Source organism: Trachemys scripta, chromosome 5 (assembly GCF_013100865.1).
Source record: "Trachemys scripta elegans isolate TJP31775 chromosome 5, CAS_Tse_1.0, whole genome shotgun sequence".
Lineage (NCBI taxonomy): Eukaryota > Metazoa > Chordata > Testudines > Emydidae > Trachemys > Trachemys scripta.
The window spans coordinates 78,564,855-78,636,943 of record NC_048302.1 but is presented as its reverse complement, the minus strand read 5'-3'; the positions used below and the strand labels follow the sequence as shown (position 1 = coordinate 78,636,943).

General features: G+C 42.9%; 1 protein-coding gene across 1 annotated transcript; it reads left to right on the top strand.

Moving 5' to 3' along the window:
- The first annotated feature begins 15,011 nt into the window (after positions 1 to 15,011).
- ENPP6 (ectonucleotide pyrophosphatase/phosphodiesterase 6) lies at positions 15,012 to 70,410 on the top strand. Its single transcript, XM_034771415.1, has 8 exons — positions 15,012 to 15,323; positions 38,116 to 38,295; positions 47,344 to 47,455; positions 52,453 to 52,594; positions 54,351 to 54,530; positions 58,095 to 58,232; positions 63,872 to 63,995; positions 65,361 to 70,410. Exons 1-8 carry the CDS (start codon positions 15,086 to 15,088, stop codon positions 65,564 to 65,566), a joined length of 1,320 nt encoding a protein of 439 aa, XP_034627306.1. The 5' UTR covers positions 15,012 to 15,085; the 3' UTR covers positions 65,567 to 70,410.
- The last annotated feature ends 1,679 nt before the right edge of the window (positions 70,411 to 72,089 follow it).

The following is a 72,089-nucleotide window of genomic DNA, read 5'->3' as shown; positions in this document are numbered from 1 at the left end:
CACATGTGAGGAACTTGAGGGGGAAGCCAAGGATGGGGGAGTTTGGAAGGGAGATTCTGGTGCAGAAATGATAGGTTTGCCAAGGAGAACATAATGGTTTGACAGGGAGGAAGTGCCAGGGATTGAAGGATTTGACTGAGGAGAATATGTGTAAATGAGACAATGCATATTTGTTGAGTACACAAATCAGGGCATTGAATCATTTGTATAAAACCTCCTTCTTTCTGAACTCGCAGCTTAGCAGATGTGCTTTACTGCATGTGTGAGCCCACTCAGTTTCCCCATAATTGCCTCAAACCTTTCTGTGGTTCCTCTCCTCCCCCCTCTCTCTCTTCCATCTAATCTGAACTCATGCCTCACATTTCCTCTCCTTTCCCCCCCCCCCCATCTCCCCAATAGAAATCCCAATCTCACTGAGCTCCCAGATAACTCTTCAATGCAGAATTATGGAAGAACACTTGGAGGTTTCTTCCCACTAGCAAGAACCGCCTTTCTGCCTCTTAGGTAGAGTGGCCAGACAGCAAGTGTGAAAAATTGGGGCAGGGGGTGGGGGTAATAGGAACCTATATAGGAAAAAGACCCCAAAATCGGGACTGTCCCTATAAAATCGGGACATCTGGTCACCCTACTCTTAGGACTGAGTTATTGATAAGTCTGTAGTAGCACTGGAAGCCACAACTTATGAACTGCTGCTTTTACTTACTTACACCTTATGTAGTCATTACAGCATTGAAAAGTGAGTGCAAAGAGGTGTAAAATGCAAATCAGAAAGCAAGCATTTTACCCTCACTTTGCACAGATGTAAATGACTAACCAGAGCAAAAAAGTGGAGAATCAAGTCCTGAGGGATGTAAAATGCACAGATGGTCATTCTGATCTAATGATTTGCACTTCTTCAGTATTTCAGAAACTTCCCACTGCATGTCCTATATATCTGATTGTATCGCATTCTGGATTTTGTTTACGCTTAACTGCACATTCACATAGAATCATACATGTCATACTGACACCTCTGGGTGGGTTGTCAGCCATGGGGCTCAATACCTGAACATCTACTGTCTGAGCTAAAACACCCAGGTCGCTTAGCCAAGACTGCAGCAAGCTCCTCCATTTCTAGTTGGCCACTAGAGGGGGACAGAGTGCCACGCTGAGCAGGCATCAAGGGATGGCTTGCATTCTTCCCCCTCAGGGAAGTGCATCTGGAGCTTCATGGGCTTCCCTGTATGGCCACCGCTTGAAATGCTAACAGTCCGGTATGGGTGGTCAGCAATGGGGATCAAATACCTGGATCTTAATACCTGCAAAATGAGCCATCCATGTGGCAGGAGTGCAGTCAACTTCCCAGTTCCAAGTATTAACTGTCCAGCTTCTGGAGACCCAGAACTCATAGTCACAAAGCAATCCCTCACCCACCTAAAACCCACTCAGGGGATATAACAGGGTGCTCCTTCATGCCTGTCTTCTTGCTCCACAGAAACTGCACAGACTCCACTAATTGTGCATTCACAGTGCCATTTATTTTGAATTCCCTCCCCCAGTACCACTACAGCCCCAGTGAAACAGTCTATTTACAAAAAGAAGAACAGGAGTACTTGTGGCACCTTAGAGACTAACAAATTTATTAGAGCATAAGCTTTCGTGGACTACAGCCCACTTCTTCAGATGCATATAGAATGGAACATATATTGAGGAGATATATATACACACACATACAGAGAGCATAAACAGGTGGGAGTTGTCTTACCAACTCTGAGAGGCCAATTAATTAAGAGAAAAAAAACTTTTGAAGTGATAATCAAGCTAGCCCAGTACAGACAGTTTGATAAGAAGTGTGAGAATACTTACAAGGGGAGATAGATTCAATGTTTGTAATGGCTCAGCCATTCCCAGTCCTTATTCAAACCGGAGTTGATTGTGTCTAGTTTGCATATCAATTCTAGCTCAGCAGTCTCTCGTTGGAGTCTGTTTTTGAAGTTTTTCTGTTGTAATATAGCCACCTGCAGGTCTGTCACTGAATGACCAGACAGGTTAAAGTGTTCTCCCACTGGTTTTTGAGTATTTTGATTCCTGATGTCAGATTTGTGTCCATTAATTCTTTTGCGTAGAGACTGTTCGGTTTGGCCAATGTACATGGCAGAGGGGCATTGCTGGCACATGATGGCATATATCACATTGGTAGATGTGCAGGTGAACGAGCCCCTGATGGTATGGCTGATGTGATTAAGTGGGCTGTAGTCCACGAAAGCTTATGCTCTAATAAATTTGTTAGTCTCTAAGGTGCCACAAGTACTCCTGTTCTTCTTTTTGCGGATACAGACTAACACGGCTGCTACTCTGAAACCAGTCTATTTACAATATCTTCTGTATTTTTGTCCCTCTCCTCAGGACCTGACGGGGAGCAGAGGCCGCTGTTCCCTGAGGCCTCTGTGCGTATATCAGTACTGTAATTAGACACCCGCAGCTGGCCTGTGGCAACTGACTTGGGCTTGCAGGGCTTAGGCTAAGGGGATGTTTAATAGCGGTGTAGACATTCCAGCTCAGGCTGCAGCCCATGCTTTGGGACCCTCCCACCTTGCAAGGTCCTAGACCCCAGGCTCCAGCCTGAGCATCTACACTGCAATTAAACAGCCCCTTAGCCCTCTTCAGAGGAGGTGCTGGACTCCTTCGGTGTATGTTTGCCCCCAGGCTGGTTTTCCATCTTCCACCCTCAGAAGTCACACTTCATGGGTGGGGGTTGCCACCCATAACTCTGTTTCTGCCCATAGGCCCGCACACCACGGGCAGCCTATTCCTCACTTTTTTACCCTCTCCTTCTTCAGCGTGGGGTAGGGCTTGTTGCTGTGCCTCCTTTTCCTCCTCCACTAGGGGCTCAAGCTCCCCCAACCCCATGGACTGGTGCTGGGATTCCTCCTCCCACTGTTCTGGTGGTGAGGTTCCCTGGAACTGTCTGATTTCCAACAGCAAGCTAGAGGTACCATTTACCTCTACCTCTCATTCTAAGCTGTCTTTTTCCTCCCTTCCCTTTCCTAGGGAGGTCCCATTTTCCTCCTGGCTTGTGTCCTTGTGTATCAGGTTCTCTGGTTTTTCAATGGCAAGTCCATTTGCTCCATTTCTTGTTAATTTTGCTTCATGCCATGGGGGTCTCTGTACCCACAATTTTCTTTTATAAGAGAAGGGGCTCCAGACTGTCCCTATAACAGGATGAGGCAGTCCATGCCCTACCCCTACCCACTTCCACTTAAACCTCCCTTTAACCGCTAGGACAGTGGGTCTCAACCTATTTACCATTGTGGGCCACATTTGCGGCCCAATGAGTTATGTGGGCTCCATCCAATACTACCTTTATGGCCCTGAGGATGACATATGGGCCGCAGCTCTGTGCTGATTGGGCTGCAAGTGGCCCGTGAGCCGCAGGTTGAGAACCACTGCTCTAGGAGTATTTCTGCCATTGGGAAGTCTCTTCTCGCCGTGAATACATTCTAGTTTACAGATCCCACCTGCAGCATCCAATGGGGCTGCGCAGCAAATACCTCCAGACCAGTGTGCATTTTGAACCAGTGCTCACCAGTTCCTTCTGATGCCTCCTCCCCACATTTACAGGGATAGAGGTGTTTTCTTTTCCTGCCTGTCTCTGATAGTTTTAGTCTATCCACAAAATTCTGTGAGACCACCTTCCCTTATAGTGCAGTCTGGCTTTATATGCCCTGGCCACCCATACCAATAGCAAATTACTCCCTGGTTCCCTGAAGGAGTTCCCCTCGTCTCCTTTTTCTTTTCATTTGTCATGGATGTGTCAAAATTGCTTCCCTTATTCCCAAAGTCTGGTCCCTGAAGCAGCTGGAATTCTTTCCTGGGAAAGTCTGCATCCACAAACTCCTCAAACCTCTATAGCTTCCTTTAGGGTCGTTGCTTGGTGCCTCAGGACCCAAACACGTACACTTTCAGGGGGGCTCTGGAAAAATTGCTCCAGTATTATCATATCTATTATTTCCCCTGCACTTCGGGTGTCTATCCTTAGCCAGCGAGTTGCCCAGTCTGTTAAGTTTTGCGCAAACGCCCTAGGTTGCACACCCCCGTTCATCTAGTAGCCCAAAACTTCTGTCTGTATTTTTCGACTGAAAAGTCAATCCTGTCCAAATGGCCACCTTTATCCCATAGTAGTCCTTGGCCTGTTCTTCACTCAGGCCATGTAGGCTTCCCCTGAGACATAGGGTGCCATTCGGAGGGTCCATGATACCTTATCCCATCTGACTCCCATTGCTACCCTCGCAAAAGTTAGTAAAAATACATCAGGGTCATCTGCTGAGCCCATCTGACACAGATTCAGCCTCTGTGTCCTACTGCTATTCCCTGTTGCAGGACTTACCAGACCCTGTATCAGTTGCTGCTGCATCTGTGCCTGTTCTCTTATGAACTTTTGCAGGCTCTTCTGATGCTTGGCCTGCCATGCAAGGAGGGACTGTCATTCCATCTGATGGGATTCCTGGAACGAACGCATGGTCTTCTGCATCTCTTTTTGTTGTTCCACCAACCATTGCAGAGTCTGTGCCATTGCCCAAATACCGAATCCTCGCTCCAGCTTCTCCTGTCTGGTCCTCTGTCACCACAGATGGGGGAAATCATGCTCCAGGACAAGCCCTCATGTGTACCAGGGTGCACCTTCACTCCTGTCTTATTGCTCCACAAAAACTGCGCAGACTCCACTAGTTGTGCATTCAAGTGCCATTTACTTTGAGTTCCCTCCCCCAATACCACTGTAGCCCCCATGCAACAGTCTAGTTACAATATCTTCTGTGCTTTTGGGTCTCTGTGTGACTGGACTCAGTTAGCCCTGTTCCCAGCTCACTCCCCCTACCCTCCTTGGAGCTTCCTTCCTGTGCCTCATTATCTGATTTGGGCTGATGGGCTAATTAGTATTTTATCCCACCCAGCCTGGTTATCTGATTACCTCAATCAGCTTCCTAATTGCACTCTGTTGCAGGGGGCCACTTAGACTTTGGGGTAATCAGAGGTGTGTCTCTTCTCCTCCAGTCTGCTCCAGTTCTGAGAAGTCTGAAGTACCAGGCTCTGCTCTGCTGTGCAACTACCTATGTCCAGTTCTATGACATCAGCTCTTGTCACAGCTGGTGTGAAGTCAGATCTGCACCACCATTGCCACCAGTCCAGCTCACAGCATTGCCAATTCTTATGATTTCACCATGAGTAATATGATTTTGGCCCCTGTTGGAGTCAGGCTCACAATGATGCAAGATGGTCCACCCATCCCTCAAGTGATTTCCAGCCCTCCACAGAGGGAAAAAGACCCTTGCCTGCGTTACCAACGTCCCCTATAGAGGTAGTAGAGTTCCATCCTTCTCAGGCCATGTCTACACTACAAACTTATGTCGACTTAAGTTACGTTGGCAAACAGCTGCCGCAGTTAGCACATCACTTGTGTGAATGCATACTTAGCTCCTTGTGTTGGTGGTACGCGTACTCACCAGGAGTGCTTGTATTGATGCCAAGTGCAGTGCACTATGGGTAGGTATCCCAGTGTGCAACTCATCTCCATGCAGCGCACAGTCTTTTGGGAAGGTTTGGCAATCCACAATAGGGTTGAAACAAGATGCTCAGGAGTGACTGGGAGCATGGGATCAACTTCCCAGTTTGCAGCTGTCTCAATCCCATAATGTTATCTGTATCCCATAATTTTCGTGCCTTTCTTCCCCCAAAATCCCACATACATACCCATCTGGCCCCCCTCACTGTCCACCATCTTGGACAGAAGTATGGAACCTGCATACCTCTGCACTATTGTCCTGAGTGTTGCTAGCACAGGGCGCACAATTCTGGAGTATTTGCAGAGCCACAAGAACCACCCAATGAATGGGGAACATAACAATTCCTTGGAGGACAGATTGCTGTGGGACATAGTGAGAATTAATTCAAGGTTGTTGGTGGCATTCACGGAGCAGCTGCACATGGTGGAGCACCACTTCTGTGCCTGAGAAACAAGCACTGACCTCAGGGGATTGCATCATGATGTGGGTTTGGGATGACAAGCAATGGCTGCAGAACTTTTGGATGCACAAGGCAACATTCCTGGATGTATGCACTGAGCTTGTCCCAGCCCTCCAGTATAGGGACACCAAAATGAGAGCTGTGCTGACAGTAGAGAAGTGAATAGCAATCACACTGTGGAAACTTGCGACACCAGATTGCTACCAATGGCTTTCACAGGATAGTGAAAGTGAAGCTGGGATTGTCTTTAATGTCCCTCAGGATAGAATGGTCAGGGTAGTGCAGCAACCCCTGAGGCCATGTGGACTGTTGAGAGTGGGGGGTATAGGGAGATCCTGATACTGAGTTCTGAATAGGCTGATCCCTGGATTGTTGAACCTAAAGGTTTACCAGAGTCTGCAGCATCTGTGTTTGCTACCTGACAAGACTCATTATGTCCTGGTGCATCTCCCTCTTCTTTTCCTGCTGGGACTCCTGGGCCTTTCTCCTCTCCGCTCTTTCGCTCTCCAGGCTGTTTGCAATGTTCATTCTCCTGGCACTGTGCTCTCAGTCTGATGCAGCACTGGCTCACAGGATCTCATTGAACGTATTATCTTGAGTCTTCTTCTTTCTCCTCCTTATCTGGCTCAGGCATTCTGCAGGCATGGAGAGGGAGACCCTCAAGGCCGCAATGCAGCAGCTGAAGATAAAACACACAGTGGTAGTACCATTGTCAGCATATTCACTACGTAAGGTGAAACCTAAGATGCTGAACTCATGTCCCTTGCTCCCCTAAAATTTTAAGTACTACATTCTCACTTCTGCTTGGGATTGCTTGTACAGGGCACCAGTCACAGCACTAGCCACAGTGAGTATGGCCTGCTGGGGGTTGGGGTTGCACAATTCTAGTAGTATAGTGCAATGGCACTGAATACTGGCACTATTTTCCACAGATGGTGATGATTTTAGCTGATATCTCACTCCTGAGTGTAACAAAGACGTGTATGCTGCTCACCTGTGTATTGCAATGGTGCCTGCTGAAGTTGGCATGGGAAAGTGTCCTACTGCGGAGGAAGAAATAAGGCAGCCCTCCCTAGACACCTACTCCGGGGGGGGGGGGGGGAGAGGCCTTCCCTATAATTGAATATGTATGAACACACTTACCTGAGGTTCCTTCACCTGCATTGGGCTCATCCTTGCTGGACTGCGGTGGAGTCAAAAACAGGTCCTGGCTCACTTTGCAGCTGGATTCCCCTGGTCACTTGTCCCCCATACTACTCCTCCTCCTGGCTGTTCACAGCAGGAACTTGTGACTCAGGCTCCTTGGATGTATCCATAGTGCTGTGGTGAGTGGTGGTAGGATCTCTGCCCAGTATGGTATACAGCCCTTTGTAAAAGCGGCAGGTTTGAGGCTGAGCACTGGATCAATTGTTGGCCTCTCTGGTCTTCTGGTATGCCTGCCACAGCTGCTTGGCTTTCACACGACACTACTACTGGTTCCTTTCGTAGCCCTTCTCCTGTATCCTCCGAGCTATCTGCTCATAGACATTGATGTTTCTATGGCTGGTTTGGAGCTGTGCCTGCACAGCCTTTTCTCCCTGCAGGCCCAGGACTCGGGAGATCCAATATCTCCTGTCTACTCCAGGCATAGGTAGGAGCGCATTTGGAGTGTGTAGCCATTATGATCAGCTAGTCAGTCACATTCAACAATGGAGAGTTGGTAGGTGTGCTCGCTAAGCCAGGAAATCAGGAAAAGGAATTTCAAAAATTTGCAGGGCTTTAAAGGGGAGGGGAGCTTCCAGGCTCTGTGACCCCTGGGCAGTGGAGTTCATAATGGTGACCAGAGTCATTAGTGTGGGGCATCATGGGACAGCTGCTGAAGGACAATTAGGGTCAGCATAACTATCGCAGTGTCTATACGCTCAACCTAAGTATATTGACCATGTATCTATGCCTCTCAGGGAGGTGGTGTTACAGTGTAACGGGGCACTTACCTCAGTGGGAGACAAATTTAAGTGTAGACACATGCACAACTAGGTTGACAAAAGTTGCCTTGCGTCAAACTAACTTTGTGGTGTAGACCAGGCCTAAGCCTTTGAGCTCTGGGCCTAACACAATTATAGGTAGGATTCAGCTCTTTCTGCTAGTTCCTCTCTGCTCCCCCTAATTTTATTAAGATGATGTTAAAAAAAATAGTGAACAGAGTTTGAGCATAGAAGTTTCTGGTTATCAGGGAATAACGTACAGATTATACAGGGTGCAAAGTTTGGTTTAAGATAAAGTGGCATGAGGAATACATAATCTGCAATATCCCCGATTGGGGGTAAAAGGTTGATGGGTCAAAGTACAGACATTGAGATATGAGGGTATGAAGTTCATAAAGTGGCTATGTTCGGGTGTGGATTATAATGAGTGGATATGATGATGAGGATGGATTGACCCTCATTTGGTGAGATTTAATGTTCAGGGAGTTTATGGTTCCAGTTCATATGATCCAACGGAGAAGGTCAGTTGGTCCCTTTCTCGTAGTGGGAGAACGATGTCATTCTGCCTCACGCCCCCTGGTACTGTCGGTGGCCGGTGATGTGCTCGATGTAGATGTTCCTGGACCATCGGATGGCATCTGAGACCATGAGGCGCCGCATGAGACGTGCGTAGCGTCGACCAATCCCGCAGGTCCGCAGCACATGCTCATTGCAGGGGTCCCAGGCGCCCAGGGCTCCAACAATCAGGGCGTCCATCTGCACCTCAGAGCCCTTCGCTCTCAGGGTGTCAGCCAGGGGGGCGTATTTTTCCAGCTTACGGGCTCGGGCTTCGCGAAATGCCGGGGTCCTGTTCTCAAAGGAGACCATGACGTCGACGAGGATGATCTTTTTCTGGGCCTCGTTGGTGACAACCATGTCAGGTCGTAGCTGGCTGTCAGTACCGGCGATGGTGCAGTTCACGGAGATCTCCCCCAGGCGTGGCGCGATGGCTTTCACCAGGCGGTTCTGGATAGCGTTGTGGCTCAGCTGCCAGGCTCTGGAGTGGAATTTGCAGCTGCACAGGACGTGGGGCAGGGTCTTGTTGGGGTAGCCGCACTTCCTGCATCGCTTGTCTCGGTTCCCATGGCGGACGGCTCCGTTGAGCGGGACGCAGTTGAGCCGGGCACGGTGGATGAACCACCAGTCGGCGAAACGGGTGAAGCCGCCCCCGGCGAGGAAGTGGTTGCTGGCATCCCACTTGCTGGTCAACTCAAAGGCTTTACCCTGGTCCAGTTTACGCGTCAGGGTTTCCATGTACAGCGAGCGGATGGCGGCCTTCAGAGTCCACTCCAGCAAGCCCCTGGCCGTCGGGGTAACGACGGTGTTGTCGTCGGACCTGATCTGTGGCATCCAGATTCCCAGCTCCTGGCGCTCCTCGCACCACTCCCAGCGGCAGCTGATGCGCTTCCCCAGGCGATGCGTGGCGTTGCGAGTGCAGGACCACAGTGAAGCAATGTCGCACCTGTCCCGTCCGAATTCCCCATCCAGGGAGCCGCTCAGGAAGGTGGCGATGTCTTGGTTCGAGAGGGCTCTGCCAATCCGCTTCTCTGTCGCATCACGCAGGGCATTCGCTGCAATGTTCCTCACCGTGGCGTCGGGACATGTTAGCAGGCGGAAGGCGTGGGTGACCACTGCGACGTCGCACAGGTCACCCATGTGGGGGACATTGGCGCCGCCGTGCCTGTGGGCAATGTAGACCAGCTCGTTGCTGACTCTCTGGGGAAGGAACAGCCACTTCTTCACTAGCTTCTGGATGATCTTGTCTGCCTTGTTGAGGGGCACCTTTGCCACGGCGGATCCCCTTAGGGTGAACGAGATGCGTGGGATCAGGAAGGTGTTCAGGGCATTTACCTTCTGCCACGGGGCCAGCAGGGAGGCATCAATCTTGGCGGCGACCTGCAAGATCTCCTGGATGGTGTCTTCGGGTGTCTGCCGGACACGGAACCCTGTTGGCATGCCCAGGTGCTGGTGTGCCTGCCCCTCTGCCAGGGGGATGATGGACTCACCCTGGATTTGGAACCCCGTTGTCTGCATCGAGTCCCTTTTGCTGCCGTTAATGTGCAGAGTTGCGCACTTCTTTGCATTGAAGCGGAGCCCCATCCAGTCAGTAGCTCAGCTGGTGGCATCTAGCATACCTTGGAGGCTCTCTGGGTCGTCCGCGGTCAGGACCAGATCGTCCGCGTAGGCCAGAATGCTGAGTTTCTTGCCATGCAGGTCGAAGCTGGTCGGGCCGCTGAAGATGGCTCGGATGAGCGGTTCCATGGCCAGGTTGAAGATGATGGGGCTAAGGGGGCATCCTTGTTTCACGCGGCGGCAGATGGGGATGGCATCCGTCTCTCCGTCCGTGGCGCGGATGGTGGTGGTGCAGTCCTTGTAGAGATCCCGGAGGATCTGGATGAAGGTTTCTGGCATCCCGAACTCTCCCAGGGTGGCAAAGATGTGATGGTGGGGTATGGATCCAAAGGCGTTGGTCAGGTCAAGCCATGCTACTGCGCACTGCCTCTTGGACCTCCTGGCCTCCTGGATGGCCATCTGAAGGAGGAAGTTGTGCTCGTAGTATCCCTTGCAGGACATGAAACCCTTCTGCACTGAGCTGACGGCGCCCCCGCACACTGACCAGTCTGTGATCCTTGCCGCGAGGCAGCTGGCATACAGCTTGTAGATGGTGGAGCAGAGGGAGATGGGCCTCCAGTTGCCGGGGTCGTCTCGGTCGCCTTTTTTGTGGATGAGCACGGTCATGGACTTTTTCCAGGAGCGGGGAACGCGATGGAACTGCTTGCATTTGTTGAAGATGGCAGCGAGCACAAGCAGACAGGGTCTCGCTTCTTCAACAGGGGGTAGCGGATGCCATCTTTTCCAGGGGAAGTGTTTTTGGTCCTCGACAGCCTCGCCTGCACCTCCTGCGGGGAAAAATCTCGCTCCAAGTCCTCCGTGAGGTCTATCCGGGGTAGCGGGGAAAGGCACTCTGGGCGTCGCAAGTTGGTCTGGGCCTCGTGATCAAACATATCCTTGAAGTAGGAGTAGAGCCTCTCGGGCTGGATGGCACAGTAGGAGGAGGTCCCGTCGAGGATCTCCCTCATGGCTTTCGTCCGGTTCATCCTGTATAGTTTCTGAATATGGGATGCAGCCGCCGGATCGTAGTGGCGGCCGACGTCCCCTCTCCTGCCTTGTCTGGCGGTGTTGTTACGGCTCGGTGCAGGGAATCTGCGAGTGGCCCGTGCGGCTTCCTGGGGTTCCCTCCTTCTGGCCGTAATTTCCGCAGACAGTTCTGCAGTCAGTCTGTCCATCAGGGTGTCAAAGTTCTCAAAGTCCTCAGCCTTTGCCAGCTCCTCCATCCAGGCGGATTGCCACGGCGTGGTGACTCTCGCTCGTGGCCATCGCTTCTCCTGCTGCGTTGTCTCTGCAGGTTCAGGTGCTACGGGGACGGTTTGTGGCCTTGTTATCCCTCAGACTGTGGAGCGGTGTTCAGGTGGGTCTTGAGGCGGGGGTCCTGGTGTGGTGGGGAGGACAGCTCTCGGTGTCTCCGAGGCAGCACTGGATCTTCCGGGAGGGAGTGGGGTTCTGGAAGCACCGGTGCTGGACTTTGTTGGGGCGCGGTCATGTTTGGAAGCGCTGGGGATGGTTCTGGTTCTTCTGCGGGCGGCATCCAGCTGGTGGGTCCTCGGTGGGGCATGGGGTTTTTGGTGGTCAGAGGCTCTTTGGGTAACCTTGGAGGAGGTGTTGGGTCTCCCGGAGGCAGGATCTAGCTGTGGGATCTGGGGGCTACAGGAGGCTCCTCCATTGGCTGGATCTCACCGTGCAGCCTGGGGCATGATGCTAGTTGCTCCTACGGCAGGGTGGCATGTGGGGGAGCACTGCAGCGTCTCGTGTCCGTGTTGTGCCGGATGGTTTTTATGAGGTCGCTGAGGTGTCTGGTGAGGTTGTTGACCTGAGAGGTGGCGGTGGTCCCCCTCACAGCAGGGTCCAGCTTGGGGATTCTGGAGATGGGACTGGTCCTTTTGATGGCATCGTCAGTCCTCGAGGCAGGGGTTACGCTTCCCTCAGTTGGCGGTTGGTCCCCCCCTTATCTGCTGTGACTCTGGGGACGCTGGCTGGGGTGCTGAAGCCAGATCATTGGTGGCGGTCAGGGTTGGAACCCGGAGGATGTCAGTGGGATTCACTTTCGCGGTCGTGGGGGGTCTCCTGCACGTGGCTTGATGAAACTTACATTTCTTTTGGGTCTCGAAGGGGAGATTGCAGCGGCTACACCGGAAAGCAATCCGTTTGTTGTAGGTCTTACAACCGTGTTTGCTGAGGGCCGCGAGGGTCTGGACTCCATGGACGGGGAGACAGAAGGGGCAGAGGAGGAGACCTGTAGGGAGCGGGTACTGGAGGTAGATGCGGTCTTCTTCCCCTGCCTCACCCTCCGTGGGGCAGATCTCTGTTGTGCCTGCAGACTTGCCAGGTGATTCCTCTGGGTCTGGTAGAGAAGCTTGGGGGGGCGCTGGACTCACTGGCCACGTTGTCTTTGCCTGGAAGGGCAGCGTGTGGCATCGAGATCTTGGGTTCTGAAGTGCATTCCCCTTCGAGCAGCCCTCCTCCGGACAGCTGGGTGGTAAGTAGTTTTGGGGTCTGGGGTTGAGGAGGTGGTTCCTTCCGGACCATCCCTCTCTGGAGCAGCGGGGCAGCAATCAGCATTCTGGTCCGGGGTTGTCGCAGGGGCTCCTCCGGTGGCATCCTTCCCGGCGGGGCAGCGCTCAGCATTCTGGTCCTGGGTCGTTGGGGGGGCTCCCGCGGTGGCGTCCTTCCCGGCGGGGCGGCGATCAGCATCCTGGTCCTGAGAAGCGGGCAGGGTTCTCCGGGGGTCCCCCTCCTGAAAAGCTGTTGAGATATTCTTGCTTCTGGATGTGAAGTCCCGAAGAGCCGTCCTTCTGGAGCCAGGTCTCCCTGCAGAGGTATCCACGGGGGTTTTCTTCAGCCAGCTCCTAATGTTTTTGTTCTTGCAGGTGGTCCAGGTCTTCCGTGAGGCACCAAGGGTAGTCTTCATGTAGGAGTAGGATTTTATAATAACCCATAAGAATCAATGTATGATTTGATTTCATCCTGTTAGCTACCCTTTTTGAATAGCAGAAAGGAATGATAGACCAGAACAATCCTTATGACTGATCATGGTCACCCTTTTGTTTTAGGATAAGTTATAATGCCTACTATGGTTTACAAAGTAGGCACTCTAGTTAAATATACATTTCTTTGTTTTAAGGTTTAGTAAGTAAAAGACAGGATTCTCTATTGTGTCTATGTTAAGTAGATTAGAGGTACTTTGAAGGCCTGGGTCTCAATGTAAATCGTCTTGGTTATTGATTGTAAAACTTAGCAAGGTTTAATTAGCAATGCCTTTTTTGCTCATATAAATACTATTGTTTGTATTCTCAATCTGTTTGTGTGAATGAGGAATGTATGCATCAGGAAAAGATAAGGTGTGAAGGTCATTGTTATAGCCAGAGTCAAGGAAGGAGGAGTGAAGAGACTTAAAGAACATCAAAGAATCATCAACGCGCATCCATAATGAAGGGCAGATTGACGACCCTAAGGTGAAGGCTGGCACCCCTACGGACAACTGATTAAACCGGAACAAAGGACAGGACGACCCTCTCGGAGGTGTATTGGAATGTTTACATCAGAAATTGACACAGCAAAATCCATAGACTTCAATAGAGAAAAAAGACTATAAGATGAGGGTGCTTTGCCATGGGACTTTGGGTTCATCTTGCCACACTCCAGGAGCATCGGATCGCGACCGATAGAGCCTCGCTCCCCTCTGCGACCAATCTGGCTGGCCACTAGATTGATCCAGACTCTGGACTGGTAACTATAAACATCACTGCAGGACTGTGTGTGTGTGTCTAAAAAGCATATGCTAACTGTGGTATTCTCAATAAACACTGTGTGTATTTACTTTCCTCTATAAAGATCCCGTGTGCTTTGTATGAGCATAACAGGTACGCACTAGGCAAACCAGGGGACTGCACAAAAGGTGAGAACTGGAGAGGCGTAGCAGGAGAGGTTCAAAGGAGATCGATCCTCTTCTGGAAGATTATAGATTTTCAGGCAATGGGTGGGCAGGAGGAAGCTGGGTTGTTGTTTATGGGTAAAATTTTAACACTTTTTTTCATGTGTGAATTTGTGAATCATTTATTGATATTTTACAATGTTATAGACCACAGAAAACTTGCTTGTTTACAAAAGGGCTGTATTAATAATAGATTGTCTAATATTACAACACCACAGCACAAGTGGGTACTTAGACTGTAAGCAGGGATTTAGGGACTTAGACTTGGAGCATGGATTGTCGTTTTTTTCTGCTTGGACAGCACCTAGCACAATGGGGTCCTGGCCCAGACTGGGGCGCCTCGGTTCTATGGTAATACAAATAAATAACAAGATGGGGTTTTTTATGATAATCTTAGTCCAGTTTTCTACCAAAAGCCATAGCAAGAAAATAAATTACACCTCTGTGTCCCTGGAGATCATTTTAAAACACTCAAAAAGAGGTTATTAACCTCCATTAGAGTTCTTCTACTTAAAAACGTGGCTCTTTTTTTTAAGTTGTTTGCATTATTTCAGTGCTTTTTACAGACACAGCTAACCAAGTGGAACATGGAGTTTTATGCTGAAATAGACACGTAGAAACTGGAAACCAAATGCTACATTATTCCTACTGTTTTCATTTGTTAGGCCAGAAGGCAATGTTAACAAGCCCACACTGACGGATCCCTGGAATTTCACCCTAGTCTCCAATTTCTTGTACACTGTTTTTCCATTGCTTAGTACATTTCTTGAACACAAAAGTAACAAGCTCTCTCTTCCACACACACTATACACTTGGAAGCAAAGTTAATCATACTTTAGCAATTAACCTGTAACCTTGCAAGCTAAGCAGTTTTAATAAATGGTGCTGTACCTTTAAACCCTGCAAGTTAAACCAGCCAAGTGAGGAGAGCAGTGTAAGGTCCAGCCTCTGAAAGCAGCTTCAGACACCTCACCCAGAGTCATTGCAAAGGGACAGGCAGCACTGACAGTGCTCTGGCGAGAGTTCTGTCAACATGGCAAAGCACATGACCCTTTCTTTCCTCCTGGTTCTCACTATGGCAAGCTCATCCTTTGCCCGTCGAAAGCTTTTACTGTTTCTGATTGATGGCTTTCGTTATGATTACATCAATGACAATGAACTGGAGTCCTTGCCTGGCTTTAAAGAGATTGTGGACAGGGGAGTGAAAGTGGATTACATGACCCCAGACTTTCCCAGCCTTTCCTATCCAAATTATTACACGCTGATGACTGGTGAGTACTTTCTTTTATGTGTTGTGATGCTCTTAAGAGTTGTCAGCTAGCTTCTTAGATAAAGTTAAGGTCATCGGATTTTGCTACACAGAGGGATGAATATACGCTAGGTTAGGCTTTCAGCTGTACTGTTACCCTTAGTGAGGTCTAAAAAGTATTACAGTACTCACTCTGAATTACAATGAGGACACCAAGATAAATAAATCTATCAGTTCTCTCCAATCTAAAGTAAAATCAGACACATGCTGTGTAAATATAATCTTGCAGAGCAGTTAGGATTTGTTTTTAGAAGTTTGCTTTTTCACTAGCTCACCAGCTATTTAGTTTTCATAATAAAGTTTCTTAAAAATTATTGTAATTGCTGTACCTATAACCTGTAAGCATAGGTGATCTCTAGTTGCTTCTCCTGTTGCATTTCATTTTCTCTGAGATACAGTACACACAAAATTCCTCAGATCTGAGTAAAATGCCATTTTTATGCTTGTCTAGAATATCTATAATTCTTGAACACTGTATGACTAAGTGTCTTTTTCTTTCTGAGTTAGAAAGTAGAAATGGCTGGGAAACATTTGGAATGTAAACATACAAAGTATGTCCGGAGACTCAATTTATGCATTTAACAAGGACTAATATAAACTGAGGATGACCAAAGTATGTCTTGTTTTCAGAAAGCAGAGCTGCTCTAGACAGTTCTGCATTAAATTGATCTTTAAATAAAACTGACATTCTGCTTTGGCCATTAGATTATGGGGATTTATTGAATTCTGTTTTAACTCTCCCCTAAGACCCAGTGTTTGTAAAAGACTACGAAGCATCCAATTTGAAATGAAAGAGTGTAAAGATTCTTGCTTTTGCTCATTCCCATTACATCTTGCCATTTTCTGAATGCCAAGGAAGCATTCTTACAATGCAGGCAATGTGATCAAGATATTACAAATGCCCATTCAATCTGTTTTCATAGTATATTTTAAAATTGGTTTCTTTTTAACTCAGCATGATGCTAGACAGTTATGCAGTAGCAGACTAGCTAAGTACATTAGGAAAGTTTCTTTGGAGAATAAATGTCAGCTAAACAATCAGAAATGAAGAATTACTGTAAGCAGGGAATAGGCTTTCTCAAACTTGAATGTCTCCCCAGTTATTCAATAAACAAGACCTTCAGACTAACTAGAAAAAAATCAGTTCGTTTCTAGCCATGTAGTGGCTTTGTCTGTCCACAGAACAATACAATGGCTAGCAGTTCATGTACTGCTTGTTTAGAAACAAATAGATGCCACTGCAAATCAAAAAGCTGACATCAGTTTTGCCTGGTTTGTTTCAAAATTACTTAACCCTTCCTTCCCCAGCTTGGAAGAAAATGCCCCTTTTCAATGCTCATTTCTTAGAAAATGCACAAATGGCCACATCTTTTCATTGTGGTCCAGGGGAAGCCCATGAAAAACCCTTTTTGGCAAGGTAAACATTCTTATAAAGAATAAAGGTGAGACTACACCATGGATCATTTTCTTGCTATATAAACAAATCATGTCAGCACTTCATATTTGTAAAAAGGCTGTGCCCGAAATTGGCCCAAGAACAAAAAGTGCAGAAGTGATTGCTTTCTCTCACTGTCAAGCTTGACCATCACAACCATTAGGTTTATACAGGCAGAGCCTCCTAGTGGAGACAAAAGGGGCACCCCCAGCCCCCGGCCAAGCACCGCCGGCCCCTGGCCGGCCCCCGGCCGGCCCCCGGCTCCCGCACCGCCAGCCCCAGCCAAGCACCCCCGGCCCCAGCCCCCGGCCCCGCCGGCCCCGGCCCCGGCCCAGCACCGCCAGGCCCTCTCTCCCTCCCTATTTTCCCGGACATGTCTGGCTTTTTGGGATTTCCTCCCGGACAGGGATTTGAGGCCCAAAAAGCCGGACATGTCTGGGAAAATCCGGACGTATGGTAACCCTAGTTCCAGCTTCTGCCATCGAGCAAGCTATCCTTAGTTCCTCAAAATCTAAGGGGGGAGTAAGCGTTTGGACTCATGACAGAAGATTGTGAACGATATGTACAAGGACCATGCCATTGCTTAATCTTTAGCAAAACATGTGTGGTGTTACAGATCCCATCAGTCGCATTGCTCCTAATGATAAGTGTTGGCACGAGTCCAAACGTGTGGATTGCTCCTTCACATGCCCTTGAAAACATTTCAGGCAAAACCAGTTTAACAATTGTTCATCTTTGATGAAGTGTGGGAACTTTCCCACTTCTAGAAATTGCAACGCAGCAGTAATTGGGTTTGCAACATATTCTCCATACACCTCAATAGTTACAAATTTATCTCAATAGTACAAATTCAGCAAGGTCCCCTTTAACACATGTATAAACTTTAAACAGCACAAAACTCACTCCCCCCACATTGGAATCATTGCCATGCCAGAGACAGGGCTGGTCCTTTGTCTCTCACCATTAGGTACTCAAGGAAGGGGGGGGGCATGAAAATCTAAGAGCTTATGCAAAGATCAATACCACAGATATCCCCAATACTATATTATTCTTATCTTTTTTCATGGGGCTTGGAGCTCTTCTGGCTTTATTAATTTTAATAACCATCTCTAAGGCTTTACTTTGCCCCCAGTGTGAGCCTCCTTGCCATCCACCCTGAGGCTTCCAACAAGATATTGATTTTAATTCTGTGTAGCCTGACTTGGGACAAGAACCTTACGACCTTTTGATCAACTAGCCATCGATACAATGATTATTAACTGTTAAAAGGGTCAGGCAACAAAAGCTTGGAATATGTCCTACTTCAAAGATCCTGCATACAGAAATCTCGCATGTGCTCTTGAGGTTCTATAGCATTTATAAAGGAAGACTATGGCTTTAGATGATGGAACAGGAATATTAGTTCTTTTACATTAGCGCAGTTCTCACACCCTGGCTCGAAGCTACAACACAATTTGCAAAGCAAAATTCTTGTCAGAATAACATTGTAATTACATTTAAATGTCACATGTCATCCAAGGATCTCAACGCATTACAATTACAAAATAATTTTAAGTATTAATTAGGCTTCATAAAACTCCGGTAAGACAGGAATTAAGTGAGTCAGTAGAAAAACCAAGAACAGGACTCAGGAGCTGGGAAAATCCAAGGAAGTTCATTTTCTGCTAATGACCACAAAGTTTGGGGAGCGTGGAAAACCCAAACTCAGCCTTCATCTATCCCTCCAGCTCTCCCTCCATACTCCAGGAATACGTTTCAAGAGCAACTTCTGGGTCAACTACTGAAAAGTGTGTAGCGTGGAAGGATGACATGTGTGTCAAAATGCTGCAACTCCATGTTATGATTTTGTAATGCTACACCTCAGTGTAGTTATGCATCCGTCACTACAGCATTGAAGGTGGGAGCTTTGCATTTTAATTTCCAATTCACATTTAACAGACTCTGATGCCACAAGCTAGGGCATGCTTGCATTTCTGTCCAAAGTGTTCTCCCAACCCTATTAGGCATAAACTACTATTCAAGCATAGACTTGAATTTTATCACAATTTCTTTCTAGAACTCAATGTTCTTATCATTTCAACAAGGTATTCTTCACAGCTTGTTCTAAACTGTTATATTGTGGACTGCCAAAGAGCTCCCATGTTCTAATCTCAGAGGCAGCTGCATTTCAGTGCATGTGTGTGTTTGTTTAGAAATTTATATAGCACTTAAGCCTGTCATAGTGTGAAATTAACAAAATTCCAGTCAGCAAGGAGTCAGTTGATGTTTAGTTCTCTCCTGACTTTACTCATGCATGTCAAGTTTTTTTCTTTCCTGTCTTCTTTCTACTAGCACCATCTGTTAACTTGGTCTCTCTGTTAGAAGGTGGTTGTTGCCGAGGGAAAGTTCTCATGAAATGTCAGTCACATCTGACTAGGACAATACTCTGTGCTGGACTGGAAGCCAATCTTCAGCAAACCATAATGATAGATTTGTATCCAGAGATTCAAATCTGACCACCCCTGCTACCTCTCTCTAGGATTGGGATCCAAAGTTCTGTTTTTGGACCATCTCCAACAGTAGTATGAACCCCCATATGCTGGCTTATGTATCTAGCACCTCTCATTGCAAAGGGATCCAAATACTTCACAAACTACACCCACACTCACTACTAAAATGTAGCTATCTCTAGAGCAGAAGGACTACATCAACTACACACTGCACAACAGCCTAATATTAACATATAGTGTTGTTATAGCCAAGTAAGTCCCAGGAAATTAGAGACAAGGTGGGTGAGGTAATAGCTTTATTTGGACCAACCTTGAGAGAGACAAGTTTTGAGCTTACACATATCTCTTCCTCAGCTGGGAAATTTACTCAGAATGCTGATATGCGACATACAACAACAACAGTAAGGAGAATCACTAAAAGGTCTGTGCTATAATAATGAATTGTTTTTTTAATGCCTTACATCTGTGAATCTCAAAGCACTTCATGAACATTAAGCCTAATAACTCTGGAATGTCTGAGATTCCTGGTATTATTAATTATTATAATATTATTATTAGGTTGTCGTATGTTCCTAAAAGCTCATGCTGCAGGGTTTCAACTGGCCACCTCCAGGGGTTAGGAAGGCATTTTCCACCCAGGGTATTCTCGGAGGGGTTCTTTAATCTCTTTCCTCTGAAACATCAGAGATGGCCACAGCTGGAGATGAGCCATTGGATAGGGAGGGCCAGGGCTCTGAGGTGGCACTGAGCAGTCTCTCTCTCAGATGTTTGACTCGCTGGTTCTTGCTCACATGCCCAGGGTCTAACTGATCCCCATATGTGGGATCAGGAAGGAATTTTCCCCCAGGTCAGATTGGCAGTGACCTGAGGTGGGGGGTTTGCCTTCTTCTGCAGTGTGTGGGGGTGGGTCACATGCCAGGATTACCTGGGTATAGCTCACTTAATAATTTCCCTGCCATTGCGGGGGCCTTGAGCACTGGTGCACCTCAGTCCCTCCTATTCTCTGCCTGTGGCACATAATAGTCTAGTCTCCGGTGGGCTGTAACACTTCAATCTCATTTTGATTGTTGGGTTTAGTATGCAGGAGCTGGGTGGTGTTGGTGGCTGTGATATACAGGAGATCAGACTGGATGATCTGGGTGTCCCTTCTGGCCTTAAACTCTGTGACTGCATAAACTCCTAGATACCTCAATCAAGTTTGGGGCCCATTGTGTTATGCACTGTACAGCCAAAGTGAGAGACCATCCGAACTCTGAAGAACTTACAATTGTAAGACAGGCAAAAGTTGTGAAGTGTAAACAGAGAGGTTAAGTGACTTGCCCAAGTTCACACAGCAGTTCCTAAATCCCAGTCCAGTTTTCTAGTTATGGGATGACACTGTCTTCTACCAAAGAAGTTTTTAATATTACTGATTTTAAAGATGTGTGAACTAAGCCCCAAAGGGCTATAGTCATGGGTGGGACTTAGGCTTCAACTGACCTTTTAAGTCCAACATTGAGGTGCCACCCAGCATTCACAAAACCACCCTCAGCTGCGGCCTAGTGTTGTAGGTATTTAAAGTCCCCTAGGCCTATAAGTTTCTGCCGGTGAGTATGCATGCATGCAGGCACCTAAGTCCTGGCACTGCCGAACTGCTCAGCACCTAGTTCATGCCTGAGATCTCAAACTAGGCATTCCTCTGCCTATTTTGTCAGCTGGGGATAAAAAGGGGTTAGAGGAATCTATAGCATATAACAGGACAAAAATGGGAATGATAAAATGCATCTCTTATCCTCAAATTTTAGAAATTCAGAGACAATAACATTCAGTATTAATACTCTTAGTAATAAGTATTAAGTATTGTTTCCTATTAAACCTTGCCTTCCGAGTTTACCTGAAACAAAATATCAAAGAGCACCTAATTAAATGACACAGCAAATTTCAAAATCCAGGGCTGGGAGCTGGGCAGAGGCCTTTTCCCTTTCTTTATATACATACTGTAATTACGAGACAGGAAATCAAACCACAGAAAAATGTAATAATAAATAATAGTAATAATAATAATAATAATATTCATTGTCTGGCTTACTCCCATAAATACCAGGTCATTCAGAGATCAGGAAAAAAAATCTAGTAACACAGAGCTAATCATAGGCAAAATGCCATGTCGCACCCCTGGTATCATCCAGTTACTAATGGATGATACCAGGTGTGGTATCACAGGGGTGGTCCAGTTATTAACTGCCATGTTGCACCTCACATATGGTTCACTATTAAATGCCACGTTGCACTTCTTCAGTACACTGCAGTCTAGTGCAACAGCAGGAAGTTCAAGGCCAATGGATAATACAGTTGCGAGCAATATACAGAAGGTGTGTGAACGACTTTTTTGGCAGTCAGAACACAACAGGAATGCAGGGTAGTGTTCTGTCTTTGAGAAAAGCCTGTGCTACAGATGATATTTAGTTTAAAGAGAACACCACTCAACAATGATCATTGCTTCAGCCAATGGGATCTATCTGATGTGCAGGCTAAGAAACTAGTTTGATATAGAAATCTTGTGACACCTCATTTTACCCTTAACGACCCACTGACATAAAATTCAACTCTTTGAAAATCAACCTACCACAAAACATTTCCTGTATTTCCCTTCCCCCCTCATTTTCTCCTACTAAGGAGAATTGCATCAAAGCAGGATTTTTTTTAAAAAGTTGAGCTGCTGCAGTTGGGCCAAGCTGTTGCCTTAATCATCAGTTTATGAGGTTACAATTGGTTGCTTTGAAAATTATGTTAACATTACAGAAGATTTTGATCCCAGATGAGCAATGGGGACTGTCTGGCAGCTGGGAGGTGAATCAAGTCTGGTACATCCCCAGAGGAGTAAGGTGCATCAGGGAAATGTCAGCACCAGGGAGATGTGTTTAGGACACTTTTCTGGGAGTAGCAGGAGAACTTTAATCCTGAAGTGGGGCAAGGTGTATAAAGATGAGATGGGCACCTTCTGGAAGGTGAGTTTGGAAACTTGTGGAGGGGGCTTTGGTGGGTTGTAGATGGGCTTGGCAGCTGAGGAGTGGGGAGAAAATTGGGGCACTCAGGTGTTCTAAGGGTTAATTCAATTGTACCATGTGTTTTTGTTTGAGTTAAATCACAGTCATCTTGGATGTTTATTCTTTTGAGAATCTTCACACAGATTATAAGGCTTAATATTGCTCGCTCTGATTTGGCCTGTTGATGCATAAACTTTTCTGTCCAAAATAAATGGAATGTCTGAGTTACCTCTCCATTACCTCTTACAGCTTCATAGTGGTTAGTGCAGCATTCCCTGGAACAAGCTGCCCAAGCTAGTAACTTTTGGGGTCTAGAGGTGCTAAAAGACTCTTTGTAAGGTGCTGAGTGTACAATAGGATGGCTATAAAGAGACACTCGCTCCATAATGAGCATCCCCCAAAATCAGTAACAGCTGAATGAATGCAGCACCTCACAAGGCCCTTTATAACTGAGGCCACAGCCAGCAAAAATAATTCATGGACAGTGTCATATCTCAGCTGGAAATTAAGAAGGGGATTATTCCAAGACTTTGTCAACAAAAATAGTCTTTTTTTGGCACATCATTTTTAGAACAAGTCAGCAAACCAATTTGCTGTAAAACATTACTTTCCAAAAAATATATTTCTTTTGGCTTCCATGAAAAGGAGAGGGGCATTCCTACTTATGCAGCTGGTGAAAAATTGCTGGATTAGGAGGTGGTAACATAGCGGAGTTTATAGACAGTTGAAAGATTTTGATCTGAAATGGTAGGTAGAAAGCTGCAATGTCCCAAGAAACCCAAGTTATTATGGATACACTGAAATATAAAATGCTTTAATGTAGAACTTTTCATTTGTTAGGCCTCTCAAATCACTCTATAAAGCATCTAATTAAGTCAGTGCTTTTCCTGCATACCCCTTCATAGGAGAAGGATCCCAACTGTGATACCTGCTCCTGACTTTCCTACTTCATAGCTCTCAGTATGGAAACAGGATCAGTTCCTTGATCTTTACATGGCTATATCATGGTTCCATAACACAGTAATGACAGAGTCTGGTGTCATCTACAAAGAGAAGGCCAAAATGCTCAGCCTGGTGGCCTGATGTGTACACAGTCCTTGTTTACAGAATCTTACCCTTATACTGCACCTTTCCTCTTGAATGATGAAATAGGGCATATTCAAGCCAATTATTTCAAATTTATTAGTAGTACTTCTGCGTCTGCCTTCCAGTAAAACATGCCCTCTGCTCTCTTACCCGTGCAGTCCTTTCTTGATTTGCATCAGACACATTGCATACACAGATGCTCTTACATATTTGTCACTTGCTCTAAAAGTTCTCCTGCTTGATAGGACAGATTCTCAGTATTTAAACAGCCAATGGTTAACAGATATAGCCTCCTCCTTCGTGAATCACAAAGGACAAAACACGGTCTGAGCTGGAACACAAAAGCTGTGATTCAACCTCTGAGCCTTGCTATTAGTTCTAAAAACTGCACTTTCCTGAGTTATGGCTTCAACAGATATCACAGTTATTACAATAATGCAAAATATGTTCTATATTAGCATATTAAACACAAACAACACTAAAAGAATGGGGGATGGAGATTAATGCACATGAAGGCAGGGTGGGGATACAATTCTTGGCAGCTAGTTATTAGAGCAGCATTAAAAAAAAAAAAGTATTAGCATAGAGTGTAGTGAATAACGGCAAAATCCAAACCCCAAACAGCACTTGACACTTATTGTTTTAACTTCATTGTTCTGAGAGTAAAGATGAGGGTTCATCTTCAGCAACTATCTCATCCCCAACCAAATCAGGACTAGAGCTGAGCAAATAATTTAAGTTTTGGTTTGATGGCCAAACCAAAAACCTGTGGGGGGAGGGGAGATCTGCTGATTTTGAACAGAAAGACATTTCATTTCAGGTCATTTTTTGGCAAATGTATTATTGAACTGAAAAAAATTGTTCAGGTCTAGTCAGGACATGATGTCATCATTCACCAAGAGTGTGGAACTCTTCTATAACAGGTATGATAAACTCTCTAGGAAGCTATCTACAGTTCTGCACCGAGTAGAGGCAAGGGCCCAATTCTCCACTGTCCTGCACCTTGTGAAATCATTAACACCAGTGTAAAGAGGCTAGAAAACACTACCCAATCAGAACAGCAGCATTTCACACACATGCTGCATTGGTGTAAGTAACTACACCAGGTGTAGAAGTACAGCTGAGAAGGATAGATCTTTGCAAGTATAGTGCATGAATGTATTTATAACATGAAAATGAATGATAGGGCTATGGAAAAGTGGCATATAGATGTCATTGGGGATTCTAATAATATTTATCCAGGTCCAGGTCTAGCAGCTGCAGCACACATTTTCTTATATCATTTTGCTCATTTCCAAGGGCAAAACTGTAGCTCAGTTACCAGACCTCTCTAATGACAATAAAGTTGGCAATTTGTGCCAAATGTAGTGGTGCTTTTTATGATATGAGCACTTGCTTATTGGGTTAACCAACCCAGTTCCTAGATGCTGGGGGCAGTAGTTATCACTAAATCTGATGAAGAGGCAAGTATTAACTCAAGCTCATAATTGCATGGTTCAATGCCCTACTAACAACATTATTATTAACCTCCTGGTAGCGCAGGATAATGAATGCTTGGAGGACACCGACTATCATTTTTCTCATATGATAGAAGCATGTGCCTGGTTTTTGCTATATAACTAACATTATCTGGGCTACAACTTAGTCAAAGAAGAGACTAAATTTAGTTCCAAAGTAAGCTTCTGTAAGAGACAAGACCAAGGGTATGTCTACACTATGAAATTAGGTCAATTTAATAGAAGTCGATTTTTTAGAAATCAATTTGATACAGTCGATTGTGTGTGTCCCCACTAAACGCATTAAGTCGGCGGTGTGCGTCCACAGTACCGAGGCTAGTGTCGACTTTCAGAGCGTTGCACACTGTGGTAGCTATCCCACAGTTTCCGCAGTTTCCACCGCCCATTGGAATTCTGGGTTGAGCTCCCAATGCCTGATGGGGCAAAAACATTGTTGCAGGTGGTTCTGCGTACATGTCCTTAGGCCCCTCTCCCTCCCTCCCTCTGTGAAAGCAACAGCAAAAAATTGTTTCTCGCCTTTTTTCCTGGGTTACCCATGCAGACGACATACCATGGCAAGCATGGAGCCCACTCAGCTCACTGTCACCATATGTATCCTGGATGCTGCTGGCAGACGTGGTCCTGCAGTGCTACACATCAGCATCCACTTGTCTTGCCTTGCGGACAGCAGAAGGTGCAATACGACTGCTAACCATCGTCGTCGTCCTGTGGGTGCTCCTGGCTGGCCTTGGTGAGGTCGGTCGGGGGCGCCTGGATAAAAATGGGAATGACTCCAGGTCATTCTCTTCTTTATGTTTCGTCTAATGGAGATTCAGTCCTGCCTAGAATATCATGCCAGCTGGAAGCTTCTGCCTCAGGCTGCTCTCCCAGTCGGCAGCACCGCGCGGTTGCACCTACCCCAGCCTACCCCCTGCTCCCATGGCTCATGAAGCCTGGACAGTAGTAAGGAGCAGTTCAACTATAGGCTGAGCAAGTGCATAATGATGGTAGAATGTGCATTTGGATGTTAAAAAGTTCGCTGGCACAGTTTACTGACTCGGTTAGACCTCAGCGAAACCGATATTCCCATCGTTATTACTGCTTGCTGTGTTCTCCACAATATCTGTGAGAGTAAGGGGGAGACGTTTATGGTGGGGTGGGAGGTTGAGGCAGATCACCTGGCCGCTGATTACGCGCAGCCAGACACCAGGGCGGTTAGAAGAGCACAGCAGGGCGCGCGGTGCATCATAGAAGCTTTGAAAACCAGTTTCATGACTGGCCAGGCTATGGTGTGAAATTTCTGTTTGTTTCTCCTTGATAAAAACCCGCCCCCTTGGTTCACGCTACTTCCCTGTAAGCCAACCGCCCTCCCCTCCCGACTTTGATCGCCGCTTGCAGAGGCAATAAAGTCATTGTTGTTTCAAATTCATGCATTCTTTATTAATTCATCACACAAATGCGGGGATAACTGCCAAGGTAGCCTGGGAGGGGTGGAGGAGAAGGGAAGCACAGGGGTGGGGTAGTTGTAGGGGCACCCCCTAGAATGGCATGCAGCTCATCATAGAAGCGGCATGTCTGGGGCTCTGACCCGGAGCGGCTGTTTGCCTCTCTGGTTCTTTGGTAGGCTTGCCTGAGCTCCTTAAGTTTCATGCGGCACTGCTGCGGGTCCCTGTTATAACCTCTGTCCATCATGCCCTTGGAGATTTTTTGAAATATTCCAGCATTTTCTCTTTTGGAACAGAGTTTGGATAGCATGGATTCATCTCCCCATACAGCAATCAGATGCAGAACCTCCCATTCAGTTCATTCAAAAGTTTGCAGGGCTTTTCCTGTCTACCTGGCCAGTGCATCTGAGTTGAGAGTGCTGTCCAGAGCGGTCACAATGGAGCACTCTGGGATAGCTCCCGGAGGCCAATGCTGTCAAATTGCGTCCACACTACCCCAAATTCGACCCAGCAGGGTCAATTTCAGCGCTAATCCCCTCGTTGGGGAGGAGTACAGAAATTAATTTTAAGAGCCCTTTAAGTCGACAAAAATGGCTTCGTCGTGTGGATGGGTGCAGGGTTAAATTGATTTAATGCTGCTAAACTCGTAGTGTAGACCAGGGCCAAGAGAATGTTTCATATTTTAAAGACTCAAATGAAATATCAAAGAAAACATGTTTTTAAATATGTAAACGTTACCCATGCAGTGTCTCAAACACAAACATTGGAGCACTTAGAAGCTGAGTGAAATCAGTTATAAACCAAACTGAAACTCACTTCACTAATTTACTTTGTCCATGCTGAGAGCCATGCAAAAGGTGAACAAAGAGCATAGTGACAAATAGTTCGAATGTTAAAGTTTTCCTTCTCTTTTGACAATCAAAGGTATTATTAGCAACAGCATTAACGTGTTTGTTTATGACATATGATTTTTAAGTTGACAGTGTCCCCCCCCCCCTTCTTGAGTGATGTACTGTTACATTTCAAATGGCATACTGTGAATCACATACTGTAGCTGGCTTTGCAGCACCACAACATAGGGCTGGTTACCCCACAGGAGAATCTATGGATATAACTACACTGCAGTCAGCTAGTTTTGACCTAGTGGCAATAAGGCAGTGGCACAAGCTACCTCTCTCCCCAGCCCAAATACACCCTGGCCCAGAACCCTAGGTACGTATGCAAGCAGCTAACCTGTGGTGCTTCCCATGCTGCTGAGACTACACGGCTCAAGTGTGTCTAAACCAGCTTCACTCACTCTTCTTGATTGTAGTGTCAACATAGCCATAGTCTTACAACATTATCAAGGCAGGGCCTGAGGAAGTAGGGGAATGCTATCCATGGGAGTTGCGAAGGCTTCCCAAGTCTTGGGAGGTTCTTAATTTTGTTGACCTAGGCATTCTATAAAGTATACGCCTCATGTTGTTCATCCACCAGTCTGAGACAGGGTATGGTTCTGAGTGCCAAATATTTCCCTTTGGCTCTCAAAAATGTTGTGAACATTTGGGTTTGTTTTTACTGGAAAAACATCCCCAGAATGGAAAACAGAAAACATGTGTATAACTCTAGAGATAAGTTCATATGCCACAAATTGTAGCATGGAGCCTTTTACTCATCCAGTACCTAAAACCTTGTATTGCACATCTGTCTATTTATGGTACTTCTAAGAATGTGCCGGTTACCAACTAATAGTAGCAGTAGCTGGACACTAATATCTCTAGGTATTTATATATTCAGAGCTAAAAGTATAATAACCATTCAACCACTGGAAAACTGAAAAAAGTTCATATACTTTCTAGTTTACACACCATTTAGTAGAGGCATCCATTAAATCCTCTTAAAATATAGACCTTAGACCAACAGCCACTATAATCATTAATACACCAGTGTAAGGGTTCATGACATCCCCTGCCACATGGTCAAATGGATCCTCCTTAGAAATGGAAAGCATGTTACTGAGCTTTCTTTCTCATCCATTTGACATAAGATTTCCACCAGTGCTGCACATTTGTGTATATTCTAGGCTAGTGAAATGTCTCCTGTAGCTCAGCTTGATTTTGGGGGATCATAACAGTATTGTAAAATCTTCATTAACAAGCTCTTCTGGGGCCACACATTGTCTGTTCACATCGTGCAGGTGTCATTTTTGCCTGGGGCCCCCATAAATGGGATATTGGGAGATATGTCAAGTGCAGTTTATAAAAATAGATACTTGCTAGTCCAACTGGTTCTAGGCAAACCTCTACAGAGTACAGCATAGGGACTGGCCTGTGTAATAGAGCTCTGATTCCAAACATCCCCAGACTGGGAGAGGTGAGGAGGTTTTCAGATTCAATATTCCAGATTGGTTTGTTCTATTAGAGAGACCTGAGGCACAGTTCTCATTTTTGTAACATTGTAGGCAACACAAGTGTCTGCTCACTTTGCACATGCACTGTTAGACGCACATAAGTAAATCCCTGATTTGCACTTGCCCATTGGGAATGCATGTCAAAATCAGACCAGCACCATTTGTATCCAGATCTGAACTTCCCATAAATTGGAGATGGCAAGGCCTAATTCTGGATCCATCTCAAGTTTTTAGGTTTGTTTCCTAAATATTTAGGAATTCCAGTACTGCTGATCAAGTTCCCTAGGACCTAGAAACAGTGGGAGAAAAGGCTCTAGCAAGAACTGAAGAGGCAGTGTGCTCTAGTGGTTAGGGTATTGGACTGGAGTCAAGAACTGCTTTCAATTCCCAGACTGATGTGTGAACTTGGCAAGTGGATTCTCTTTGTTTCCCCTCCCAGGCTTTGTTAGTTTTGCCTATTTAGGCTGTAATAGGACAGGAGATATGTCTCACTATGCATGTGCACAATGCCTAGCACAACCTCCCCCAGTTTTACTTGGGGGGAGGGGGAGACTCTAGGCACTATTGTAATACAAGTGATAAGTAATAATAAAGAAATTCCAGTGGGTCTCAGTGTCAGCTATGTTTGTCGGAAACAGAAATACCACTGGAAACTAAAAAGTGCGGAGGCACATGCAGGGCTTGTTTTATACATACTTTTACTGAAGATTTTATAATTAAATTGTCAAAAAATCAAGTTCATTTCAGACTGAGGACTAAGCACCAGCCCAAGTTTCATCTGAACCACTACCCACTCCTATTGCTAAACAGGGGACATGTATCTTTTGCTACTGTAGAAGCGACAGCCCTGTTGGGTTAGGCTTAACTTTTGCAGGTCAGAGAGACCAAAGCACAAAACAAAAGAAGCAAATAAATAGTGGTGACAGAACTTCTGTCAGCCCAGTTTTTCTAAATAAAAAATCAGCCATGTGCAGCCAAAGTGCAAACCCTTTCTAAAAAATGAGCCTTACTTTAGCCTGTTCTCTCCCTCATATGGGGAAGGTCTGGAGTGAAATCCTGTGACCACTGAAGACAGGAGTTTTGCCAATTACTTCAGTGGGGCCAGGATTTCACCCCTGTAGTCTAGGTCAGACTGCCATACACCCCAGAGCACATTCCTCTGATAGGCCACTTTGGAATTTAGAAACTTCCTTAGGTTGAGCCCCACCACATGTCCCTCCTGGCTTAGTTCCCTGGAAAACCCTGCATTAAGGGTTAGCAGCTGTTCAGACAGAGAGCTTTAACTCTTTCCCTGCCCCACCCAGGATGGGATCTATGCCCTCCATTACACTGTGACTGTATTATTCCCTGGTGTTTCCTTTTATTCTATCTGCATGGTAAGGGACTCAGAAGAAAGCATATACTGTACCGACTTCACCCCAGCTGCAGGGAAACCTTTATGCAAATCTAAAAGAAAGTCACAAAGGATTGCTTGAGTGACTCGTTCCTTTCTTTGAGAGAGATCTAGAGGCTAGCTTTGGGCAACTGCTTTTTCTGCCCTTTCATGTGAGGAACCCTAGGTTTCTCCTTTCTTTTATATATATATGTGTGTGTGTGTGTTTGTTTGTTTAGAAGGACACTGAATCGATATACTATGGTGTCTTCAATATGGTGACTACTATATCCAGCTCTGGCTCCATTTCATCTAACCTGCCTGATGGAGTGGGGTGGCTTACCCAGTGCCTGACTGAAACTGGGTATTGGATGCGGACCAGCTGGCTGAGGCGCAGTCTACACAAGACCAAGGAAATACTGGTAGTTTGGGAAACGCAACAGGAAGAGATGGCAGAGATTATATCAGCATCCCTTAATGACAGGGTGCACCACTGATTTGTCTCTTAGGTTAGCAATTTGGTAGTGTTCATAGAACCATTGCTGCTTAGGTATCTGACCTGAAGAAGAGCTCTGTATAAGCTCAAAAGCATGTCTATTTCACCAACAGAAGTTGGTCCAATAAAAGATATTATCTCACCCACCTTGTCCCTCTAATATCCTGGGACTGACATGGCTACAACACTGCAAACAGGTATTTATTATCACCTCTGGCAAAAACAGTTTGGGTCTGTCTACACTTAAAACTCTACAGTGGCACAGCTGCAGCATGGTTTTCCCATCACTGTAGTAAATCCACCTCCCCAAAAGGGAGTAGCTAGGCTGAAGCAAGAATTTCATACTGTCTACATGGGTACTTAGGTCAGTTAAGTACATCATTCAGGGGGGCGGGGGATTTTTCATAACCCTGAGCAACATAGGTGAATCGATCTAATTTTCTAAGATAGCCCAGCCCTAAGTTTCATCTGGGCTTGGTGAGAAATGTATCATTCCTTTCAGATGGAGAAATGGTACTTTTCTCATCAAATAGAAGTGTGACGGGTATACAAATCCCACACTGGTCAACCAGGGATTCAGGAACTACTCTGGGCTCAGCCAGTCCCACTCCTCCACACCTGTAGGAAGTGCACCAACCAGAGGCATTAAAAGGAAGGGGAGCAGCTCATTTGGGGGTAGACCAGGGAAGAGAGCAGACCTGCAACCATCAGCTCCAGCAGAGAAGAGCTGAGGGAAAGGCAGAATCTCTCCCTTAGACAACTGCCCTCTCTGAGGGAAGGGAGGACCTCCTACAGAGACAGCCTGAGAGGGAAGCATTCCCCTCTCTCATACAAACTCCAGACTTTGTTAATCACCTTTATTTTGTTTGGACTACCCCAGCAAGGGAAAGCCCTAGGACTGATGTGGCCTAAGAGGGTGGGCCATACCGCAGGAAAAGGCAGTTGCCGCCCAAGAGAGCTACCACACTACACACAGCTGCCAGAGGCTGCCTTGGGGTGTGCGGACATCCTTCACGCCACCTTAACCCAGATGGCGACTTTGGGACAATCACCGGGGGTGATGGAAAGTGGCCCAGGGAGGGTAGCCTTATGCATACCCTGGCTGTCAGAGCACGATAGCCTTCAAAGGGCTCTGAGTCAGAGCCCCTAGCAACAACCACCCCCGTGGAAGTCATGGGCCTAAGCCCTGACCATTAGGCAATGCTACCCTACCAACTAACCACTGAGCGAGGACTGTCACAAGAGGTGAAACTCAAACTCATGACCTTCCTTCCCCCATCTAATCACACAACACCCCTCAAGAGAATCCTGAGAAATTAAACGAGGCTTGAAGCATATCTTAAACATAAACTAATCAGCACTTTGTTAGACAAGTGGGGGGCAGTGACTTACACAGTCAAAGCCTCCTAAAAGAAATGGGAGGCTGTTAGCTCACGTCCCTCCTTCAACTGCAATGACAGTGGCATCATACAGGAGAGATGCATTTTCTGAAGTAGTTTAGGGCTTTACAGGTCAAAGCCAACATCTTAAACTCCACCCAGAAACAAACTGGAAGCCAGTGTTTTCTATGTGAAGTGCTACTTAGTAATGATCTGACCCAACATGCATTGAAGTCAATGGAAATAGATTTTAATGTAGGCCAGATCAGGTCTGTGTCAGTAGCCTCATTCTTGGAGCAACTTGAGCTATTTAATGATCTGGGGTATAGCCCATGAATCCAGGTCGCTACTGAATGAGCAAGGGTAGTGATTTTGGAGTGGGTGCTGTTTGGGGCAGTTGATTGCGGATTTTTTAAATTTCATCCTTGGGGTCAGTATATTTTGCTGTTGGCTGGCAAAAGTGCCTAGAGCCAATGGGGGAAAGGTGCTTGGAAGAGAGCTAAATACAGAAAATAAATGTAGCATCCTAAATTAGTTGTAGCATGTAAACGTGCAAATGCTTTTGCTGACAACCTTCCCAAAGTGTATGGTAGCCACTATATTCTTGGGAATTATCTCCTCTTCGTTTTTTTCTGTTGCTTGGCAAAGGGATGTTTTTGTACTGCCATTACAGTCACTTTATTTTACTGACATCTGCATACGGCATCTGCCTTTTGCCCCATTGCTCCTCTTGAGATTGTCCAGTTAATGTTTAATTATATAGGGATGCAACAGCAGTGATAATAACAATACAGCATGTTGTTTTCATAGCCATCTAAAAGCAGTGATGTAATTTTGCCAGGTGCCAGTCGTTAAAAAGATCACCACTATTCATTTTCTTTGGCTTGAGAAAATGCCTTGCGGTAGAAGATTTAAAGAACTTAATCTGTTTAGCTTATCAAAATGAAGTATAAGAGGTGACTTGATTACCATGTACCTTCACAGGGAGAAAATACCAGGAACTAAAGGGCTCTTTAATCTAGTGAGAAAGACATAACAAGAATCAATGGAGGTTAAAGCCACACAAAAATCAAATTAGAAATAAGGCATACATTTTTACAGTGCTAATGGTGGCATAAACTACCAAGGGAGATGATGGATTCTCCATCTCTTGATGTCTTTAGCTCACGACTGGATGCCTTTCTGGAAAAAATATATTAGTCAAACAAGTTATTGAGCTCTATTCAGGGCAACAGGTGAAATCTTAAGGCTAAAGCCCTGCACAGATACAAAATTTGTATCCACATCTGATCTGTGATCCACAACCATGGTCTGTGGATATCCACGATATAAAGCGGATAACTGCAGATTTGCAGGGCTCTACTTATGGCTTGTATTAAGCAGGAGGGAAGACTAGGTGATCTAAGGGTCACTTTTGGCCTTAAAAAATCTATGAATCTGAAAAATATTTTAAATGATCTTTTGTGCTTACTCCTTATAATAAAATCTATTGCAAGTTTGAAACTTCAGTTTCCCCACCATCACCCATTATGGGTGTATTGTAATAGTTTATTGTAGGAGCATGAACATCTGCATATTTTTAAATTGCAGCAACAGAGGTTTAGGTTGGACATTAGTGAAGTTGTGGAATCTCCATCATAGGAGACTTTTAAGAGCAGGTTAGACAAACACCCGTCAGGGATGGTCTAGACCAGACATGGGCAAACTACGGCAAACTTCCATCCTGCCCGGCCCCTGAGCTCCCGGCCGGGGAGCCTAGTCCTCAGCCCCTCCCCCACTGTGCCCCCTCCTCCGGCAGCCACGCCACCGCGTGGGCTGCACTCTGGCCCGCCGCTCCTGCAGGGCAGCATGGGCAGCACAGCTGGTTCTGGCCGGGTGTCGCGGCTACGAGCTCCTGCTGCTGGTAAGGGGGCGGAGAGCGGGGTTGTTGGCTAAGGGAGCAGGGGGTTCTGCGGGGCAGTCAGGGAGGAGGGGGCGGTTGGATGGGGTGGAGTTTCGGGGGGGGCGGTCAGTGGGAGTCCCAAGGGGCCTGTTGGGGGGTGGGGATGTGGATAGGGGTCAGGAGGGCAGTCAGGGGACAGGGAGTGGGGGAGTTGGATAAGGGGGTGGGAGGCAGTTGGGGCGGGGGGGTCCTGGGAGGGGGTGGTCAGGGGATGAGGAGCAGAGGGCGGTTGGATAGGGGGTGGGAGTCCCCGGGGGGCTGTCAGGGGGCGGGGATGTGGATAGGGGGCGGGGCAGTCAGGGGACAGAGAGCAGGGGATTGTATAGGGAGTGGGGGTGGTCAGGGGACAAGGAGCAGGGGGGGGTTGGATGGGTTGGGGTTTCTGAGGAGGGCAGTCAGGGGGCAGGAAGTGGGAGGGGGAGGATAGGGGGCGGGGGCCAGGCTGTTTGGGGAGGCACAATCTTCCCTACCCGGCCCTCCATACAGTTGCGCAACCCCGATGTGGCCTTCGGGCCAAAAAGTTCTAGACAATACTTAGTCCTGGTCTAGACAATATTTAGTCCTGTCATGAGTGCAGGGGACTGGACTAGATGACCTCTCGAGGTCTCTTCCGGTCCTATGATTTTATGTGGAAACTCTGCAGAGTCCAGCGCATTCTGTAGATTTTTGCAGAATACAAAGTTCCTTTATAAAATGTGATGGGAGCTTTGAGAATGAAAACTGATGTCCCATGGCCTTGTTGAGCTTGCAGTTAAAAAAAAAAAATTTGAATCCATAGCAATGTGAACTTCTCACTGATCTGAATAATTCTCTGCTCTCTGTTTAACAAACAATTAATTAAACCTCACAGCAACCCTGTTAGGAAAGTATTATTCTACCTACCAGATAGGTGGATAAACTGACAGCAATAGTATATTGACCCTTAAACCCCTAAATCATGGGTTCAAATCCAACCCAAATCCATGGAGGCTGAAGATCATTGTTATATGAAGGCTCTTTGGTAGCCTTAGTCCTGTTCCCAGTGAAGAGATCATATTACACAGAAAGTGATTGCAAATGGCACAAATAGACAATCTGGCTACCAGCTTCCAACACAGGCCAGGCCTGAATGGATCTGGAGACTGAACTACTCTTCCTAGTTGCGGGAGTGGTTGCTCCTATGCAGGGTAATACAGGGGTGGAATGATATCAGGAAGCATGTGCTACTGCTGTTGGTATTGCGACTGTTCTGTGGATAAACAGAAGTGTTAACTCTCTAGAGCTTTCAGGCTGGCACCATTCACAAGCTCAAAATTTACTTAGCGGGATGAGCACCCAGTGGCACAAACTTCAGGAATCAGAACTGCCACTCTATTCTACTACAACGAGTGAGGTTGGTTATGGAGATGGAGGCCCTGTATGCACCGGGGATGGACTTCATGCAGACTCTGCACAGTCTCACAAGCGAGTTGGAGACAGACCAGGAAGGGGGTGGATTTCTTCCCCCAACCCTATGCATAGTTTCCCCATACAAAGGCTGTTTCTACTGTTATAATGGAGGGAGTTTGTAGATAGCAATAAGTATGTCTATGACCTATGGGCAATCACAGACCTCAGTGAAGCTGATGAGCATGTTAGCTGCCTTTCATTCAGCCTAAATGGAGCAATTAAATGCCGCCTGGTTTAGTGATAGCTGAAACAATAAACTCCACTGCCCAAGTCACAGAACAGCATGATATGGTTGCAGTAGAAGCGGAGCCTTAAGGCCAATGGCTAGAACTGAGAGCAAATGCAGAGACTGGGAACAGATTGGATTGCAGCTTCATGTCTCTGTGTGTGTCAGAAGGAGAAAGCCAAAAACAGAAAAGCAGCCAGGAGACCACAATAGAAGCGCTGGTGAGCCCTGAGAGGAAGCCAAGAGAGAGAGCTTCTTTTGGGCCGAATGGGAATTAGGAACAAGGAAAATAGCTCCTGTCTGTTCCTACCACATTCAGGAAACAGGACTTTGTGTACATTCTTTATAAATAAATAGGATTACACCCAAGAAACTACTATAATCAATTTCAGTTCCTAACGGAAACAACCCATCAAGCTCTGAAGATGGGCTGACCACTCAGGCCAAAAAAAGGCAACAGTATTTTGGCTCTATGCGGAGGAGGAGAGATCAGAAGGTGCATTACAAGGGAATAGACTTGAAGGATACCATAAAACATTTAACCAGTTGCACGCTACTGGATGTATGTGGAACAAATCATTCATCAAGGGGTGCCTCATGTCACAGCTATGACACTTCGAAATGCTACTGAAATATTGCCACTTCATGCAGCAGCTCACAGGACTGGGCCCATTCCATGACTATGCCTGTATTGCTATTCCCAGAATAACTCTTTCCAGAGACAAGACACTGAAGTGCAACTATTATGTATCACGCTGGGTGTGCAACTGTTTGGGAGGTCCAGCAGGCATTTTTTCAAAAGAGGAATTTTTTGAAGTTATAAAATTCTTAAAATTGAAAATAAACCGCATGCTACTTTCCCACTTTCGGGGGGGGGGGGGGGGGGGGGGCGGGGAGGAGAAGTGCAGGGGTCGGGTTGGGGGAGAAATAGCTTGTGTCATTAATTCAATATATAACACATAGTAGAGAAAGTGATTTAAAAACCCTTCTCAAAACCATATGTACTCAAAGGATATGAAATCCTCCACTCAAAAGATCTAATTTTAAAAATAATGTTGAGGTTATTTTAGTTGAAACTGCTACACTTGTTCTCACAATAATCAAAACCTGTTATCTTGGTCCTTGCAATATCTCTGACTCACAGGCTAATGATGAAAGCGTCTCACACATATATCAGTTGTTGTTTTTTTAAGATGCGTAAATCATGAACTTTCAGTGCAACTTAATCTTGAACATTGCCTTTTAAAAAAGCCAAGCTAGTGATTAACTTTTAAAATACTGTATTCTATCTTCTGGTAATGCATGGAAATTACAGACACCCATCAAGAAATATGTGAACCTAGTTTCTTTTGTTGTACGGTAAATTTACAACAAACTTCTATCAAAAACTATACTGAGCTTGTTTGGCAAAATACCGTAAACTCATCTCCAATGGATGCTAGTCAAATTGTGTCACAAAGATTTCAAGTGAAGCAATGTTGATTTGAACATCTCTGTGACTAAGCTACCTCCCATTATTTTTTCTTTGCTTTGGCACCATCCATCAAGCAACACTTAGAATCATAGAATCATAGAATATCAGGGTTGGAAGGGACCTCAGGAGGTCATCTAGTCCAACCCCCTGCTCAAAGCAGGACCAATTCCCAACTAAATCATCCCAGCCAGGGCTTTGTCAAGCCTGACCTTAAAAACCTCTAAGGAAGGAGATTCCACCACCTCCCTAGGTAACCCATTCCAGTGCTTCACCACCCTCCTAGTCAAAAAGTTTTTCCTAAACCTCCCCCACTGCAACTTGATACCATTACTCCTTGTTCTGTCATCTGGTACCACTGAGAACAGTCTAGATCCATCTTCTTTGGAACCCCCTTTCAGGTGGTTGAAAGCAGCTATCTGGGCTAAGTAATGCAGGGTGTACATTATACACATGAGGCCAGAGAGGATCTATAGGAGTGGGTTACCATGGCTGAGTCAATCCCAACTGGAAGAAAGCTCTTGAGTTTTAATCCTGGCTCTGCTGCTGACTCACCATGTTGCCTTAGGTAAGTCACGGGCCCAGAGATTTTTAAACTGGCTTCTAATTGTGTATGCCACTTATGTGCCCTACTGTAGAACCTCATTCTCATTTATACTTAGGCCCCTTTACACCACTCTGGCAATGTAAGGAAACCTTAAAATGGGTAAATGTAAAGGGCCCTCTAGGTAAAGGGGCCTCGGTGTCTCTGATCACTAGGACTAGATTTTCAGAAAGGTTGAATATCCACAACTCCAAATAAGGTCAAAGGGAGCTGCTGGTTCACAGTATCTCTGAAAGCCCAGGCCCTATGTGTATAAAGATTAGGGACCCAAAAACTGAGGCACCCAGAATTAGAAGCCACTATTTTCAAGAGTTTAACATCTGTAAAATGGGAAGAATAACTATTATCTTGCCTAATTCACCAAGGCATTGTGAAGATTCATTAGCTATTGTTTTTCCAGTACTTTGGAAATAGAAAGTGGCAGATAAGTGCTAAGAATGAGAATCTAAACACACTCTTTTCCTTTTTAGGTCGCCACTGTGAAGTCCATCAGATGACTGGAAACTACATGTGGGACCCAAGTACAAATACATCTTTTGACATTGGTGTGAATAAAGAGAGCCTGTTACCTCTTTGGTGGAATGGATCGGAGCCTTTGTGGGTCACCATGACGAAAGCAAAGAAGAAAGTTAATATGTATTACTGGCCTGGTTAGTATCTCTCAATGCAGTTCCTCAAAACCACCATCTAATGTTGCATCTTTAAAAATTATGGACAGCACTGTAGGATGATTCTGGAATACCTTGCAGGTATGAAATGGAAACAACAATTGCAAGTAGGTTTTTTAACACTCACACATGTCAATTCTATTTAATTTTTTAATATTTTTGATTAAAATATGCACATGCTAAAGATTATATTAAAGTAACTATTAATGCTTTAGCTTACAAACACAACAGGAAATAACTGAACCTTTACTTTTAATAGGAAACACTCAGTCTGCTTAGGAAACACATACGGTGTATAGAGTAAGAACAAGCACTTTTCATTGCCTCCCAGCATTGACACTCTGGTTACCTTTTCCAGACCTGAAGAAGAGCTCTGTGAAGCTCAAAAGCTTATCCCTTCCCCCAACAGAAGTTGGTCCAAAAAAAGTTATTACCTCCCCCACCTTGTGTCATATCCTGGGACCAACATAGCTACAACACCACCACAAACATCATCGCTATCAGATGGAAATGTTACATATATGCCCCATGGGCAAGTTACAAATACACATATGCAAGGCACTTAACTTTTCACTTTGTGACTTTTTATCATTTTAACACTGTAGTCCAAGCATAGCATTAACATACTTTTATATACATATGATTTACTAGAGGATCACACATCAGAATCACAGAGCTGGAAATCTCCAGTATCGGTGGGCACAGCAGGAGAAGCTGACCCACTTGTTCAGGCTCCCTGCCACTTTATCTCATCCCATCACACCACAGTCACGTCCTCCTAGCACAATGCTGCATAACAACATTCGAGAGAAAGGACAACACTTCACAGGAACAGACCAAAATGGCAACACAAGATGGTTTATGTTCCACATGCTGACAGTCAGAGAAATTAGCCAAATCACTGCTATGTTACTGAGCAAAGCAGGAAACTTTGTATTGAAACATTGTTCTGTGGGCCCAATTACACAAATATTTGCTACCAGCAGCAGTGCCTACTTTATGAGCACTCAAAACCAAAGCCTATTTTTATGGAAATGCACTGTGGAATTTAACACGTATGAAACCAATAAGCTTCTGTAGAAATGTAATAGTCATTTATAGAAATTGCTCTATAGAATTTAATAATTTGTAAAGGCTTTTATTTTTTTAAACATCCTACAGGATTTTATAGCATGGATATAATTCTCTTAAATTCTATAGGAAGCTTAAAAAAACCTATGGAAATCTTATCATTTTCTATTGCATGCCACAGGACTTTTCTCTAAGGGAGACCTCTACCATCTCTTTCACTCTATGCTGAGTGTGTTGTTTTTGAGCAATGTTCTCTGAGGAAGAGATGGGCATGGGACATATATACTATGCCCAGCAGAAAACTAACCGATTTTGGAATGTACCTACTTTTTTCCATTGATCGTGCTGCATATCCTGGAGAGTTAGTAGTGCATCTATGAATGTGTTTTACCTGTGGCACCTGCTGCTAGGCACCATGAGTGAAATCCTGTCCCTAGTGAAATCATGGGGCGTTTTGCCATTGACTTCAGTAGTGCCAGGATTTCACTCACAGATTAGGATTGCTATAATATTTCAATTATCTATAGCCCTTACAGCACGCATCTTAGGTAGAGTTATTATGGCAAAGCACTTAAGCAGATGCTTAATTGTAAGCATATGAATAATCCCAATGAAAACATCTACTTTAACGGCGGGGCCAAGGTGACCCTTAAGCTAATAGGATTCTATGGAAAAGTAATAGGGTTCTATAGAATTCACTCTAAATACAATAGAATATAATAAAGAATGAGATTTTTTTTTAACCATTTTATAGACTTCCCTAGCAGGGTATAGAATGCTCTTTTAAATTCTATGGAGCTGTTAACATTAAAAAGTAGGGCTGTCAAGCGATTAAAAAAATTAATCGTGATTTATCTGCGATTAAAAAAATAAAATCGCGTTGTTAAACCATTTCTTTAAATATTTTTGGATGTTTTCTACATTTTCAAATATATTGATTTCAGTTACAACACAGAATACAAAGTGTACAGTGCACACTTAATATTGTTATTTTTTATTACAAATTTTGCACTGTAAAAAAAAAAAAAGAAATAGTATTTTTCAATTCACCTAATACAGGTACTGTAGTGCAATCTCTTTATCATGAAAGTTGAACTTACAAATGTAGAATTATGTACAAAAAAATAACTGCACTCAAAAATAAAATAATGTCAAACTTTAGAGCCTACAAGTCCACTGAGTCCTACTTTAGCCAATCGCTCAGACAAACAAGTTTGGTCACAATTTGCAGGAGATAATGCTGCCTGCTTCTTTTTTACGTCACCTGAAAGTGAGAACAGGCATTCGCATGGCACTGTTGTAGCTGGAGTCACAAGATATTTATGTGCAAGATGCGCTAAAGATTCATATGTCTCTTCATGCTTCAACCACCATTCCAGAAAACATGCGTCCATGCCTACGACAGTTTCTGCTCGATAATGATCCAAAGCAGTGCGGACCAACGTATGTTCATTTTCATTATCTGCAGTGGTGCAAGTAGAAATAATTTCTTGCTGGTACTGCACTCATGGGAGGGACACAAGGTGGGGGGCACGTGACTTCCCCACGTTACCCTCCATGTGACTCCTCCCCACCCCACCCCCAGCCCAGGGCCCCCACACTCTCCCTGTCCCCTCTGATACTCCCCTTTATATATATATATATATCATTTCAGCGTATGTATGAATTATTAAAAGACAAATTTTAAGTAGAAGTGTATCCTAAACTGCTTTATGATATTGTACCCAAACATTGCATTTCAATAGGGGATTCAACTTCCTTTATAGGAACAGACTCCTGAAACTCTTACCAGCCCACAAAAGTGGTCCATAGTCACGCAAATAGTCCCATTGTCTTCAATGGGATTGATCAAATGATTAAGGGTTTACAGGATTAGGTTCCAAGTTTGTAAATTGTTCTGGATAAAACTGACAATGCTTGAGCTGTCAGATCAGAAGGAGCTTCTTTTGAATAAAGGTGGGCAGATGTGTGATAAGTCTTAGCTCCGTTGTTAAGATGAGGAACATATTTTCAGCAAAGTTCTTGGCAGATGTCTGAGGCAGCTGGGTGGTTTAAGGTTGTCAGTGTCCGCAATTATAATCTTCACTTATAGTTCTCTCATCCACAAAGCTGGAAAATGAGGCATTTGTTTTCTTTGTTTTGCTGCTCCAGTTCCAGTTAACAAAATGCATGTTACACTAGTTTGGCTGCAAAGAAGAATTCTATGTACACTGGGGACAACACCTGATTCCCATCAGGCTGCAGAACTGGGCTGACAGAATCCAAACATCGTCTGGTCAGTGCAAGCAGAGGCATTCGTCTAATGATTTGGACTTGATGTGATGCAACATGGATGCCATGGATAGTTCAGCTCAATGGGGAGAAACAGAATAAAAAACACTGTTTAAACACATTTCGTCCCCCCCACCTCTCCCTTTTTGAGGACTCCTGACCAATGTAACAGCACAATACATATGATAACAAACTTAAACAAAGCCTTTGTTTAAGTTTGTTAGCATATGTTTTGTGCTATTAAAGCCATATAAAGAATGAATGTTCTCCCTAGCCGTGTTCTGCTCCTTTAAGGAGCAGAGTGCTGGTCCCACCCTCCGGGGGGAGGGAGGCTAGTCCCAAGTATTTCCACTACCCCGTACCTGCTAAAAATCTCTTGCCGGTACTGTATATTGGAGGGTACTGCCCTACTTGCACCCCTGATCATCTGAGTCAGATGCCACCCACAGACAGTTGGTTTTCTTTTTTGGTGGTTCAGGTTCTGTAGTTTCCGCATTGGAGTGTTGCTCTTCTAAGATTTCTGAAAGCGTTCTCCACATCTCGTCCCTCTCAGATTTTGGAAGGCACTTCAGATTCTTAAACCTTGGGTCGAGTGCTGTAGCTATTTTTAGAACTCTCACATTTGTACCTTCTTTGCATTTTGTCAAATCTGCTGTGAAAGTGTTCTTAAAACGAACAGGTCATAATCTAAGACTGCTATAATATGAAATATGTAGCAGAATGCGGGTAAAACAGAACAGGAGACATACAATTCTTGCCCCAGGAGTTCAGTCAGAAATTTAATTAAAAAAATACTTTTTTAACGAGCATCATCAGCATGAAAGCATGTCCTCTGGAATGGTGGCCGAAGCATGGAAGGGGCATACAAATGTTTAGCATATCTGGCACATAAATACCTTGCAACGCTTGTGCCATGTGAACTCCTGTTCACACTTTAAGGTGACATTGTAAATAAGAAACAGGCAGCAGTATCTCCTGTAAATGTAAACAAACTTGTTTGTCTTAGTGATTGGCTGAACAAGAAGTGGGCTGAGTGGACTTGTAGGCTCTAAAGTTTTCCATTGTTTTGTTTTGGAGTGCAGTTATGTAACAACAACAAAAATCTACATTTGTAAGTTGCATTTTCACAATAAAGAGATTGCACTACAGTACTTGAATGAGGTGAATTGAAAAATACTATTTCTTTTATCATGTTTACAGTGCAAATATTTGTAATAAAAATAATAATATGAGCACTGTACACTTTGTATTTTGTCTTGTAAATGAAATCAATATATTTGAAAATGTAGAAAAACATCCAAAACTATTTAATAAATTTCAATTGATATTCTATTGCTTAACAGCACGATTAATTTTGTTGAGTTAATTGCATGAGTTATCAGCAATTAATCGACAGCTCTGTTAAAAAGGTATAATTTTCTATTAATTTCTACAAGATTTTTCCATAAGGTGAATTATCCAGAAATAGGGGAAGAAAGAAGGGCTGGGACAGACAGATATAGAAAGGCGGCAAAGCAGAAGTGATGGTTTAAAACTACTAAGGGTGCATATTCCATACAGTTTTTACACTCAGAATTATGTGACCTCCCAACATTTGATTTTTGTTAGGGTATAGTATGGGGCAACTTTGCTTAGCAGTGGATAGTGGATCTTGGAAATTTGTTGCAGGTTCTGATCAGGAAAAATTTGGGATGCTCTAACGGTCACAGAGAGGTAGGCCAGATTCATTGTGCTTGGTACTGGGAGATACAATTTGCCTTCTGATCAAAAATAAAAATTAATCCAAACAGACATTCATATACAAAACAAGTGCCATCTAGCTAACAAGCAGGACTACACTTTCCTCATAAGAATCAGACCATTATGAGACATGAATTTTGGGTCTAAAACATGGAAATATGAAAGGGAGGATGCTGAAGCTATGTATGAAGCTCAGTGTTCAAGAAAAGCTAATCTAAAAAGTTAGTAATTAAGACCATAGAAAGCAGGAAAGTCCTCTGTTGTGAATAATCATCTATCACTTTATCTGTGAGGATGCAAAAAATAAGAAAGCTAAAATGCAGGCGGAGTTTATCTGAGTGGAAACATAAAAGCAAAAGTATCCCCACCAATAGGGCTCCTAATTGCTGTCCGTGATAAAACATCAGTGTTCTAAGCATTTGGTTTTATGGAACATTTGCTCCTTCCTAATCACTACACAAAGAGGCCTGTTTCAGGGATGAGCAAACACAATTTATTAAGCAGTTTCCGTTCTCCCAGTCTTTATCTATGGGCGAAATATCATTTATCCTTTAAATGATTTGCTGCTAAGTAATGTACAGCAAATTGTATTGTATCTGAAATGAAATGTATGGCCCTATGTACCCACTAATTCAGTGGACCATGGCACTTCAGAGGATTGCTACTGTATTTTAGCTGTAGCAGAAATATGGCAGTAAAAGGATTAAAGTTCTCTTTCTTCTTTTCTCAGTGAGTTATGAGGTGGATTTTAACCAATAACCCTGTAGCTGCCCAATTTTTCAACTATATAGCCAAGTTTGTTTTAAGTGAAGTATAGAGGCCTCTATTTTAAATGCGATAAAGAAAAAAAAAACACCATTTTCCATTTAAACAAGATATTTTCCAGACCTTTGTGCAAGTCTGGAAAGTTTTCAGAACTTTGTGTTATGACACTTAACGTCCAACTGTTAAATCAATATTTAGAAATGCAAGTTAGGGCTGGTCCACACTAACCCCCCACTTCGAACTAAGATATGCAACTTCAGCTACGTGAATAACGTAGCTGAAGTCGAAGTATCTTAGTTCGAACTTACCGCGGGTCCACACACGGCAGGCAGGCTCCCCCGTCGACTCCGTGTACTCCTCTCGCGGAGCAGGAGTACTGGCATCGATGGTGAGCACTTCTGGGATCGATCCGGGATCGATTTATTGCATCTAGACAAGACGCGATAAATCGATCCCAGAAGATCGATTGCTTACCGCCGGACCCGGAGGTAAGTATAGACGTACCCTTAGAAATGGCAGAGGTTCAAGTCTCTGTGTCAAATAAAGAAAGATGCAGACTAGCATCTACATCACTGTGAAAGGGGTCCTCATTCCTGCCCCAATCCCAGAAGTTTAGTATTTTAAAACAGTAGGTCAGTGCTGTGCAAAATGGTGCAACAAAAATATCTGAAATTAGAGCTGTGCATACAAAGCAAAATTTCTTTTTCACAATCAGTTGAATTTTAAAACACATTCACATTACCTGGTTTTGCACATTTCTTATGTTTGCTTTCCATTGATGATACAGTGAACAAGTTTACCAGCAGTTATAATCATGGACACAGTGAATTTTAAGTAATTACTGAGTGTTCATAGCAAGAAAATTATGATTTTGTAAGAAGAAGCATGATTTTAAATTATGTTCAAGAAAGAGGGAATAAAAACATATCATGTGACTTTGGTGTCTCATCTAAGCAGCCTGAATTTCAAATATTTAATGATCTCAATGAACTGCTCACATACAGACCAAGAAGTAGTAACAGAAATTATTTCTGTCTGTAACTACCATATCAGGCTGATCACTTGGCAGTCTAGAAACAGCTAAGAAAGATATCTGAGCAACTAAGTTACACACAGCCCAAGGAGGTTAATACTGTAAACAAAAATTTAGAAAATAACTCTGAAAAACTACATTTGAGAAAACTGCAACCTGTTTGAAGACAATATGTGCACAGAAAAGGAGGTTAAATTAATCAAATTGAATATATTTGTTATGCATAATTAGTAGGGTTACCATGCATCCAGATTTTCCCAGACATGTCCGGCTTTTTGGGCCTCAAATCCCCGCCCGGGGGGAAATCCCAAAAAGCCGAACATGTCAGGGAAAATAGGGACATGTGGGGCTGGAGGTGCTGGGCCGGGGGCCGGGCCAGGCCCGGCGGTGCTGGGCCGGGGGCCGGGGCCGGGGACTGGGGACGGGCCGGCGGTGTTGGGCCGGGGGCCGGGGTGCTGGGCCGGGGGCTGGGGCCGGGCCGGCGGTGCTCCTACAACAGAATCCAGCTCCCAGCATTCCTTAAAGCATAGTTCTTTAATCCCAAAGGTTTAGCAAAGTGGCCCAAATTGTGGCAGTTTCAGAGTGCTGCTAACACCACTTTAGGGTAGAAAAATAATCTCTCTTGTTGACCTAGCAACATCTCAAAATATTTTACTACATATTAGTCTGGAAAAGAGAAGACAGGGGACATGATAACCATTTTCAATACATAAAAGGTTGTTATAAGGAGGAGGGAAAAGAATTGTTCTTAACCTCTGAGGTAGGACAAGAAGCAATGGGCTTAAATTGCAGCACGGGAAGTTTAGGTTGGACATTAGGAAAAACTGTTAGGGTGGTTAAGCGCTGGAATAAATTGCCTAGGGAGGTTGAGGAATCTCCATCATTGGAGATTTTTAAGAGCAGGTTACGCAACACCTATCAGGGATGGTCTAGATAATACTTAGGGTACATCTACACTACAGGGGGGAGTCGATTTAAGATACGCAAATTCAGCTACGTGAATAGCGTAGCTGAATTCGACGTATCGCAGCCGACTTACCCCGTTGTGAGGACGGCGGCAAAATCGACTTCTGCGGCTTTCTGTCGGCGGCGCTTACTACCGCCTCCGCTGGTGGAGTAAGAGCGCCGATTCGGGGATCGATTGTCGCGTCCCAACGGGACGCGATAAATCGATCCCCGAGAGGTCGATTTCTACCCGCCAATTCAGGCGGGTAGTATAGACCTAGCCTTAGTCCTGCCTGAGTGCAGGGGACTGGACTAGATGACCTCTAAAGGTCCCTTCCAGTCCTATGATTCTATGCCATGAAGCCATTTTGCAAAAGATCTCTCTCTCTCTCTGTATTCTGGGAATATCCCAAGAAGTATATATTGCTGTGGCTCCCGGGGTGTTTAAAGCTAAATTGCATGAATTTTGTGTCGCTGAGCCGTATACTTATAAATATTAATGTCACCCACTAGTGCAGTAACCAGACATAAAAAACTTGCTCTCCTGTGTTAAGAGTCCATGTTCTCCTATAGGATATGTTGCCACAAGTTGTATGCCACAAAACACATTGTATTTTACTAGGAAAGGCTGCAGGTTACTAAGAGAGTTAATTGACTTAAACTGTTTTGATAAGAACCTCTAAGAATGAGATCTAACTGTTCCATTCCAGTCTCACATAGTAAAATATATTTTATGGAGGGTATTTTTATGGTAGGTGTTGTGTTTAATTGGAAAGTCTACTTTAGGAATAATAATCTAGACCTCTGTTACATTGGATATTTGGGAATGAAGGAATGTGACTGTATTATTGAAAACTATTACAAAAGGAGCCAACTTGGTGGTCTAAATGGCAAAGACCTGCCACACAGGAATCAGAGTTTATCAAAGGGAAGGTCATACCAACATGGCACTTTTAAAAGGGGAAAAAGGATAAAATTAATGGATTCCAGAAGACCTCCATCAAATACTCTCCATACAGACAAATGCTGTGCCATCTTTCATGAATTAAGAATGTGAAATGAATGACAAATGTCATTTTGGCTCTGACAGTCTTCAAAATCGCCAGCTGATATGGCCAGAAATACAAGAAACATTCACCTTCTCATGCTCCCCAGTGCTCGTCGCTTATAATCAAAACCAAAACGTACAATATTTGTCTTTTTAGGCTGTGAGGTTGAAATCCTTGGTGTCAGACCTAGTTTTTGTCGACCATATTTCAGTGTCCCAACAGACTCCAATTTCTCTGACGCTGTCAGTGATGCTCTGGAGTCATTGAGGTAAGTCACCACAATTCTTTATCACAATATTTCTTTTCTCAAACATTAGTATTTGAGCAGCAATAGCTTTGTCTTAAGGCACTTTCTTGGGGATTAGTGACCATCTTGAAGGACCTGATGAAGCCATGGTTGGTTTTGCTGTTATAACATGGACACAGAAAAATATGTATTTTCAATGGCTTTCTTCTTGCTTATGATATGGCATATGCATGTGCCATAATCATTAATTATTTTCCATATACTGGCTATTAATAGAGAAATGAGGCTCAATCCATTTATATATCAGACTGACAGAATCAACTCATTTAGCCACAAAAAGATTTTAATCATTTAAAGACAACTGGAGTTATTGAGTGTTCAGCTCTTCTGAGATTTAAATTAGGCCACCTATTTAGAAGCTTAATGCTAGATTCCATATACAAACTTTCCATACACAGATGGGCCCAACCCATACACTTCAGATCTCAATTTGAGCAACCTCAAGAGGAAGCTTGTTCGGATCCAGGCTTTTGGTTCAGCCATTTCTAAACCAAATGTTAATCAGGGAGAGTCCTGCTTAGCTTTTAAAATCAGGTAAGATCTGGGGTATTCAAGACCAACACAGCCCCATTCTCGAGGCCACATGGACCTCTTCATTAGCAACTTTCTGTTATAACTATAATGTAGTCATTTCCAGGATACACTTACTCTATTAAACTCTTAATCTATTACATCATTTGAATTTGTTGTATCATTACCTTTCAAATGTCATAGACTGCAGTATAAGTCTAGGAAGATTATCGTTGCAGAAAATGGGCGTTGAACAGCGTTCAATCTGAATATAACTTTCCAATTTTTAAGAGTGTGTATAAACTTGCTATTGTATATAAAACTAAAGGAACCTCAGGTTCAAACCACCCCTTAGTCTTGCATAAGTATATCATGAAAATTACCTTTTAGACAGACAATCTGGAGTCTCATACTTCAGAATGCATTTAGAAAGTTAAGGAAAACAAATTTATCCCATTATGCAATTGCAATTTTTAAGATATATAACTTTGTTGTATCTAAACCAAATTCCTTTAAACTTGTCAAAGGTACAAGTCTTCAGTGAGGACTGAAAATGCAGTCATGCAAACCATTAATAGTGCTTACTCACCTAAACAGTCCCTTTGAAATCAATGGGATAATTTGCATGTGTAAACATTATTTGCTTGAATAAAGTGTTGTAGGACTGGGTTAAATTTTCAAAAGTGCTTAAGTGATATAGGAGCCTATGTTTCACTGAAAGTCAGTGTTGAGTCCACATTCAAAGTTTTAAACTTAACCTACTTTGAGTGATACATATGCAAATAAAATATCTGAAAAATGTCTTGCCTGGTATGAAAGATGTCTTTCACATTCAGATAAGTCAAGCAGCTGAACACCACCTTTGTGGCTTTCAGGGGTCCTGAGCACTGCTGCCACACAGCTGAGGAATCAATCCAATAATTTAGTGCAGGGTTTCTTCTTACTCATGCAGTTTATGAGGTGACTGGAAACCTGATATTAAATGGTTTCCCTGTTTGTATGATTTTTGGGTGGATGGAGGGATGGATAGATGGATGGACAGATGTGAAGCAACTCGCCTGCTAGACTTTATTTGTTAAGAATTCCTTAATCATCAGCATTCACCTTATTGAGTGATGAGAAAGATATGCATCCGAAGAAAAGTGGGCTGTAGTCCACGAAAGCTTATGCTCTAATAAATTTGTTAGTCTCTAAGGTGCCACAAGTACTCCTGTTCTTTTTGAGAAAGAACTGAAAATGGTAATTTAAATCCTCATTGTAGGGATAGTGTATCGGGCTGGGAGTGGGCATGTTTGTTGGTTTCTGTGAGGCAAAGGGCGTAAGAGGGTTTGGAGAGAGTCTAGTCTTGGACTTGGCAGATTTTGAACTTTATTAAAGTTTGATGAAGTAATGGCTGAGCTGTGAAAGATCTAGTCCCTCAAGCTGTTCTTTTGGAAAGCTGAAGCCCATTGAAAAGATTTCCATTGCTAATTCCCTCAGACACACCAGACTGCTAGCTGCTGCCTTCAGTTAAAAAAAAAAATTGGACAAGAACATGAGAGAGTCAGTTTCACAGCTTACAAGGGGAGAGAGCTGGCATTTTCAATTAACAGAGCAAACTGGTGGTACTGTAATATATACGGTAAACACCACCTGCAGCCATGTGAGAAGCCAAAACACTGCAGGTACAGCTAGACCTGGAAAGCTACAACCACCTCTAATTTCCTATTTTCATTTCAAGAAGTTCCTCTCTGACTCCCTCTTGAACTTCAGCTGGAGGGACTGAGTTCCATTTCTTTAAACCCGCATCCATGTAGCTGCTACCTATTTGCAGCAAGGGAAGAATGATGGAGAGTGAGAGTGATTGAAAATAAAATCAGTCTTAAGTATTAATATGATAGGTACTTACAGAAAGGGGGAATAGGGAAGGAAGAAGAAAGCAAGGAGAGAAGAGGGGATTAAGATTTATAAACTATCTTCCTCTTATTCCTCATTTTCTCTCTCATTTCTTTTTTCTATCCCCATCATCCATTTTCACTACTTTAAGAAAGAATGGACTGTTTTACTGTACTGTTGTGTTAGACATAAGACTGGAAGGAGTACTCTGGAAATATAGTTATTTTAGAGGTGTAAATTTGTGCCCTCAATCTCAGTAGAAAAGACACTTCCATTAGTCATTTCCATTATTATTACACATGGCCGGGAGAGCTTCTGATTCTTGGCACTGTAAAAGGCAGATAAATAGATCCATTCCCAATTGTAAAATGCCTCCTTTCCACACACTAAATACATTTTAAACCAACTAACCTATGGCTGAAACGAACTACATATGGGAAAATGGTCCATGGCAAGGTCTTTCTCCCACATAAAGACAAGAATGCCAAGTGTTACATACCAGGTTACATACCATAACTCCACACTGATATATTCCTGCCTCTGGAGATTTCCATTACTTGCATCTGAAGAAGTGAGGTTCTTACCCACGAAAGCTTATGCTCCCAGTACTTCTGTTAGTCTCAAAGGTGCCACAGGACCCTCTGTTGCTTTTTACAGATTCAGACTAACACGGCTACCCCTCTGATACATACCAGGTTGTCAGTCAGTTGGTTAATATTTGAAGCTGCAGTTAGAAAAGCCGCAAATTAAAATCCCCCAAATGTGCATTTTAGCTATGAGGCAGTCATTAGAAGTTAATGAATTGGGTCTGCTCCTGCTCTCACTAAAGTCAACAGCAAAATCTGAACTAACTTCAGTGAAAGCAGGATGGGGCCTTTTATGAGTTCTGGCATGGTGTAGGGATAAGTCTTGGGTCTGGAAACAGGAACGCCTGAGTCTAATCTTGAAGTGAAATCCTAGCTCCATTGAAGGGAGTTTTGTCACTGACTTCAGTGGGAACAAGATTTCTCATCTGGAGTGTCTACTGGCTATGGGCCCAGTCCAACTCCTGTTGATGTCAAAGGAAAGACTGTTTCAGGAGATTTCCCATTTCTTTGAATCAAGCCCCTTGAGAAAGTCACGTTAGCCAACATTTTCAAAACTACATGCCCAAAGTTAAGCTCCCATGTCCATATTTAGAAGCCAAATTTTACATATACACATTTGAAAAGTTAGGCCAAAATCTCTGTCTCATTTTCCCCAGCTGTAAAATGGTGTCATGAAGATAAGGTAATGTTTGTGCAGTGCTTTGAAAAGGTAAAGCATTTCTTGGTTATACCATACACCCTGCTCTCTTCAGCATTCTTTATGGTAAAAATGATAGCTAATAAGAGCTCAGTCTTGTAAGGTTCCGGCCACTCCTGCTTGGATCCTGCAAACCTCTTATGCATGTGCTTAATTTTAGGCATGTGATTTGTCCCATAAAAGTCACATGCTTGAAGTTAAGCATTTATCCGACAGGACTGAGCCCTTACTAAGAAATTTCACATCTCAGTCTAAATAAGTCCATTCATCTCATACAATCAAGAATAAGTAATACTTAGATCTTATACGGCTTTTATATAGAACTAAATGATGATTTGGGAATGGGTGAGGAGGGAAAACACACCTCAGATAAAAGTATTTGAAGGCTGTAAACATCGAAGAGGAAGAGAACTATTCAGAGAGAGGTTCAAAAGGTATATATATAGTAGAAGTAATCAGTTGAATTTAAGAAAAATTAATTCAGACTGAATAGTGGGGAAATATTGTTGTCAATGAGATCTGTTAAACCGTGGATAGTCTCCAGAGGAACGAAATAAAGGCACCTTCACTTCAAATATTTTAAATTAGAGTAGACAAAGAATGAGAAAATGTTTTGTACTGAATAAGTACCAGAGATAGGCTAGATTGCCTAACACAATGGTTCTCAACCTTTTCCATGCCAGGACCTCATTTTCTGTACTGGGATCTCCCTCTCATCCAGCTAAGACCATCTCTCCCATTTAACAATATTGGAAGGACTAGGTGGTCGCAACCCCAACACCTGTTCGCAACTCACAGGTTGAGAATCCCTGACCTAACACACTCTTCCAATCTCTAACTTCCATGATTTCCTCCATCCCACCCCCTTTTTTTTTTTGACTAGTGTGTCCAATAGAAGACGTGAATTTCAGATTATCTTGGGATCTCTCTCCAAAACTGGCTGAAGCCAATGAGTAAAAAGGAAAACTAATTAAAATAAATACAGTATTCTACATTAATGGCTCAAAACATTGTATTAGCATTAATGTAAACTGCAGTGCTTTGGACCATTACTGTAGAATACTATTTTAATAAAGGAAACCAGGTCTAAGAAACACTCACAAAATCTTGTTGCAGTGATCCTAATCCAAATGATGGTATATACTGTTGATAACATATCCTTGATATATACTAGGCAAGTTAAGGTTAATTCAATGTTCACCTGAATAAGAATGAGTGGTATTGGCCCCTGAAAAAGTAAAACAATGTACATGTTGGCATCTGACTCTTTTGCTATGTTGCAACCCCAGAAATGGCAGTGCAGAAATGGCAGCAGTGTACTACGAACGCATCGATGTGGAAGGTCACCATTTCGGTCCTTCATCTGTTCAGAGGAAGAACGCTTTGAAGGCAGTGGACAAAGTATTGAACAACATGACCAAACTAATCAAGGTCAGTGATGTGACAAAAGAATATGTGCTTTGGTATGCTTCATTTTTCTGTCTACTTTGATCCTTATTACCATTATAGCTCCTTTGCAATAATTCACTGGTTAATAAGCATGTGGCATTTCAAAGGTGCCAAGCTCTTAGTACCTTCCCCTTTGTAAATTTTCTTTCCTGTATTAGACAACTGCTTGGTAGCGAAAGGTTCCTTGTTATACATGGTGTTTATAGTTGTGATTTGCCTTCTTTCTTGAACATAGTACTTAGTTGAATGAGTCAGTTCAATGTTATAATGAATTACCCCTTCTACCTTAAAATAATTCTACTGTTGCAACAAGTGTTGCTAAAGAGGTATTTCTGAAACAGTATTTAACTGAGACTATAAAACAATGTTGTTTGAAGAGGTTAAAAAATGGCTCTGCAGGACATTATGGAGAATGTTATGCATATTCATACTCAGGGGTTAAAGTCAGCCGGAGCTGTACAGAGCGGAGCTCTGGTAAATATTTTTAAATCCACAGGGCTGATGCCCCAAACCCCAGTGCCTCCCAGGAGGGCTCTGGGAATTACTCTTTTCGAGAATTCAAGTCCTGTTCATACCCATGTAATGGCAGTTAAGGTTGAATTTCTGCAATAACAGAGGTTATTGATTTTGCTGGGAACTTAAGGCATGATACTGCTGCCCTTAATTTAATTTCAATAGACGCTCTGTATTGGTCTCTAGTGGTTTGCATGATAATATCACTAGCCCCAGGAAGCTGTAAACCAGCGGGGACATTGCTCTTTTCAGAAACATAGTTGTTAACTGGAATTTACACTAGGGAGATGAGTAAAGATTACGCATTTTTATAAGGGCTGTAGAATCAGACAATTACCTTTTATGGCAGATTTATGGTGTTATTCATAACTCTATATCTTGCAACTTCGCTTTAAAAATTATCCAGCTGATTTTATAGTGGGGAATGAGCACATCAGGCTGCTGGGTAAAAGCCAGTTCTGTGAATGTCTCTGCCACCAGGAAGCATGAAGTGCTATGGATACCTGGCCATAATGGTAAATAAACCTTGAGGTATTAATTTCCTCAGCAGTAAGTAATATGAGGAAAGGGGTGAAAAATATTTCAATCTCAATAAACTATAAGAGCACCAGAACAGAATTAAAGTTTTATATTTGAGGGAAATGACCTACCCACGCAGATGGACATGGGAAAGTTTTTCTCAGTCTATTTGGACTAAAGAGAAAAAGGGATTAGGTCAGATCCTGGTCCCAGTGAACTCCCATTCACTTTGATGAGATTGGGATTGGTGCATAGCAGTTTGTATGAAATGTTCATTAACAACAAATGCATAGGAATGAAATACTACCTTTAACTAGAGATAGTGCCAGGAAGTTTGATGGCAGTTATCCAGATGGGGATTAGAATCAAGATAGGGTTTGATGGTCAGGTTTAAATTTGAACCAATAATAAGATTTGGATTCAACTGAGATAGTGCCAAATTCTTTTGATCAGCATTTGAAAAATCTCAGGCCAAAATGATAGAAAATCTCATGAGATCTGTCTGAACAGACCAAGACCAGACTTTCTGTTGTTGTTGTTGTAATTTACTGTAAAGTATCCCAGGCAAAACCCATCCCCACTGTAACTCCACTGATTGCAGTGGAATTTAGGCAAGAATGAATTCAGCCACCTATCACAAAACTTTGACTTAGGAACACACTGTATTCTTTTCAAACTGTAATTGCTATCTTCACTAATTTGACAGGACAAGGGCCTTCAGAATGACCTGAATGTCATTTTGTTCTCGGATCATGGGATGACTGACATTTCCTGGGTGGACAAAGTGATTGAGTTGAAGAACTATATCAATATGACTGATATTATCCAAGTAAAGGACCGAGGCCCTGTTGTGAGCCTGTGGCCAACTAAGGAGAAGCAGACTGAGGCAAGCAAAAGAATCATTTAGTTATTTCTTCTGTTTTATATCAATCATTTCTCAGCTTTAGTTTAAATCTCAGGAGTCCAGTTCTGCCCTCAGATATGCATGTACAGGTCCTACCGAAGTCAATTGGAGTTGCATATCAGAAGGCAGAATTTGGGCCTGTGATTCAGGTTTCACCTAATGATGGATGATAAAGTGCAAACCATTTTTGAGTAAAATTCACATCATGCAAATCAAAAACTATAATCTTTCTCTGAATTATATTCTTTATGCAAATACACACACACAAACACCCATCGAATATTAGCAACATCTATTTGCTTTAGGCAGAGAGGTAGACTTGTTTTCTAATTTTTTAGTTTAATACTATAAAACACTGCCAACATTTTCTAACCTGGTGCCTGACACTAGACTTAATTAGACTAACATTAATCCATAAATAAATGTTCAAGGGGACCTAAGCACCCTCAGCTTTCATTGAGCTCAAGAGGAGTGCAGCATGTCTCAAAATCAAGTCAGTTCTATGTCCATTTTTAGGCACCTATATAGAACCCTAACTTTCAGCATCCAGGCTGGGATTTTCAAAGGAGTTTAAGGGAGTTAAGTGCCCTAATTGCACTGAATTTCCATGGCATTTGGGCATCTAACTTAATTAGGCTCATTTGAAAATTCTGGCTTTTTTTTTTTTTTTTTTTTTACAACAATGACAATCTCTTTACAACAATTTTGAAGCATTAGCATTTTTGATTCGATAAATGACAAAAGCCCCAAACTGCTGGTTTTGAGACTGTTGAAAATAAAATTATGGAAACCAAGTGAAGTTCTAGACTAACTTTCTGAAAGCGCAATATGGCTAACAAATAAGCATGTCCCATTGATAGTTAACTAAAAAACATACTCTTGAAAAACTATTACTGTTTTCCATAGAATCAGAGAAAGTAGACATATTAAGTGATCTAGTCCAGGTACCTACCGGTGGAAGATTGTTTCCTACCATTCATCTTCTAGTGGATGCAGTTTCATAACTCACTTGTACATTGTAGATTAAATGATTATAAGAGAGGGCAAAGGTTGTAGATTTCTGCACAAAAACAGCCACTTCAGGAAACAGAGCTGGTATTGTACTGACTTGATGGTCTGACCATCTGAAGCTAGTGCCAGGGTTTAAAGTGGTCTCAAAGAAGTGCCAGAGCTTTCATGTAGGGCTCACACAGGTTATTAAAATACTCATAATGCCCTCTCTCTGGAGGCTGACCTGCCTCAATCTCATGTCACAGGCCTTTATATTTTTTGGCTGGATCTGTAAACCAGCCACCGTAATGCTTGCTATCACATTGACAGAGCTCATGCTCAGTTCAACAAAGCACCTGCTTAAGTTCCATTAAATGGCTCTATATCCCTGGGTAGTGATGGAATGCAGGGTGTTGCTGCATGGGGATTTTTTTCTGAAGGAGTTTTCTTCACGACTCCAGAGCACAGAGTAATCAATAGTACCTATTTCATTTCCCTAATGGGAGTTTTGTTTTTTGTTTTTTGTTTTTTGTTTTTTAAAGGAAATTAAATTTATCATCTTTTCCTAGGAATGCTACTGCCCAGAGTGGGCCATCCTCCCTAACTTTCCCATTATCTACAGAGTGCATTTGAGTTTGCAGCTGATCATTTAGGGCTAGCCCAGTGCCTCTCAAACTTTTTTACTGGTGACCCCTTTCACATAGCAAGCCTCTGAGTGCGACCCCCCCTTATAAATTCAAAACACTTTTTAATACATTTAACACCATTATAACTGCTGGAGGCAAAGTGGGGTTTGGGGTGGAGGTTGACAGCTTGCGACCTCCCATGTAATAACTTTGTGATCCCCCTGAGGGGTCCTGACCCCCAGCTTGAGAATCCCTGGGCTAGCCTATATTGAAAAGTTACATTAGAAAAGCTATGTCTCTCAGGGGGTGTGGAAATCCCCCCATCCCCCCGAGAAACGTAGTTAAACTGACCTAACCCCCAGTGTAGAATTCAGTGGAATTCTTCCATCAACCTAGCTACTATCTGTAGGATTACCTAGAGTGATGGGAGAACTCCTCCTGTCTCTGTAGTGTGTGTCCACACTGAAGCTCTACAGAGGTCACCTGCAGTACTGTAGCTGTGCCGCTGTAGCGTTTTAAGTGTAGACATAGCCTAGGAGGCAGTTACTTTAACAGCACCAGAAGTAACCATCTCAAAGCTAGTGGACAGACTGTAATAAGTTCAGTAAGTACAGCCTTTTTTCCTGCAAGCCAGACTCTCCCATTCTTAACTCATGTCAAGTACTACCAGTACAATACTTTTGAGCAGTCCAATTCAATTTTAAAACAATAGGACTATTCACGAATTAAGGTTCAGCTCAACATAAGAGTGGCAGGATTTGACCCAGTGAGTCCAGTTATTAGACACTGGTGCATTGTTTCTTGATGGTGGCTGTAATTGTGGAGAGTTTCCATGTGAGGTGTATATTTGGCAGGGGAAGTGAAACAAAGCAAATCCACCCTGCACTCATCTGAAACCATCACTTAAATATTCAGGCCATTGGCCTAACTTTACTTAAAGGCTGTGAACTTTACCACACAATTAATGCATCTATCCTTTCATGTAGCTTATAACAATGAAAAGTGTGGAGAAGAGAGATTTATACCCTCAAGTTAAATAATGACACATCTCCACCATATGTTCTCTGAGTATTTCTGCTGAATAATTTGGGTTAAATTTGTATGCTGACATTCTAGACATAGGGCTAAGCGTCTTCAGAGCTCCAATAAAACATTGATGAATTAATCTCACGGCATCCTTATGAGATAGATGAGAGCTATTTTCTCAAACAGGGGCCCAGGGCAACTGCCCTTCAAATCCTCTCCCTCCCCACCCCAGCCCCAGGTGGTCCTGCCTACTAGAGCACACTTGTTTTCACTGTTTAACTCAGCCCTTGTCTACACTGGAGCGGGGGGGGGGGAAATCGATCTATGTTACGGAACGTCAGCTATGTGAATAACGTAGCTGAAGTTAACGTACTTAGGTCGACTTATCGTGGTGTCTTCACCGCGGTGAGTCGACTGCTGCCACACCCCCGTCGACTCTGCCTGCACCTCTCACGGCGCTGGAGTACAGGAGTTGATGGGAGAGCACTTGGGGGTCAATTTATCGCGTCTAGACTAGACACGATAAATAAATCCCCGCTGGATCGATCGCTGCCCGCTGATCCGACGGGTAGTGTAGACATACCCTCAGTATCTCCATAATTGTTTCCAGTGCTGTAGCTCAGTGTGCATGTGCATGTGTGCACATGTATACACACAAATTGGGTGTGTGTAGGGGGCAAATTTTCAAAGGAGCCTACTAAAACACATCTACCAAATTTGCATAAACACCCATTTGCACCTGCAAAGTCTCATTTTTGTATGCATTAATGAGTATTGGTGCACAGAACTGGACACTTATGAAGATAAGCTATCTGGTTTAAAAATGCAGAAGTTTTCCCTCACCAACAGATACATGTGCAATTTTTACAGGCAGATGGTTTTATAACTTTTGTTTCTTTTACAGGTGCATAATAAACTGAAAGCTGTGCAACACATGAATGTTTATAGCCTAGAGGAAATTCCAGATAGATTCTATTACAAAAAAGGGAAATTTGTGTCTCCTTTAACTCTTGTGGCTGAGGAAGGATGGTTCATAGCAGAGGTAATGTGTATGAACAAATTATTGATTTACCAGTCTGGTTAAAAAATATAATATATAAAATGAATAATAAAAAAGATGTAAAATTATAAGATTAATGGTGAGTTATACTACTGACTCGGAGTTTAGCTGGGATAAATACTACTGCCCCACATTTAAATACTAGAAATGTATTTTAAATGAAACAAACAGTGTGATAACTACATCAAATCTAAGTTAAGATTGGTCCTTTGTCCAGTCGTGGTATAATAAGAGCTGAAACTTATTCCCCTTTGCATATAATTATTTTTCCTCTTCATCCAGTTTACCTTTTCCTTTCAACCTTCCTCAGGTTAGGTTCAGGGATTACTTTCTTTTGCTACCTAAGATTATCCTAATGTATGACAATATTTCCTCCACCAGAGTACCCTTGACTTGGTTCCCCAAGTACTCTTCTGACATCACACTGTCCCTTAAAAATACTATCTGCTCTCTTGACTTCCCCCCATTTCCAATTATTTGCTACCATCTCCCTACCACTAAGCTCTACATTACTACAATTTTCAATAATTCCTTTGCTTCTGGTAATTTCCCCACCCTCTATGTAATTCAAAGGGGATGGATTTTTTTTGTTATAGATAAAAACTTATTTATAAGGAATCCATGCCCAAAGGTGATAAAAAAATCAGCATTTACGCAAGAAAGTAACTGTTTTAGGTGTATGTAAGTGAATGCTTACAAGTGGCTGAAGATGGGCATTTTGTTATCCGCCATAAGCACAACTATGTTAATGAAGTGTGTGTGTGTGTGTGTGTGTGTACGTACACACACACACACACACACACAGGTAGTTATGTGTAATTATTTTGAAAAAAAATTTTTTTTTTAAATCAAAAATGTAATTGACATACACGTGTAGGCTGTTTTATCCAAAAGGAAACCAAAGCACTTCACAGATGTAAAGCACTTCACAAAGTATTTCATAATCTTCCATTCCTTATATATCCAAAACTCCTATTTAACTCAGGTTTTGGAAGGAATACATAATCGAGAGAGCACTGATTTCTATGCATAGGACTCAGTTTAACTACCACTGAAATGCAATCACTTTCGGGGGTGGAATACAATGGCTATTTCAGAGTGCCTTCCAGAAAGGTGCTAAATGCTCCCGGGAGGCACTCATCTTGCAGGATCAGACCCTCTTGCAGTGCATACAGTAGCAACCACAGTCTGTAGACAGGAAATGAAGAATACCTTATCTAATTGAAACTGCAAGGATGAATTTTAGTAGGCAAACTGTAATTAAATATTACAGAACCCCGTATACAGAGTTTAATATCTAAGCACTTTTTTTTTAAAGTGGAATTTGTTACTCTTGTATATACAGAGACTTTCATAACAGTTCTTCATTATTATAAAATATTACTACTATTATTTAGTATTTGATATTTCATGCAAGTCTTTCAAAGTGCATTGCATTTAGGGTTGAGCAGGAAATAGTTTTCCCATCTCAAATTGGGACCAAAAAAAAAATCAAAATCTTGAAAAAAAAATGGAAACTAAAAGAGTTTTGAACCAAAAGCCCATAACTTTTTTGTTTCAAAAATGTCAAAAGGTGACATTTCAACCATTTCAAAACTTCTTTTCCAACTTTTTTTTTAAGTTGGGAAATTCATCAAAACTCTTTCCCACAAATAATTTCTGATCTGACAAATAACTTTTTGGTGAAAAACATTTCCTCAAAAAATTCTCGAGCAGCTTTAACAACAAATGTTACTTAAGCCTCACAATCCTGAAGTTGGGTAACTATGGTTATACACATTTTATAGACAGGTAAATGAAGGCACCACTATGTTAAGTAATTTGTCCAAAGTCACTTAGTGGTGACATAAGTCAGTAACAGAGTTGGAAATAGAACCTAGGAGTACTGGCTCCCAGTCTCTCTCTCTAATAACTATACCACACTTGCCTCACAAATTAACATAGCTAAACAGAACAGCTCCTTTTATGCCTGTCATATAGTTATCTGACTGCCACATTTTCAACATAACACCTCTAGTTTGTGATGCTGAGTTTCACAAACTTACCTAAATGCCTCCTTTAAAAAAATCATTCGTGAATATGGATTGGTGAGCTGCACATTTTTAGTTTAAAAATCTAAATACCACTGATGAGTTTCAAGAATATATAAAAAAAGTATCTGAAACCATTTTCTTTAATTGATTTTTAAAAAACCTTTTTAAAACCTTTTGTTCAGTACCAGCTTAACATTCAGAACACTTATGAATACTGAAAAAAATTTAAATAATGGAAATTTGACAAATCCTTAACAACAGTAGAGCAAACATTGCTTACTACAAAATTATTTCTGTCTTTCTGCCCATTCCTCCCTATTGTTTCTGATTTTCAAGAATGCCCTCTCATTCAGTCAGTCAATTCTTCCTCACTCTGGGTGTATTTTCATTATCTGAGACTCAGGTTTGAAAAAGAAGTTGTGTGTCATATTTTTAAAGTAATAATTGAGATTTCAATTATTTTTCTGCCCAAACCACTGAAAAGAGTTTGTCAACTTTTTCCTATTGTGTTCACCTTTTAAATTTTTTTTAAACTTTCCATTGTTATTAGTACTCTCTGAGCACTACTCACATTATTATTGAGCAGAAAGGGGGAATGTCTCTGGAATTCTACCCTCTTCATATGTTCCAGACTTCACTTTTGTATTTCACTATCCAAAGCTCAATACTCCCAGCCGGCCCCCCTTTTTTTTTTTATAAGTTCTGTTGGTTTCGGTGTTGATACTATTTTGTTCCTCCTGAACCATTACTCATTCTTTACTCCAATTTAATTTTCAATATAATGTATTTGTGTTTCAGTATCTCAATACTTAATGCTTTGCTTGCTGGCCTGTCTATGTTACGTACCTCTACTGCTGTACTTTCTGCAGTTTAAACAAGCTGAATTTGTACTTACAAACAAACATAAGTATGTAGGAGAACCTTAGAATGTCGGAAGGGTTAGGGAATTGCGTGGCCTTGTACATTAGCATTTCACTGTTAGAGATCAACGTTCAGTCTTGGTTTAAGTTAGATAGGAGAAATAGGTTTGTCAAATCTCATCCTAGCTCCCATTTGTGCAAATCACAAAATCACTGCACATGCTGGCACAGTTCTGAGCTACTGGTACTCTCTTCTCAACAGAAGCAGGACTGGGTTAGCAAGGGGAGTTATTGCGAGTTAGGACGGAGTGTGGTGTCCTGGGAACAGTATGTTGGGAACGTGGCATAGCACCTGCCCATACTATGCTTGCCTGAAGCCAGTGCTATTAATGACCCTATGCAACCATTTGCCAATGTAAAAGAAAGTAACATGTTTTCTCACCCAAATACCAGCAAAAAGTTTCTATGTTTCTGACTGCATTTCACAGCTGCAGTAAGGTACTATTCTCCTTGTACTCTTGGGCTGGTGATCGAAAGGCATTCTGTTTCCTGAGTTTGGCATTCCTAGGGAAACAGCTGAGTCCATAACATCTGACAGTGCTTTTAAAAGGTTTAACTTCAGCCATGTCATGATATCTCCAAAGAAACTTTGCAACTTAGATAAGACTTGGCATGACTTGAGTGGATGCCAACAAATGCTATACAACTTGTCCTATAGTGAGCAGCCAATTAGTTTCCTGGAACTCCATTAAGCAGAATAGTGGTGTAGGCAGGCACTATAGTAGAAGATTATACAAAAAGGCAGACTGAGTCCATTTTCTCTTCAGCTTGCTCTGAGTGCTGTCAGTGAAATCAATGGAGACAAGGCAACAGATTTAATTTGTCAACTAGAACTGTTCAATTATCTTGAACATCTGCTGACTGTTATATACAAAGAAATGCATGGATACTCAAGGGGTTCCTGCAGTTAGCAGCCTAAAGATCTACACTTTACAATACATATTTTTTTTATAGATCCCACAGTTTCTATCCATGGTCAATTGTTTGGGAGGGGGAAGAAGAGAGAATAAAATCAGATAATAAATATAAATAAAATGGAAATGAATCTTAAATCAGTCTGTCTCATCACTGGTCCGAGTTTACTGGAGCTATGGATACAAGGTGCACACACTATCTCTCTAGTCTGGGGCCTGGCCACTCAATGCCACTGTTACTCATCAGTCAGGAGAATTTTAACATATCATTAATTGATGAAGTGAATATTATTTAGAAGTCACTGAAGAGATTACAATTATTTCTCCCTGGTCACCCAGCTCTAGTCCTGATCCGATGCCCAAGCATGGTGTTAGTAGGCACTGCTAATCATGCCATTTTTTGGATGAGATGTAAAAGTGAGATCCTGATTCCTGACCACTTGTGTTCATTCAGGACTCATGGTCCTTTTAAAAACAGTAGGAGTGTTAACTCCAGGGTTCTGGCAAAATTCCAACTTTGATAATTACATTATGGTCTTCATAAATTCCCTCTGCAGTTTCAGATAACTACGTTGTCTTCTTTACTTCATGCCCTAAAATATTTGTGTGGCATTGTGTGTTGTTCAACAGCTGCAACATTTCATTCCAGGGAGGATGCAATCCAGTGATGGAGGAAATACCCCTCCATTATTGCTTGCATGTCAGTTGTTAACACCTCTAGGAACCTCCTGGATGAAAAGTACTACAATGAATTTTTGTTAAGTAATTGTTACTATGGAGCTGGAGAGACTGATTCCGGAGAAATGTTTAAAAGTACTATTTCTGTGTAACATGGTTAAGTGAAAACAAACTGGAGATACGATAACTGTGTACAAGTATCTGAAGAATGTGAACACTAAGGAAGGAAAAGCATTGTTGGAGTGGTCTACATGGGTATAACTAGGAGCAATAGTATGAAACTAAGCAAAAGAAAACATAGGGTGAATGTCCTCAGCAAAAACTTCCACAGACCTGATTAGGAATAGCCTCCTAAAGGAAGCCTCATTGCTTCAATAATAAAGCAAGCAAACCGGACAAAACATTTGAGAATTTGTTGTAGGGAAGAGTCCTGTGCTGATTGGATTGACTGGATGAAATGGACCAACTTTTTTAACAGGTCTTTTCCTTTTCTGGCTTTTATGACATTGGTAATGAGGGCAAAGGACAAAATTACATGTAAATTATTCCACTGAATTGAACGACAGAAATTGGTCAGAAAGTGGCATTGCTAGGAAGCAGCCATAGAAGAACTCATTGATATGGACTAGCTCTGTATCTATATTCACCGACCAGAAACATTCAAAGAAGAGGGGAATACAAATTTAAAAGGTTATCTTCCCCGTTAGCTGCCCTCAGGCTCAGGGCCTGAAGATGTGGCATTGTATACAATTGAAGGTAATAACAATATAAGGATATTCTCATGTGCCTTCCTTTTACGGTTGAATTCTATTGTAATGAATCAAGTGCCGTTTCAATATACTTGCTATGTCCCCTATTGGTGACTATATCCTGCCCTTTCAGGGGTTGGACTTAATGATCTAATAAGTCTTTTCCATCTCTGACTACTACGATCCTATGACTACGGAGACAGAACATAAACTCCATTACAAAATAAAGGTTACGATACATTATTAATTACCCAGTTCCTTCATTATTTAAAGGCTCCCTCTTATGGCATTTATATGTTAACTTGTGTTTTGTTTCTCTTCCCCCAGAGTAAAGAGAAACTTCCATTTTGGGAGAATGGCACAGGGAAAAAGGAGGCCTGGCAGAATGGGTGGCATGGATATGACAATGAGCTCATGAACATGAGGGGATTCTTCCTCGCATATGGGCCAGGTAGGCCAAATGAATGATCAGATAATCACAAACTCCCCACCACACTCCGCCTCGCCTCTACAATAGCTTCAGAGAAAAGGCAGATCCACAGTGCTGCAGTGTTTTGGGTGGAGCGTTGATGTAGAAGTTAATTCTGGACATGGAGCCTTTCCATCACAGCCCATATGAAAGTAGAGCAAGGTTGTTCTCCTTTTAGCCTCTATATCTTATGTGAAACTAGGGGAGAAACCAATGATTACATTTGCTTTGCCCTTCAGACATCATGCACTTTGTATGGCCACCTGATGGTAAGTGTGCAGGAACCTACCACTATGATCACCCAAGCCTCGGATCAGCATTGAGTATCCCTTCCTGTTAATGTACTCCAAGGCTCGCACATGGGCCCATCAATAGGTCCTGTATTGTTTGAGATCCTCAATTGTTTAAATCCTTCAGTGATCTTTGGCACATTGGCACTTCTATTCCAGGCCCTGGCAACTCACGATGTATTGCTATGTATACTTCCATGACATGCACACTATCATAGACTTCCCAATCAACCCGTAATTATCTGGGACGACGTGGAGTCTCAGATCCTGATCTCTGTGTTGCGTATATTATGCTATTTCTATACTACTACTAATATACAGGGTGCACAGGATTTAATCAGCAGATCTGAACACATTCTGTAGGTGTGTACCATTTTCCCCATTTTACAGATGGGGAAACTAAGCACAGAGACATCAAGTGATTTGCCCAGGGCTAAACAGGAAGTCTCCTAATTCCCAAAACAGTTTCCAATCCATTGAACCTTGCTGTTCTCAGCTAGGCTTGAGCTCTTTTAAATCTACATGAAATATAGGTATTCTTTTTTAGTCTTGGCAAAGGGCTCATCAAGACAGAGTAGCTCCTTTGATAACCATGTGGTTATTACTTATATCAAACACCTGCTGCATCATTACATAGAGAATTTCTGAGTCCCAGTTTGTCAGACCCTTTAAATATCGACTAGTGCATGCTCTTTACAGATGAGGGAAAAAATAGATTCAGAATCTTTCACACAATCATTGCAAAGCAAAACTGTCTGCTGAAAAGGCAGCAGAGCGATGTTTAAATGCACAAACATGTAAACATTTAAATAGCTCCTATGTTTAATAGTTCCATTCTCTTTTCTTATTTGCCCAATTAATTTTAACAGATAATTTTGTGTCCTACTCACAAGACTTTCTATTAGTCTCTGGAAAGACATTAGGTCCCCATCCCACCTAATTCCTTGTTTATTGGATGCTCCTGCAATTCAAAACCTCAAGCAAAAGAAATTATCCAACGTTAAATCCTGCCTGCCATTCAGAGACTAAAACATCTCTTTGCATTTCTTTGTTTCAGATTTCAAATCTAACTTCAGGGCGCCTCCAATCAGATCGGTTGATGTTTACAACATCATGTGCAATATTGCAGGAATACAGCCACTATCAAACAATGGATCCTGGTCCAGAGTGGAGTGTATGTTAAAAAATAATGCCAGTTTGGCACAGTTATTCCAGTGGAGCAGCTGTGTGCTTGCATTAATTCTACTTTTATTGTTTGCATAAAGATCTCGTTACTCTGTCCCCAAAACAATATTGGTCAGTGTGACCAGTAACTTGATTTTTTTTTTTTAATTTTAGAATTCTTTATTTGAATAATGGCTTCAGTAACAGAATACTGTCTGGGTAAATTGCACCTATTCACCCAAATTCATCCCTCAAGTTACACAAGGGATAAATCACAGTGGTTATAACAAATGCAAAACCAAATATTGCTTTCATTTACACTGTTGTAAGTATATACAGCAGTGTCAATGAGAGCAGAATGTAGCTCATTGTGAACGTGAGTGAGAAAGTTACTCCAGGAGATAGAGAATGAATTCCCCTTATACTACCATATCTAACTAAGGAGACGCTTTCACCTCTGCATAGTTAGGGGCTCAAGACTGGATATCGGCCTTTGTAATTTTACTGATTGTTTTATTCTGGATTATTTCTTTATCTCTGCTACAGCCCTGCCCTCTCCTCACAAAGCAGTTACATGCATGGTGTACACTGCCCCATTCCTTTAAACAGGAATAAACAGCCTCTCTCCACTCTGCTACAATAAGCACAACCCTAAGAAAAAGTAGGCATGGGAGCATTCAAGAACCATAACATCCTTCTTTCCCCACACTTTGTCTCTCCTTCTCCCTTAAGAACATCACTCCCCTCAGCTCATAGAACCATAGAAACCTAGGGTTAGAAGGGACCACAAGGATCATCTAGTCTAATCCTCTGCCAAGATGCAGGATTTGTTGTTTCTCAACCGTCCAAGACAGAGGTCATTCCTGCACCCATTCAAGTCAGAAGAGTTTTACCATGGACTTGAATGAGTTTGAGAGCAAGCAGAGAGTGAAAGTTCCACAATGAAGCCAAACCTGAACTCAGGTCATCTATGTGGCAGTTTATTAGAAGAGCCCATTGGTGATTTTTAAATTTAACGTACCACCTGCCTATACAGAGGGCGCCATTTATTTCACAATTCTAAGGCCACCAAATTTGCTACCCATATTTTTACCTCGGAACCTAAGATTCATTAAGAAGAAAAAAAAACCAGAATATTTTTAGCCCTTAAGCTTGAGAAAAAACCTTGAAAATGTGACTCGAGTGTCTACTGATTCAGTAGCTTTGGGAGATATGAACTGTTCTGTTCTTCTAAATAGGACAGTGACTCTGAAACCAAAAGATGACAATTTAAATATTAACTGTTTCACTGCTGATCATTTTAGCAGAAAAATCCAGCCAAATATGTTTTAGCCCCAAAAAGCCCCACTGTGGCAAAAGCCCCAAACAAGTACTGTGATGCTGGCATGCACTGTCAATGCAAAAACCTCCATGATGTTGACAACTGAAAGCAGAGAGAAGGCAGAAAATAAATTGCATTCCATATCAGAATAAACAACACAGGGACTATTGTGCTAATTGCAATCTTCATTTTCTACTTAATTCATTAAAAACCTCCCAGTTACATCTAAATGAAATGGCCACTGAATTTCCAGTCTGCTGCGGAATACAGGGCCTTTCTAATTGAGGCCCAGCTTACTGAGTCTTGTCTATAGATTTTCAAGGTGAAAACTCATTTCCGTTTGCCAAAATTCTACCAGGTTTCTGTCTATCATAGAAATGTAAGGCTGGAAGGGACCTCAAGAGGTCAGCTAGTCCATCCCTCCCATGCTGAGACACTCAAAATCTGAAATTATTTAATGGCAGTTAGCTCTGATGATGTGTCACTGTCAGAATGGCTAGAATCTTATTCTGCACCCATCAGTGGGGTATCTGAATACCTGTATAACTAACAGGAAGGCCTGGCCCTTCTAACTCCATGGAATAGCATTTGTACTTCTCAATCACATGCACTCAACAAAGAAGGTAGAAGAGAAAAATAGAAACACAATAAATTCGAAGTGCACAAGTGAAGAAATGAGATGTAACCATGCTGCAGAAGGCCTTAGCCATAAATCAAAATATGCCAGTGACAAGTATAATAGAACAGTTTGGAACACAACTGGTTTGTGTCTCTTTCCGGAAGAAGTAGCAAAACAACACCACAAGTTCTCGCTGTTCCAGTACATCAGCTGAACTCTTGAAAGTTTTCAGCATCTATTGCTTTTCTACCAGCAGCATCAGGGAAGAGCATGGTTTTAAGTGATTCCCATTCAAGCAATGGATCATGCAATACATATGGCTCTTTTCCCTTCAGAAGGTGCTTTCTGCAGCAGGGAGACAGGTTTATACTGGTGGACTTTCAAAAGACTTTTTATCCTTTAGCCAGTGCTATAGTAGTGAGAGGAGGAGCTCATAGGAGATATCCAGGTTTGACATTCAAAGCCATCTCTCACACAACAAGGATGACAGGAGGACCACCAAAAATTATACAAAATGAATATTTCATCACAGGGACCTCAAACCCAGTCTTAAGTTGTATTGGTAAAGTTAGATAGGGATAGACTCTTGCGGTGTCATGTCTACACTGGAGCTGAAAGGCGTAAATTCCAGTTTGGGTAGATATGACTGATCGATCTAGCATGCCAAAATAGTCATGGCTAAATGGGCAGTGGAATGGGCTAGCTGAGTGCATACTTAGGGTCTCAGATAGGATTGAATTCAGAACAGATAGCCCATCCTGCTGCCCCTGTAGCCACAGGATGCTACTAGTTTTAGTGCTCTAGGTTGATCAGAGCCAGCAGGATATGTTAACCCCAGCTGGAAATTATACCTTCAGCTCCAGTGCAGACATACACTTGAAGGCAATTCATCTCGGAGGTTAAAGTCCCAAGATATTAAGGTAAACCTGAACAAAAACAGGGAGGCAGAAGTAGCAAATCCCAACTAAGAAGCTGATTGTGCCAATTTTACTTTGACACTATAGTTAGAGTTAGGTTCTAGTCAACATAAAATGGTAGAATCTGGCCCTAAACCAATAGCTACTTTATTTATTTCAGAAGATTAATTTCGCTTAGTTGTTAAAATATTTTGCTGCTGTACTGCTTGACGTTAAATATGGGGGAGCTACATGCATTTCAAAATGTTAGTTACACATCTTTACATAATTTTATTTTTTAAATGTTTTCATTGTAAAAAACCCACCATATCTAGAAAAGAGACATTTAGGGTTTGGTCCTGCAAGGACCCTAAGTACCCTTAACTCCTCATGATGCTGATGGAAGTAGAGGGCAGTCAGCTTTACCTCAAAGGAGGGGCTCAGCACATTGTCAGAATGAACTCCTGTGGAAAGATTAGGGTCCTTCGTGTATAAAATAAACCTCTAAAAATTAATGAGCACACAAACCCAGAGTAAAGCACATTTTGGATTGGTTTGGTATGGTTAATTTAAGGATAAATGATTACAGCATGAAAAAAAATCAAATTAAACTTGACAAAAGACTTCTGTAATAGCTGTAAAGATTTATGTAATGTGTTTTTAAAACTCAAGTGAACCATCAAATCAATTGGGGGTGGGGGGGAGAAAATCAGCCTTCGTTATCAGGCTGTTGAGTATAAAAGGCAATTTAGGGCTTTCTAAGCATTTGCAGTGGCTGTGAAACAAGCATCTATTGTTCAGAGTTCCCCGTTGCTCTTTAATGGGCCAGGCTCAATGAATTCACTGGAGCACATTTTTTTTAAAAAGTGAGAGAATTATCGGTATAAAAGATAACCAAATGACTAAATTACAAAGTTTTGTTTGAAAACCAACAGGATATATAAAACACACACTAATCCCTTGACATTCTGGAGACTTAAATCCTATAATAAAAAGATTTCAATATTCTCTTACAGAGAAAACAAAGAGCATAAAGGCACAGGGCCAGATTCTGATTTCTGTTACACTGGTGTAAATCAGGAATAACTATTCAATTGAGTTATTCCACATTTAGATCAGTAAATGAGATCAACATTGCCCCACTACTGCATGTGTGTTTGTGGGTAACAGTTAGAAAAGTAAGTGTCCATATTCAAAAATTCTGAGTTTTTGCAAATATCGCAAAGTACATTTTCAGAATGTATGAGAATCTCATGGGGGTTTAGTGCAAACATCCTATGATAACAGGTTTCAGAGGGGTAGCCGTATTAGTCTGCATCAGCAAAAAGAACGAGGAGTACTTGTGGCACCTTAGAGATAACAAATGTATTTGGGCATAAGCTTTCTTGGGCTAAAACCCAAGCTTATGCCCAAATAAATGTGTTAGTCTCTAAGGTGCCACAAGTACTCCCCATTCTTTATCTTATGATAAAGCACTTCAAAATGTGTTCGATCTGTGAAAGGGAAATTCTGTAATAGATTTACATCAAGTTGGTCATCTCCAAGAGAACTGAGAAATGGATATGTTTTAGAAGTGCATCTTGCTTTTTTGGTATTTTTGTACCACTATACTGACTCATGCTCTGGTTCAAAAATCAGAGCATTTTGCCTGTAGTTTCCTTATCTGTGTAACACATAACTGAGATGAATGTATTTTTAAAACCATGGTTCTAAGTGATGCTTTCAACAATGATTGATTGTGAATGGGTGAATAATTATAAGAACACTGCATGATTTCTGTAAGAAATGGTATACATTTTTGTAAATAATGTAAGATTTAAAAAAAAAATCCTAGAACACCTTGTCTTTCCTGGTTGATTGTTACATCAAAATGTAGTCACGTGGTCCACTTCTCACTTACAAAAATAGAGATACCACAGTGTAAACAGTGTTTGAAGCTTATACTGACTAATCATCAGTGGGATGAATGATAACATTGTTTTAAAATGGTAAAGTCCTCAAAATATGCATGTAAATTACATATTAAATAAATTGCACAAGATAATGTGGCTTGCATGTTGGATAATTTTTCCAGGGGTATTATAATAAAGTTAACCTTTTGAATCTGTTTGGGTTTTTTTTCTTCCAACTGCATGTATAAACATAGCTGTATTAAATAACAGCACTGTCCATTGGTATCTCTACATCAACTAGGACATATCTGTAAACACTTCTAATTAAATTTGTAAGCTTCCTGGGGACAGAGATGTCTTTTTGTTTTATATTTGTACAGCACCTAGCACAATGAGGTATAACAGATTTTACTACTCACTGCCGGTGCACCTCCTTGTGGCTTATTTGAGGATTAGCTCATCACTGGTTGGATCCCTCTTCCTGTGGCCATTCAACCCGTCATCTCAATCTCACCTTCCAGAACTCTGAGTAATCTTTGTGACTTGGCTGATCTCTCTTCGTGACTTGGCCCTCTGGACAGTCACTATAGTCCTCCCCTTTTGGAGTCTGTCAAAGTCTCTCTGGACAAGATGCCCCTCTGCTGTTCCAGGAAGTCCTCCATTGTATGTCCAAGGCTGTGCCACTTCCCCAGTGGCTGGTAGGAGAACCCAGGCCCAGCCTCTACTCCGGGGTTCCAGCGCAAGGACCCCATGTGCCGCAACTATGGGCTACTTACTCCCAGACCTGTTTGCTACTTCTCTGGGCTCTGTTCTATTTCCTCCTTCTATCCTCTGACTCCTCTGGGTTTACCAGCTGTCCAAGCTATCTCCACTTCCCAGGGCTACTTCCCCCTATGGCTTCTCGCCAGACCCACTAATCTCCAACACACCTCCCTCCTGTCAGGGACTGAGTGCAGACTACTTCCCCTTGCAGCCCACTTCTGGTATCAGCCTCTTAGCTTTATAGAAACCCTGCCTGTTCCTGTCCAGGTTAGCATCATCCTTAATTAAGAGTTACTGAGCCTATCTCGTTAATTGGCCTGTCTAGACTACCTTAATCCCTTCCGGGCTGGTGTGAGGTAAACACCCTGTCATATGGGGCCCTGGTCCTTGACTGGGGCTCCTAGCTCCTACAGTGACACAAATAATAAATAAAAATAATAATGGATGTAGTGCTGACCGTCATGAGTAGTCCCACTAACTAGCTTGTGAACAATTCTGCTGCAGGCTAAAAGTTGACATGGAAAAATACTGTCAGCCCAGATGAAAGTATATAAAGCTTGTCGTCTCAGGTTCAAATCTAGCATCTGGAGTAGAGACCAGAATTTACTATCACCCTTATGTGGCCCATATGAAGTAAGTTGTTAGGATCCATTTATTAGTAGACAGGTGCGCATAGCACACACACCACCACAACTGGCATTGTATTTATTAGCACCCTTTAGAAAAGAGAGACTGACCCTTTCAACCCTAGAAATGGTCAGAGCAGAGCAAAATTGAGGCCTAGTGGAGAAAGTGGGGCAGTTTGCACTGTTGCCTCTGATCTGTAGATAAATACAGAGCTGCCACCTCTAGGGATACTAGCCTGGTGCCTCCCACAAGCAGTAAATTCACACAAAGATTGTTAAAAATAAATAAAGTGATTTTTAAACTCCACAGAAACAAAAGGAAACGAAGGATTATGCTTTCACTCCATTCAGAGCTCCTCTACCTGTCCAAGAACTGCAGCACAGAACGCTCCTAGCACAATGTGCTCTTTCCAGGGTAACAGGAGTAATTGGGGAAAGAAGGTGAGGTCCTCTTTTAACGCCTTGCTTTTCAAGGTACTGAAGCAGTGAACATAGAAACTAAAAGT

Bases quoted from the DNA above. Each gene is read 5' to 3' on its own strand.
- ENPP6 (XM_034771415.1), top strand. From the start codon at position 15,086: ATGGCAAAGCACATGACCCTTTCTTTCCTCCTGGTTCTCACTATGGCA. The intron at 54,531-58,094 runs GCAAGCAAAAGA...TTTCTTTTACAG, and splicing joins CTAAGGAGAAGCAGACTGAG to GTGCATAATAAACTGAAAGC. The intron at 58,233-63,871 runs GTAATGTGTATG...CTCTTCCCCCAG, and splicing joins AAGGATGGTTCATAGCAGAG to AGTAAAGAGAAACTTCCATT.